At 39.3% G+C, this 72089-nt stretch overlaps 4 protein-coding genes and 2 pseudogenes across 5 annotated transcripts in view; 5 read left to right on the top strand and 1 right to left on the bottom strand.

Annotated features, from left to right (window-relative positions):
• The first annotated feature begins 16600 nt into the window (after positions 1-16600).
• Positions 16601-41700, top strand: LOC104442085 (annotated as a pseudogene).
• A 694-nt stretch (positions 41701-42394) lies between these two features.
• Positions 42395-45837, top strand: LOC104442101. Of its 2 annotated transcripts, XM_039303219.1 has the most exons (4): positions 42395-42583; positions 44831-44924; positions 45104-45617; positions 45669-45837. In XM_039303219.1, exons 2-4 carry the CDS (start codon positions 44902-44904, stop codon positions 45684-45686), a joined length of 555 nt encoding a protein of 184 aa, XP_039159153.1. In that variant the 5' UTR covers positions 42395-42583; positions 44831-44901; the 3' UTR covers positions 45687-45837. The 2 variants fall into 2 exon arrangements, with proteins under 2 accessions (XP_039159153.1, XP_039159126.1); XM_039303192.1 differs by having other exon boundaries at positions 42396-42663; positions 45104-45837.
• LOC120285891 (splicing factor YJU2-like) lies at positions 42670-44824 on the top strand. Its single transcript, XM_039303258.1, has one exon. It carries the CDS (start codon positions 42928-42930, stop codon positions 43564-43566), a length of 639 nt encoding a protein of 212 aa, XP_039159192.1. The 5' UTR covers positions 42670-42927; the 3' UTR covers positions 43567-44824.
• A 476-nt stretch (positions 45838-46313) lies between the features above and the next one.
• On the top strand, positions 46314-46951 carry LOC120286696 (annotated as a pseudogene).
• Positions 46952-53672: 6721 nt separating this feature from the next.
• LOC104441985 (probable receptor-like protein kinase At2g42960) lies at positions 53673-57699 on the top strand. Its single transcript, XM_010055271.3, has 8 exons — positions 53673-54244; positions 54740-55451; positions 55542-55646; positions 55846-55968; positions 56203-56373; positions 56476-56605; positions 56829-57038; positions 57157-57699. Exons 2-8 carry the CDS (start codon positions 54796-54798, stop codon positions 57283-57285), a joined length of 1524 nt encoding a protein of 507 aa, XP_010053573.1. The 5' UTR covers positions 53673-54244; positions 54740-54795; the 3' UTR covers positions 57286-57699.
• A 12480-nt stretch (positions 57700-70179) lies between these two features.
• LOC104441976 (WRKY transcription factor 71) overlaps positions 70180-72089 on the bottom strand; it is a 2785-nt gene continuing 875 nt past the window's right edge. Inside the window, exons 2-3 of the mRNA XM_010055259.3 lie at positions 71694-71834; positions 70180-70812 (exon numbers count right to left, since the gene is read on the bottom strand). Coding sequence (XP_010053561.1) covers positions 70500-70812; positions 71694-71834 — 454 coding nt within the window. The 3' untranslated portion in view covers positions 70180-70499. The remainder of the gene's footprint in view (positions 70813-71693; positions 71835-72089) is intronic.

Here is a 72089-nt window from a genome sequence, read left to right as displayed (position 1 = left end):
CGCATCGTACCAGCACCCGATTGGAGCCGAACTGTCTTGCGAGAGCTTGGTTCACTTTAGAAGAAGACCAATGGAGGAGTTTCAAGCATATGCAAAGAGGTGGGAAGCTTTTATGATGCAAATCTACCCTCAACTGGCTGAAGAAGAAATGATAAAGCTGTTCATAGGGACTTTGCCTCGCGAGCATCGTTGTTGGTTGCATAGGTTGTACTTCCATAGCTTCAATGAAGTGGTCCTCTCATGAATACTTCGAGTCTACTGAAGGCGAGGAATTCAAAGACGCTTAGCTTCAAGACCAGCACTATCAAAACGCTCCTTTACATAGGGGTTTTCATGAGTTTTACTTGTTTTTATAATTTCATGTTTCTTATATTGTCTAGTGTGCTACTGTTGTATTTTCCATTCCAAGTACTCTATTGTACAGTTCTAATATTTTGTTTTAAGAGCATGAGGCGGTACTCCAAACCAGCCCGGTGATGCTATCTAACCATGAAAAAAAAATATCATCCAAGGAAAATACTGAGGGCTGGGCTTCCTCATGCTTTTTCTCCCCCAAAGACGTATTTTGAAAAAAATATTTCATCACCCAAAAGCTTTTGTTAAAACAAGATGATGAATTTAATCATGTTTGTCTTTCTGACCCACTCACTTCATGTCTCAGAAGATCATTCCCGTCCCCTTTGACGTAGTGTGACAGGGGGCATTTGAAGCAAGCACATTATGTGAACTCACCGAATTCAATGACACCCTCCCAAGAAAGCAGGGGCAAACAGAAAGGATCATCACGTTTCAAAATGGTAAGTCCTATTCCCTGAACATAATGTCAAAAATGACATCCTCTCTCTTCCATCTACAGGAAATGAAGGATGGGATGTAATAGGCACAGGCATATTATCAAACTTGAAGCATGCATAACATGATAGCTCAAGGCAGGATGTCCCGAGTTCATTGACAGGACTTCCAGCTTCAACGAGCCAAGAAGCACAAAGAAGGATTTGCTTCTCTTCCTTTAAAGTGATTACTGTCAACAGGGAGAAAATCTAGACAGTCAAAGCGATCTATAGCCCCACACCCTGGACAATGATGTTGGAATCTAGAAACTTCACTCCAGACGCGTATTCTTCCGAGGAGTAATTGCCATCAGAAAGCTTGAGGCTTTTGATCTCATATTCCATAGAAGCTTGAGGTACATGACTTTTGCCCAATGATGCTATAGTTAAAGACAGAAGGAGAAATTCCACAGAAGGAAGGTATTGAAGATGAATCAACGACCAACAATCATACATACATGGTCAGAAAGGAGGAAGGCCAATTGAAGGAAACATTAAACTATGCCAAGATAAAGAGGCCATCATCGACATTCAAATATCTTTAGGAGCTAGCACATACAAGCTTTGGAGAAGAGTAATTTGGTATCGTTTCCAATACTCCCCACTCTTTGAATTCACTTTTGACATATTTTCTCCTATTGACAGAAACATAGGATTCAAGAAACAAGCTTAATGGTTAATTTGGGCAAATCAAATGATCCATATCAATTTACCTAACTTGGTATGAAAGGAAGTGTCGTCCAAGAGCCGGTTCGGTTAAATAAAAAAAGAAGCGCCCTACGGACACCATCGGCGCCTTTAGCCGAGTGGTATCCGGGAAGAAGCGAAATGGTCCGAAGTCGGGGGTTCAAATCCCCGACGCGGCAGTTAGCCGCTTAGTAGAAAAAAAAATAAAAAAAATTTTGCTTCTCTTGCGCTTGCAAATTACGAGAAAGCAGGTGACTTAACAAAGCGAGGGACATAGGACTTCGTGTCCCCATCTCACTTCAGGTTCACCCAATCGTCTGCAAACCAGTGAAGGGTAAAGTTGTATCGATTCCAGTTATTCGACTCTTGAAAGAGTTCATGACTAACACATTCCTCTTGTTTGTTGCGCAGATCACCCGACATTTGTCAAAAACAAAGATAACAAATTAATGAGAGGCATGACAAACTCTCCCAAGCAAAATGGCGTCTCAAGTATCACCAAAGCAAATGACAGAGATCCTTTCAGCCTCAATTCACCTTTAATTTTGGCCCCGATCCATTTTCATCTTCTCTCTTGTAGGGGTAAAAGCAGAGATGCCCGATCGATTCCCAATCCCGACCGATCATTCGGGTGTCATGTCCCTAATCAATAAGGACAACCATCGACACCCATTTGCAAATAACTCTTTTGATGTTCAAAATTTAACATATTTGGAAACACCATTATGTTAGCCCCTAAAGTTGTCAATAGGTTCCTTTTTGAGTCAAAACCATTCATTTGTTTTGAGAGTACAAACTCTCTCATGATTAAAATGCTGCATGCCTTTTCTAAATGGATTTTTTGCATGATGATTTTGTCTGTCTAAATCACTGATTCCATCAAGGATTATTAGAATAGACAACTAAGTGAAGAATACAAGATTAATTGAGCATGCTAGATGAGGCGCGTCAGAATGATGAAAGGCAAGCCATATTCTACACACAGTCCCCCATCTATACACTTGTGAGATGAGTGCAGAAGATTCCATGACTGCAGGATAAAGAGTTCTCTCGCGAATGGTACGATAACCAAAACAGTGAGAGGCATTTCATTGCTCACCCCATTGAGCCCCATACATTGGTAAAGCTTCTCTCATACCCTCGTCAAGAACCACCCCACACTGGGGCAGAGCAGAGGCAAAGCAGCATCATAAGGTGAGAAGAGAGATAGAAATTTTCTTGCTCGCACTTGCATCAATCTTCGGGTGTTTTTATTGCATATGAACACTCGCGTTAATTTAAGTGCCCTAGAATGACGAAGAGCATTTCTTTCTCTACGCACTTGTATTCATTGTACAACTCAAGTGAATCTGTAATTTTACCCTCACATCGAGACAAAACAGAAGTTACTACCATTTAAACAGCATAGCTCGGAGCGCTAGCTGAAGACAAAGACTCAAGAGTCTAACAACAGTGTCATGATCGAACTTGCCTAGGCTAGTTCCTCTAACGACAAGAATGAAAAAAAGGGGCATAAAAAAAGTGTACCTGGTAAAAGCAAGGTCAATGCCCATAAAGAAGAACTGAATAAAAATAAGGGCATGAAAAAGCAATGTGCCTGGTAAAAGCAAGGCCAATGCCCCCCAGTCAAAAATGCAGCCAAGAAAATGTTGCTATTGTGGTCCATAGAACCTCCATTTGACAGTGAGAAGAAAGACTGGTGACAAATGCCAAGGCAATCACCAGCTCTACCTTTTTACACATGAATCAAGCCTACGTTGCATCCCATTGTAAAAGTCTCTTCAGACTAGGGGCACTTCAATTAACGTAGGATTTCATATGTCTATAAGCATCGCTCAGAGAAGTACGAGCAAGATTACTCTATCTCTTTTCACGGGGCTCTTGACTTGTAAACCCTGAGATGATCGTGCAACATTTTCGTCCATCGCCTTCAACCTTGATGGTCCCCTTGATGAGCCACCGACCAAGACTTCATCACGGTTTCAACAAAGACCTCTCACATTGGTAAAGTCGTACCGTTTGCGAGAATACTCGGACCCCTGTTGACATGATGACAATGAGATAGTGTGGTCCTTATAAATCCTGCATCAATGGTCAGGATAGCCTTTTCCATGAGAGTGAGCGAAAAGTCCCTTCAGACTGAAAGTCCCTCATCTGGCATGCTCAAGACATCTACATTCTAAATGAAGGTTGTCTTTCAAAATCTTCCCCAATTGAAATCAGATGATGCAAAATTGACAAAATTATTGTGCATGAATCTCATTTGAACTCATGTGTGCATACTGTGCAAATAGGAGACATACTTTCAGAGATAAGAGATATTGCTAGGTAAGCATATCCCTATCCCCATTTGTCTTAAGGTACCTACCACTGTCTAGGTACTCTCTTCTTGACACTCAACCTATTTGAGTCGTCCCTTAAGTTTGGGTGCTTACTGATGTTTAGGTATCCCCATTGTCTTGAAGTACCGGCCATCGTTCGGATACTCCCTTTTCCTAACACTCGACCTATTTGAGTTGTCCCCAGAATATTGATACTTGTGACTGACCAAGTATCTCTTGGAATACCTACTGCTGTCTAGGTATCCCCATATCGTCAAGTACCCATCGTTGTCCAGGTACTTCCTTTTCATGACACTCAACTTGCCCAAGTTGTCCCCAAATAATAGCAGCTATTCAAGCATTTCACTGTTTTGTGTGCCTGCGCCTACCCAGGTATGCTTTCTTACACTTGGACCAACTGAGTGGTCCCAGGTTGTATCATTAAATACTTGTGTTCATCCAAGTATTCCAAGATTTTGTACACTGTGGCTATCCAGGTGTTCCACCCTTTTAAGTACTGCGGCCATCCGTAAGCCTCATGCTACATTCAAGTTTATATTACCGCAGAGGTGAGAAACCTTCACGAATATCCTGCACGTCCTCGATATTCCCCATACCAGGAGGTGGGAGACCTTCACGAATATGCGGGGCACGTCCTCGATATTCCCAATTACCAGGAGGTGAGAGACCTTCACGAATATCTCAGGTACGTCCTCGATATTCCCAAACTACCAGGAGGTGAGAGACCTTCACAAATATCTCAGGTACGTCCTCGATATTCCCAAACTACCAGGAGGTGAGAGACCTTCACGAATATCTCAGGCACGTCCTCGATATTCCCATTTACCAGAGGTGAGAGACCTTCATGAATATCTCGTGCACGCCCTCGATATTCCCAATTACCAGGAGGTGAGACCTTCACGAATATCCTGTACATCCTCCATATTCCTAATTACCGGAGGTGAGAGACCTTCATGAATATCCAAGGTACGTCCTCGATATTCCCAACTACCAGGAGGTGAGAGACCTTCATGAATATCCAAGGTACGTCCTCGATATTCCCAACTACCAGGAGGTGAGAGACCTTCATGAATATGCGAGGCACGTCCTCGATATTCCCAATTACCAGGAGGTGAGAGACCTTCATGAATATTCAAGGTACGTCCTCGATATTCCCAACTACCAGGAGGTGAGAGACCTTCATGAATATGCGAGGCATGTCCTCAATATTCCCAACCACCAGGAGGTGAGAGACCTTCATGAATATGCGAGGCATGTCCTCGATATTCCCAATTACCAGGAGGTGAGAAACCTTCATGAATATTCAAGGTACGTCCTCGATATTCCCAACTACCAGGAGGTGAGAGACCTTCATGAATATGCGAGGCATGTACTCGATATTCCCAATTACCAGGAGGTGAGAGACCTTCATGAATATCCAAGAGTTTGTACCTGTGATCGTCCAGGTACCCCTTCGATACTTGTGATCATCCAGGTATCCCCAAAGAGTTTGTACCTGTGATCGTCTAGGTACCCCTTCGATACTTGTGATCATCCAAGTATCCCCCAAGAGTTTGTACTTGTGATCATCCAAGTACTATCTCCCAGCAAACAGATGCCCTGAGAAAGGTCGGCGCATCTCCCGTCAAGGCGACCGAAAAAAGGTTCGGGTCCTAGACAAAAACAACTTATTGCTCTAACGGGCGACCGAAGAAAGGTTCGGGTCCCGAAAAGCAATTCCCGTCAAGGCGACCGAAGAAAGGTTCGGGTCCTAGACAAAACAACTTATTGCTCTAACAGGCGACCGAAGAAAGGTTCGGGTCCGGAAAAGCAATTCCCGTCAAGGCGACCGAAGAAAGGTTCGGGTCCTAGACAAAACAACTTATTGCTCTAACAGCGATCGAAGAAAGGTTCGGGTCCCGAAAAGCAATTCCCGTCAAGGCGACCGAAGAAAGGTTCGGGTCCTAGACAAACAACTTATTGCTCTAACAGGCGACCGAAGAAAGGTTCGGGTCCCGAAAAGCAATTCCCGTCAAGGCGACCGAAGAAAGGTTCGGGTCCTAGACAAAACAACTTATTGCTCTAACAGCGACCGAAGAAAGGTTCGGGTCCCGGAAAAGCAATTCCCGTCAAGGCGACCGAAGAAAGGTTTGGGTCCTAGACAAACCACTTATTGCTCCAATAGGCGGCGAAGAATGGTTCGGGTCCTAGAGAAGCAATCTCCTCATGCAAAGTAAGATGATGCCTTGATACTTGCCAAAACTCGGGTTCACACCCTATCTCACTCACTCCCGGTAAGTAACTGGGTATCTTCTTATCCGTCTTAGTATATGTAAATGTTATATTGCTCATTTTCTGCATAGGACAATAGGTGCCAAATAAAATATAATCTATTGCATATGTATAGACAAAATTTAGGTATCAGGTTTGTCTTTGAATGCAACCTCTGCGAACTCACCTTCAAAGAGGGGCAGCTGTTGACACCTAAAATTTTGATTAGGTTTAATTAGGTCTTAATTTCTTTTATTTTTCCTTTTTTTAGATAATAAATAACAAATAACAAAAACAACAAAGAAAATAGTAAAAAAACAAAAGAAAAGAAAAGCAAAAACAGCAGCCCCCCTTTTCTTCACGTGGGCTCGTGCGGCTTGGCCCCACCCCCCTTCTCCTCTTCTTCTTCCTTCTTCTCCCTTCTTCCCCCTACGCCTGCAACTCACGCGCTCGAAGACAACCTATGGCCGAGGAGGGTAGGCCGACGTCGGCCGGAGATGACAGATCTCAGGCGCCATTAATGGCCGCCTTCAATGCCGAGCACGCTTTGTTGGAGGAGCGAGGATGGGACGCCGGTTCGGCCGCGGGCGTCCGATCGGCGTGCGAAGACTAGCGGCCGAATCCCCGTCGACCGGCCACCCCCTCGCCTATAAATAGCGAGGCACCACCTCCATCGAAGGACACGGCGAACTCGGAGATCTTCCCTTGAGAGACTTCAGGGGAGGATTAAAGAGCGAGCACGCGAGAGATCGGGTCGCAAAGCTCGAACGACCTCCCTCCGAGAGACTTCGGGGGAGGCCGGCGGCAAGCGAGCCCGAGGGGGAGAGATCCGAGTGGGTGGAGGCTTAGCAAGAGGGAAACCGGAGTAAAGGGGGCAGATCTGAGCGTGAGGGGGTTGAACGAGGTCAGATCCGGAGGAGAGGGTCGGGCTGAGAAGCGAAGAGGTTAGATCTGAGTGTGAGAGGGCTGAACGAGAGAGGAATCGAAGGAGAGAGGGTCGGATTTGAGGAGAAAGCAGGTACGGTCGACGCTGCCCGACGCCGTCCCTGCGCCAAGCCGAGCGCTCCCGACCACCCCGACGCTGTTGCTGCGACCGATTCGCCCAAAGTCGCACCAGATCTGAGAGCTGAGGGGCCGCCGTCTCTGCCCTGTCGTCCCGACCACCACCGTTTGCCGCCACGTCCCGCCGTTGCTACAGCCAGGTAAACGCCGACGCATCTCCACCGAACCGCCGCACTGCGTCCTGTTGAGTAGTCGGCCGTTGCTATCTTCCCGGTCGCCACCGCGTCGCAGTTCCATCGCCCGTCACCGCCGCCGCCGTCGCCATCTCGTCCGGTGATGTTTCGGTCTCCATAGGCGCCGCGAGTAGAGAGGTGGGGAGAGAGGTCGCGCCGCGAGCCAAGTCGGCGAAACCCGCTAATCGGGTAGGGTTTGGCCGGGTCGGGTCGTCGGGCCGGGCGTCTAGGTCTCCGCGGGTCGGTTGGGCCAGTTGCGTGTGGGCTGAGCTCCCGTGGGCCTGAGGATGGGTGTCCCTTATTCGTGGGCCGCGATTAAAAGAAAAATGGAGAAAAAAACCTGAGTCGGGCCCGCAACGCGGGCCCGTCCGTGTCTCGGGCGGACGAGCGGGTCGGACCCAACCCGGGATCCGACCCGGTTCGTTTTATTTTATAATATAAAATAATATTTTAAATAAAAAATAAAAAAATAAAAAATAAAAATTATTTTAATTCCGGAAAACCGAAAAATGTTTTGAAAATGTTAAAAAAATGTTCTATTTTCCAAAATATTAAAAAATGTTTCATTTTCAAAAAAATGCCAAAAATCCAAAAAAAGCCAAAAATTCATAAAAAGCCAAAAAATTCAGAAAAAGCCAAAAAGATTTGTATTTTTCAAAAAAAAAAAAAAAACCAAAAATCCCTTTTATGTCTAAAAATGAGAAAAATACTCCAAAAATGTTTTTCCTCCCAAAAATGCATGGAAAATCTCTCAAAAATCCAAAAAGCCTTAGGGTTTAAACAAGATTAGGTACCGAAAGGGCATTAGTGATCAACTAGTGTAATCAAGTCCCCGATCCTAATTTCTCTGGGTTGCGCAGAGTGAGTATTTCTCCGATACTTCACTTGGGTTTCTAATCAACCCACCCCAAATCGATTAGTAGCGACTCCAATTTAAAAATTGATTTACGGGTTAAAAACTTGAACCATTAAGTCGTGAATTGGTGGACTTGGGAGAGTCCGGGCTTAATAAATTCAGCCGAGCCATTAGCCTCCTTAGGCGCTTGTACCCGATTTGCGGGCGCCGGAAAAAAAGAGGTCGCGACAACGTCTAATCCGGTTAGTTTGAAAGGTAGAGACAAAAATGACGTTATAACTTAAATCAAAATATAATAATCAACGTCATCATCGATAACATAAATAATTATTTTTCCAAATTGAAACAACTTAAAATGATCATTATATTCTAATTCAAGTTAAATGTCTAAGGTGGAATTTTTTTTTGTCCATCATTCAAACGTATCGAATTGGATGCCAAATCTACAAATATTAGTCCGGGATTAAATCGAAGATGTATAAAAAAATTCATTGATTATATTGAATAAATTAAAGATTTGAGACGAAATTACACATCGGACCAAAATTCAAGGACCATCTCCGTCATTTTCCCAACCATTTACTTATGAATTGAAATTATTGAATGAGTTCCGCGGAGGTCATTCTCTTCTATGTGGAGAATGGGCATCGAGGCATCAAATCCACCGCTCACTGCTCAGGCCCAAACCCAACACATGAGGGAGCCCAAGGACAAGAAGAGAGAACAAAACCAAAATAAACCGAAAACTGAAATCGGGGGAGCGTTTCCTTCCTCGTTCGCAGTCGCACTTTCGCGCGCAACAAAGCAAAAAGAGCCGCATTTCTTCACTCGACTCGGCATCAGCACAAAGCGCTCAAACGAAAACCAACGGTCCTCCCCGTGCAACACATTTCTCTCATTCTTTCCTTCCTCCCAGAGCAACTCCCTTTTCCCCACTCACCTCCCAAAGTATCTCCCTTTTGCTCGGAATGTGATTATGCCCCCTCTTTCCTTCAAGAATTAAGTTTTCTTGTGAGTCAAGTCCCCCACCCTGCCATTCAAATTCAAACTCAGGGGGAAACATATTCTAGAAGATGTTGGGCTAAATTGGCGGGCCGTCAATCTGGAGTTTGGGGTCTGGACTGGTCAAAAGAGACAACCTGTTTCTACAGAGCAACTTTTTTTAACGAATTCTCTCAAACTTTTCTATGAACTGTATGATGTGGGACGTGAGGGATGAATGCTAGCTTCACAAGCGCGGCAAGGCCTGCTAGATTGGTGAGGGCGCTATAGCTACTCAAACACAGTTGGAGATGGAAGGCCTCTTGCATTGGAAGAACATGCCATCAGCTTGGTAATTGCTCGTGTTCCAATTGAAGAGGAATCGATCAGTATTCCCCTCTGGGGAATACATTGCCTCGATAGTCGAGGCACTGCGCAACAGATGAATGGGGATGGTCTGTCCTCGGATATTTGGCTTAGCATGTTGTTTGGAGATTGGAGAAAGAACAGTAGGGTTGCCACAAAGAACTTGCGGGTTCACCTTCGATTGTTGTTATGTAATTGTAGTGCTCAACATGTAAACTTGGACCAGGAGGCAAAAGCAAACAATGCAAAATCCGGGGAGACAATGTGATTAGTGAGATTATGGTGATCGTAGCATTAATCGAGAATTGTATGAACAAGCCTACAACGTTGGAAAATGCAGTCTATGCTCAGTAATGGAATTTCCAATACTAAACGATTCACACAATTGTTGGCTTCTTTAGAAGACATGCGAGGTTTCAAACTACGTTTCATCTTCAAGCTCGAGCAATCAAATTCGATAATAGCACAACATGCTAAGGTAGAGTGATCAGGCTGGTTTGACTTATCAAGAGCCATTTGTGTCGTTTTTCCAACTATCTACTCATCAATTGAATGAGTCCTGCGGAGGTCATTTTCATATCCACTTCTTGCCGCCGAGGAAAAATGGGCCTCGAGGCTCTAAATCCAATGCCCAGGCCCAAACCTGACACACGAGGGAGCCCAAGGACAAGGAGAGAGAACACAACCGAAAAAAACCGAAAACTGAAATCGGGGGAGCGTTTCCTTCCTCGTTCGCAGTCGCACTTTCGCGCGCAACAAAGCAAAAAGAGCCGCATTTCTTCACTCGACCGGACGAAAGCGCAAAGCACTCAAACGAAAACCAACAGTCCTCCCTGTGCGACACATTCTCTCATTCTTTCCTTGCTCCAGGAGCAACTCCCTTTTCCCCACTCACCACCCAAAGTATCTCTCCCGCTTCCCACTGCGCGTATATAAGTGCGCGGAAAAGATGGCGATGGGTGCAGTCCACATCTCTCTTTGAGACCCGCGCAAGCCGAGGGCGAGGGCGACGACGATGACGCCCGATCGCTGGACGCTGGCTGGCACCGTAGAGACCCGAAGTACCGCCACCACTGGAGGAGCAGGAGCTGGGTGATACTAGAGAAGAGGGGGCCTGTCTGTGTGGGGAACCGCCGCCGCCGCTGCCGCCGCCACCGCCGCCGCTGCGGATGGCGAGCTCAAGCGGAAGCAAGCCGATGATGGCCGACTTGCCGGTCGAGGACACCTCCGCCGTGGACAGCGAGCTGGTGCCCTCTTCACTTGCCGCCATCCAACCGATCCTCCGTGTGGCGAACGAGGTCGAGGAGGAGAACCCGAGGGTCGCGTTTTTGTGTAAGCTCCTCCTCTCTCTCTCTCTCTCTCGTCTCATTTCTGTTTGGTTCGCTTTATTTCCCTGTTTCCCGTTGTTTGGTTCATTCTACAGCAAAATTTTCATAGGCGACTCGGTGGAGACAATGACAAGAAAATAGGCCGAGTATTCTTAAAATAGAACTCTCTTATAATTTAATTTGACATCCAGTGTCTGGTTTCTAATCTAATGTCTGATTATCTAACTGAATCTATCTAATATATGTTTGGAAGAAAGTCATTTCAAAGTCTATGCTCAAGATGTCATCTTAAGAGCTCATGAAAAGGAATCTCGTTCCAACTATAGGTCAAGTGGCATTATAGTTTGCTTAAACATAAGGTGGGTAGGATTTAGACCTGGACCCTATTCCCAATCCTGTTATAACCGGTTCCCATTTTTTGGATCTTGTATCCGACCCTGTTTGTATTGGACACTGTATCCAACCCACCATATTTTTCCAATCCGGTTCCAAGGTCAACCATTTTTCACTATAACCTGTTTTGCAATCTCCCGATGTCCTATACGGCTTTGAATTTTATATTAGTATGCGAGAAAATTACATAATCCTCCTAATTTGTATTAAAAAATTAAGCACTTGTAATAAATAAATACATAAACGTTTTGACTAAGCGAAAAATTAAGGACCCACAAGGTTCATTATAATAAATAAAATCATAAGGCGAAGAATTAACAACAAACATTGGTCTAATATTAGTTTATATTTCCACAATTACTACATGAAGTTACTTATTTATGCAAGCATAACTCCTCCTACAAAAGAAAAATTAGGCGAGACAATCCACATGGTACATAAGAATTTGACGGCAATGAACACCGTCCGTCTGTCAGATGGTGCGAGGGGGAGCCGGTGAAGGAGGGAAGCAAGTGAGGAAGAGGAATGATGAAGGAAGAGTGCTGTGCGTGTTTGAGAGAGTCAAGAGCAAAACTGCTGTGTGATTGCGGGAGTAAAAATATAAATCACGTAAAAAAAATAAGGTTTTGGATCTCTACTTACAAAACTGGTTCCAAAACTAGTTCCTGGACCGGTTTAAACCGATTCTAAATTTTGGGAACTGGTTGCCAGATGGTTTCAATAGGAACCGGTTCCCGACCCTATTTTCTGGGTGGGCCAGTCCGGTTCCCGGGTATACCTTGTCCGGTTGCACACCCCTAACTCTCTACATGCGTGCGCTACTCTTTGAATTCTTTTTACCATCAAAACAGGAATTCTATGTTAGAGCCACAGATGATTACTATTCAAACACCAAAGTAGCCACGGTGAGTGTCTAAAGCATATGGTCGATATGAACATTGCAATAGATGGAGAAATAAATTTGAAGTTGTAACATGACTTGGTTTGAGTCACTGTGGAAGCCCTAATGGTTCGTTAATAAGAGATCAATGATAGTGTCATCTTTCTTCTGTGAAAATTCTGTCTGTCACGCTCCGACCTTCAAGCGCGCGCACATCCCTCTGTGGTCAATACAAATTTGCGACTTCCCAAGACGAGTGCCAACCCTTTTCATTTTTAATGCACATGCCGAAGCGAAACAATAACCATTGACAACAAACAGCACGGGATAGGAAAGTAGGGCAACATTTCACAAAAGCACACTCTTATAAATGATGGGGTTTAGGTACAAAACGAGTCTGGTCAAAAGTCTACAAAAGATCGGCTCTCAAAAAGGAACTATCCTACGACATACTAGTCGGACACATATGCCGATCCCTCGAACTCCACCTCCATAGACTCCAGGGCTTCGGTCTTCCACGACCATCATCTAAGGACCTGAAAATGGTTATATAATAACCAGTGAGAAAATGTCTCAGCAAGTCCACCCCCTTAAACCCTTATTATAAAGAAAATACACATCATGGCACTCTAGCCACACAGCCACACAACCACACAACCTCGCCTTAGTTCCTTCCTACATGTCAGCACAATTCATATCACAAATGCACATAATTAATGCATACAACAATTGAAACAACTCACTTTCAAACCATTCAAACACATGAGTCCCGATTATAAAGCCAAATCGTTATAACACGTCTCATTCTGTGCCACATAATTTCGTCCCATAATCAGGTGCGGGTAACTCATATCAGTGGTTCAATCACACCCGATATTTACTCTCAATAATTAAATTCACAATCCAACTAGACACCCCGACTCAATATTCCGACTCAATACTCAATACCAGGCTCAAGGTTCTAGAGGTGCCCTCTCCCCATGACGTTCCAATATCACGTGGCATTTAGTCCCTGACCACAATCAGTCATATTACGAGGTACTAGAGGTGACTCTCATGAATTCATACTGTCATTTAGCACTCAGTTCTCGACTATACTAGGCAATAGCTCAAGTTACTAAAGGTGGCTCCCACGAATTCTATTATCGTGTAGCACTTAGTTCTTGATTATAAGAAACAATAGTCCAAGTTACTAGAGGTGGCTCCCACGAATTCCATTATCGTGTAGCACTTAGTTCTTGATTATAAGAAGCGATGGCCCAAGTTACTAGATGTGGCTCCCACGAATTCCATTATCGTGTAGCACTTAGTTCTTGGCCACGAAAAGCCATAGTATAAAGTTCTAGAAGTAACTCACACGAAGTCTCTCTATCGTGTAGCACTTAGTTCTTTACCGGCTAGTTTCCTCAACACACCCTATGTCACCTCAACATTCAATAGTCACTTTATCATGACTATAAACCATCACACGATCATCAAGCATAAGCTTTAGGCATGTCATAAACCAATCATATCATCAAATAGGCATAAATCTTCACTCAATTCATGCGAATGCGCATGTATTTATACATCCATTCACTTCATAAAATCAACACACATACAATTAGATCACTTTTTGCATTCTAGATGAATAGTGCGCATGAACAGTGTTCGTATGAATAGTAAATTTCCAGAATTGAATAACTAATATATTAAATCCACAAGTTATTGAAAACACTAATTAAAGCAAGCAAAGCATTAAGAACCATCACCAAAGTAAAATCGATCCTAATTGGCATAAACTGAGCCACTCACGTGTCTTCAAGTTTAAATCCAAAAATCTAACTAAACAAGCTCAGAAAATTCCAAAATTTGAATAAGTTGTAAAGGACACATAAAAAAACATTTTCCATGAGACACTTTACCCCAGATCCTTCTAGATTCAGCCTAGTAAATCGCTCAATCCAGCACAAAAAATTGGGTCCGTTTCCAGAAAGTCTATCTTCCGAAATTAGCTTGGTTCGAAGTCCAAAACATGTCTGTTTCATCTGAAATTTGATTATGTTAAACTATAATATGTGAAAAATAACTTTTGTGAAGAAACCATTTTGAAATTCGAACGCTAAGAGTTGATAAAAATCCCTAGAATCCTAAAGGGTCACCAGTTCCAGCAAAAATTGAGGCTCTGTTTAAAAATGACGGAGCTAATATCTCCTTCTTTTCAATTCCTAAAAATCTTGAGAAAAATATATGTTGTAGCTGAGGATGTCTAAAATATTTCTCAGTGATACATCAACCTCAAATTCGCAATCTATTTCGTTCTACAAAAATGAAAAACGGCGAGTGTTCAGGAATCAGTTCTGAAGAATAGCCACCGATTCGACCAAACCATCCTCAATGGTGCAAATCTCACTAATTAGGTTAACAATAATCCATTCTAAAGCTAATATAACAATTATAGATTATCATTAATCCATACTTAAGCTAATCTAAACAACCCTTAAGCATAATTAACCTCCTAAGTAAGGTTTAGTGAGTAAACTCACCAGATTTGCACGCCGATGAGTTCACCGCGAGGAGTATGTGAAGGCGAGTAATAAAATAGCCCACGGTGACACCAAGCGAGGTCCGGAACAGCCTGGAAATGCTCCATGAAGCCTCACGGCTTACTGGTTCCTCAGCTTTTGTTCTTGAACCGTAGTTGCTGAACCGGTGGCTAAAACAGCGAAGGAAAGGGCTAATCGAAGCTCCAGCGAGCGGGTGGTTGGCAACCAGTGGCTCCCGAGGGTGAAGGGAGACTTGCTGGTGGTTGGTATGGATGGAGGTAGGGTCGAAATTGGGGAGAAAAAGGCTGAAAGTCGCGAAACAAGCGAAAGAGTGCAGGCGGGTGGTTTCCAGACGGTCCGGCTACCGGTTTCTTCTCGCCGGCAGCTCCATTTGACGCGAGGTTGGGCTCCTTTGAATGGTTTGGATGTGTTGAGTACAACGGTGGGTGGCACGAAGGCTAATTCGTCTGGGAAGACCACTTTTAACTTAGATCTTTGATGAAAGGTCAGCTGGAGCAAAAGCTGGAACGAGGAGAAAACAGAGGAGGAAAGAGGTCTGGTGGCTTGGGCGGGTGTGCGACTGGTAAGGGGGCTGTTGTTCTGTGTTCTCTCGTTTCTTCAACTTCTCTCAAGCACCAACAATGGAGAAAGGTGGGCAAAGGAAGGAGAAGGGAGGGCAGCAGCTGGTCAAGGGGACAAGAGCCTTCAAAGCTCTCCAAATGGTCAAGAACACTTGAGTGGCTGCCCCACCAACATTCAGCCCTATCCTCTGCCCCTTATCCACTCTAAAACTTCTCCAAGAAGCCTCCTAAGGTGGCTGAAATATTGCACCCCCCATGGCTACGAATTTTGGACATTTCCCCTTCAATTTCATTCAATTCTTACTCAAATCAATCCCATTGAAATCCAAATAAATCAGCCAATGTGTCCACACTTAATCCATGATTTTTTCTTATCAATTGAACCAACTTGAATCCCAAAAATCCACCTAAAAACAGTCCCTCGAATTTCCCAGTCCAAATCGGCCTAACTTTGATTTTTTGCAAAAATCTCAGTTTGCCGAAAAATCTTCAGAAGATGAGTCGACTGTCCTAAAATGACTCGTGACATGACAAAACTTTTGATTTTTGAAATCAGATTCAAATTCACGGTTAATTTCAATCTGACGCGATTTTAGTGTGACCTAACCTACCAGGTAGTTTTTAGGAATTTTTAGCGCATTTGACTCGTGGTTGATTATTTCCAAGCCACAACGTACATCTTCGACACATTGGTGACTCTTGGTTATCGTGAAAATACTGAGATTTCAAATGTGGACACAAGATACCAAAACGATAGAAAAATCGATCTAATGCCGATTAATAGGAATTTTGCAATTAAGTGGAATCACCCATACGCTAATCACGTACCTTTGTCGAATCGACCTATCTCCGGTCTCTAATCAATTTTTAACTATGCCGTAATGACCCTTGCACATTAGCATGGTCGAGCAGTCGGTTTTTGGTCGAATTCTCAAGACTATTGTGTTTAAATTCCTTAACGGATTCACCTAATAGGCTAGTTATCTCGTGAGTGGCCAACTCAGGGAAAAGAACTATAGGCGCGTCGATGAAAAGCCCAACTCATTCAATTGAAAACAAAATTGGAAAATCAAGATGTTACACTGTCTATGCCGTTCACTTATGTCCGTCTTTGGGTCTTATCAGTTGTAAGAGTGGAGCAGATAATAAATGCTTTTCATGCATGCTCATTGATCTCTCTCAATGGTCTACCTTATTCTTAGTGTGTTCTTAACCAATATTAAGATGTTGCATGTCAAGGTTGAAATTGCATTAGTTGGACTTCAAACATGGTTCTCTTCCTATTCTGTAGCAAAACTTCTCCTTTATCTTGCTTTATCTTCCTATTAGGTCGCTTTCATGCATTTGAGAAGGCTTGTAAGATGGACCCAACAACAGCTGGACCGGGTGTTCAACAATTTAAGACTTATCTCTCACACAGGCTTGAGAAGGTATCTTTCCTAGTTCACGAGGCCTCTTGGCCTGTTATGGCAACATTGCTAAATATGAAACATCAATGCAATTCATTTACACATCATGTCACTAGCAGTGATGCATTTTATCTTTTCATGCTGTGATGGCTAAACAAACAAAAGTGATTGTGCTTGTTAGATCTGATGGCCGGAGACTGCATTTTCACATTTACTAAGTATCAAGATGTGAGAAAATCATGTTGAGCGATATTACCATGGATTTGCAGTTGTAGATTGTTTGAGTTGACTCAGACATAAACAAGGAGTATCCTATTGGACTGGATGTATACATAGGACAGTATCATAAAATAAAAAAGAAGCTATACAATTAAGACATATGAATAGATAAGAGATCAACAACTTCAAGCAGAATATCACTCCACAACTGACTTGTCAGCAATGGCAATCAGTTGTGGAAAACCTTTCTGTTCTCTCTCCAACTAGATTTTTCATGTTACACAAGATGGCACTGAGTTCCACGACCTCTATCAAAACTGACTTATATGCCTTCTGGCTTCCAATTGCACTTATTACAGTAGGGCATGACCCAAGATATCCCTGCCAAAAGATCCAACAATGTGATAAATGTCAGCAACCACTGAATAAGCAGATGTACCAATTGTTTTGGCAGAGAAAACCAATTGACTGTTACAATTTTCCTAAGCTTAAGGTTGTCATTTTTCTTTCTTGTTATCTAGAATCGCAATTCAGAATTGAAAAAAAAAGAACAAACCTTTGATGGAGCTTTAGCATTCCTTATGTTTCCGTGGAAAGAGATTGTGTTATTCATACTCTTAAGGGCGCGCATGATAAAGTTTCTACTTCTCTATTTCTCTGTTCTCTATTCCTCGAAACAAGTTTGGAGCAGAAATCCGTTTGGTAACGCAATTTAATTTTTTTTAATTTCTGAAACAGATTTCTATTCCATAAATAGATTTAAAAAAAAATCGAAGCTAAAATTTTTAACTTCTCAATTTCTATTTCAGAAATTGAGAAATCAATTTCTGGCCTTCGGCCAGAAATTTTGTCATACGCACCCTAAGAGTCTCATTCAATATTTTGTCCTTTGTGAGGTTTTATAAAGTTTTATCATCCCCATATCTTCTGCTTGGGAAATTGGTCCTTCCAAGAATGAAAGGGGTCTTTTAGGCTCTATTTGGCAACTTGCCAAACAAGTAACAAATTCCATTCTTTTGTTTCGGGAGTAGATTTAAAACAAAAATTCGTTTGGTAAAATTTTTATTCATAGGAACAAATTTATATTTTTTTTGTTCTTAGAAGTAGATTTAGAACAAAATCGAAAAGTAAAAAAAAAATAATAATTTTTTGTTCTCGGGAACAATTTTAGAATCAAGCCAACCCATTTTTTTCTCTATTCTCTTCTTTCTTCTTGTTCTTCTTTCCTCTTTTCTCTTCTTTGACCGCCACTGCCACCATCCATCGCCACCAGTCGCCGGCTACTAGTTCGATGATCTCGCCAGAGGCAAGCCTAGCCACCGATAATATAACATCCTAGGTCTCCATTGTACACATATTGTCCGCTTTGAACACTAAATCCTTATGACTTTATTCTTCTCAAGGCAGCCCATACTATCCCAAGAAAATACGTGTACAATTAGATGGCTCATTGCCTTATAAGGCAACCTAGAAATCCATCCCTAAGCAATGTGGGACAAGAGACACACCCCCTCCCTGCGCACATCCAGAAACCAAGGCGTGGACACACCGCCATCCCTCCTCCCCATGTGCGTGGACGCACCATCATCCTTCGTCCCCGTGCACCACCCCTGCGCACATCCGGGGATTGAGGTGTGAATGCACCGCCATCCCTCCTCCCCATGTGCATGGACGCACCGCCGTCCTTCCTCCTTGTGCACCACCCCTGCGCACATCCGGGGACCAAGGCGTGAACGCACCGCCATCACTCCTCCTCGCACACCACCCTTACGCACGTCCGGGGACCGAGGCGTGGATGCCCCACACGCAGTCAAGAGTCGAGTCTAACATCACTTGTAAAACTCTAGGTCTTCACTGTACACATATTGTCCGCTTTATACATTAAATCCTCACGATTTTGTTCTTTTTAAGGCAAGCACATACTACCCCAAGAAATGCGTGTGTACAATTAGAGAGCCCATTGCCTTAGGGCAGCCCATACTACCTCATCTGGCCGATTGCCGGTCATCCCAAGGCCGGCAACCGACAACCCTAGAAGAATAAGAGGAGAAAGGAAAGAAGAAAAAAGAAAAGAAAAATGTAATGATCTGCCCTGTGATCGTTCCATGTATGATACTAAATACAATTGGAATAATCATATTACTAGTTGCATTAATAAAATTATTAAAAATTAAAAGAAAATTATTTGAAGTAAAAATTTTAAAAACGGTGCTAAACGTAATTCTATTCCGAGAATTGAAATTTTGGATAGTCATCAAATAATTTAAAATACTTAGAAATTGTTCTAGGAAATAGAATAAAAAAAATCATTTTTTATTAGAAATTGTTCTCGAAAATAGAAGCCTTACCAAACACACTCTTAATCTCCCATGCTTCTCAATGGCTTCTTGACTTAGATCTCTAGTGAAAACCAGCACTAATTTTTCAGACTCTTTGCAATAGAGAACAAACATTAAAGATCAGTAAAAAAGTTAATCATCACTCCACACATCCATCAGGACTTTGCCGTTTGAATCTCTTCAACATCGAATTTGACAGATTTAGAAATGAAGCTGTTGCGTTGCAACCCTTACCGATACACTTTCTAAGACTTATTCTCAAGTACCGAGCGGCATTAGAGTTAATTAAGCCATATCTGAAATTATGGGGGCTTCCATGGTCCCCTTGAGGAACTTTCCACGGTGATGCCAAAGTGTACTTTGGCGTAGTTCCCGTACAATGTATTGTAATGCATAAACTCTTAAAAGGGTTTTCAATGAACAAACAAGATCTGTTCATTTGGGATCTAATAGCTTCCAATTCTCAAGATTGGTTCTTTGAGGTGTTGGGAGTTCACTTGGGGAGATAATCAAGAGGAAGCCTAAGTCTAAGCTATCAATATATCCAGTTGGACCCACATTTAATCAAAAGCTTAAACCAATAAGTATGGGCCTATTAAGATATATAAACTACTCTAAACCACATTAATTCTCCGATATGGGATTTCTTTAGTACAAACCACTCACACGTGCATCCTAACAATTTCTCCCTCATGTGCTCCCTCTTAATTCAGGCATCCTTCTGCATCAACTTTTTATGGGCTCACATTGATGCACCATAACACCCACCTGTCTGGCAACAACAACGATATGGGCCCGCATTGATGCACCATAACACCCACCCGTCTGGCAACATCAACCATGGGCTTTGATACTATTTGTTGTCAACTTCTTATAAGCCCGCATTGATACACCACAACACCCATCTATCCGGCAACCGCAACCATGGGCTTGAATACTATTTGTTGGGAGCGCGCAACAATAGCTAGATACCTTCACCAAGAAGATTGTCAAGAGGGAGCCTAAGTTCGAGCCCGTTAATATATTCAGTTGGATCCACCTTCACTCGAAAGCTTAAGTTAATAAGTTATGGGCCAACTATGATATATAAATTGCTCTACACCACATTAATTCTTTGATGTGGAATTTTTCTAACACAATTCACTCACACGTACATCCTAACATGAGGGACCATAGACTATAGAAAAACCCTTGAAACTGCGCCCGCGCGCCCACACACACACACACATATATATATAGAGTAGCAATCAGTTATCGAGTGCTATCATTTTCATCAGGAAACCTCCCTGACCACTTATCCAACAATCATAATCCATAGTGGCACCATTCTTGGTCCCTAGGCCAGTCTTGTCCAAAGCTTACAGACTCAGTGACTCGAAGAGTTTCTCAACTTATAGTTAGCTGATCTCTCATTGGGGGATTGAACCACTCAGACCAGAGTTTGTAAGCACTATTTGGTGCTTGATCATTTGAGATCAATATTTTTTTTCCTGAATTGTTATGTACTTCTATGTCTTCACATTTGAAGTTTTCCAAAAATCTTGACGAATCATATGATATTAAATATAATTAACCTAAATCTTGCAACCGGAAGTTCAAGTTCATGGGATGCCAACTTATAAATGACCTCATATGTTAGTGCCATTTATCATTCAACCTGAAGGTTAGGAAAAGGGAGGATGTAGGGGTATCATCCTAACATGGCATTTGGATATAAAGAGCATCTAAATGTCACTATTCTTGATAGCTTGAAATGTCTTTATTTGTCTATGGCCCTGCTGTTGCTCCAATGCTGTTAGGCATATTGCCTGCTGATAATGATATTGCATTCTTGTCATCCGTCACCATTTCTTGTTATAGTTTGTAAGGAAAATTGTTTTTATTATTTTCTTCCTATTTCTTTGTTTGCATTATATGCACAATATGTCGCAGAATTTAGCCTTGGTGGGGGAAAAACCAGCAGATGGACTGGGTCGTAACTTGTGTGCAAACCGTTTAATGTCTGAAATTCTAATTCTGTAGGAAGAAGAAGAGACGCATTTTCAGCTTGCCAGAAATGATCCTACAGAAATCCAGATGTATTACCAGATGTTCTATGAAAAAAATATCAGAGATGCCCGATACACCATAAAGCCGTAAGGCTTTACTTTATTTGATTGACTGCCAAAGAACCTCTTCACTTTATTGATTCTTCCTTTTGCTGTTAACTCTTGAAGGGAAGAAATGGCCAAGATATATCAGATTGCCACAGTATTATATGATGTTTTGAAAACCGTGGTGCATCCCTCAAAGATTGATGATCAGGTTCCAGTGAAAGAGTTTTAGTTTCCTTGCCTGCGTTCATCTTTGTGTTCTTTTCTGTGGCAAGCACTGAATAATGGTATCTGCAAATGGCTTTTGCTCTACAGACGAAATGGTATGCTGTAAAAGTTGAGAGAAACAGAGTGCGGTCTGTACCCTATAACATTTTACCATTACATGCGATTGAGGTTAAACCTGCACTTATGGAACTTCCTGAGGTAAATTTTCAATTTATGAAAGGTTTGCGTTGGATTTTCTCAACAGTGGGCTGTATTACTCATCAAGTTTTATGAAAAATCTAGATTAAGGCTGCCCTTCATGCCATACGCAATGTGGACAATCTTCCAATGCCCCAAGTTTATGGAGAGCCAAAAGTTGAGGATGATAGTTTGGTAATGCCAAAGGAGAGCAGCCAGTCCATCACTGATATACTTGATTGGCTTTCATCTGTTTTTGGGTTCCAGGTAAAACTTTTCTTGAATGTCCTATTATAATTTGAATCCACTATTGTGCCTTGATATTGCTTCAGGTCCTCCTTTAGCAAGCTGCTTCTAGGGCTGCGCATAATCTCTGACCCCATAGTGCGCTGAAAGTACTCTTCACTTGTTTATATTTTACAAGAGAAGAGGTGGCTTATGCACATTCAAAATGATAAAGAAAATTTTGTTGGTGCTAAATTAATGTTAGAAATAGTAGAACATAATATCATCATCAAATGATATCGACCAACCTTTCCATGTGGCAAGTTTGGCCTCTTACCAGTGTTTGGGAAACCGAATCAGACTGGTCCGTTTGAACTGGTGACTTGACGATGGATGAGGCTCGGGAACTTTTTGAAAGTAAAGAACATGCGGCTGGGCTGGGGTTTGAACCCTGCCTTGCCATTGATTTGAGCCCAGATCCAGCTGCACATCCAACTTATTTGTGTGGATAATTTTAGACCAAAAGAACTGAACCCCTTCAGAGAAAGAATGCCCACAGCGGAGACTGAATCCACGATCTCTAAGAGCTAAAAGTGCACGCACTCTGACCTAAATCAATTGTGGGATTACTTCACCATATTGCATATTTGACTTTAACTGAACTGAACGGTTCAGATGGTCTCACTGGCTAAATTGCGAATTGCCAGCCTCTCGGTTTTATACCAGTTTGGTTTGAAAACATTGCTAACAACTTGAATCACCTGAATTAACTGGCCCATTCCTTTGCAGTTGAATCATGATAAGTGGTTTCACAAACTTGTATGTGGGAATTACCAATCTAACGTTTTGCTACACATTACCGTTTGCTTCCAAGAAAAATGTCTTGCTAATTGTATCTCTTGAAACATATGAACCTCAACATCCTAGTTTGGTCCAGGGTGTTATGGCAAAACTATGACCTAGAGGGGGTGAATAGGTGATTGTGCGGAAATGAAATAAGTTAATCCAAAACTCTAGCGAGACAACTTATGATGAAGTGGTTAGATATTATGATGCACAATTCTATTATAGAAAATAAAAATGTAAGGGATAAAAAATTGCACACTCAAGGTTATAATGGTTCGGCTTTTGCAAGCCTACGTCTATCCTCCCACGCTACAGCCAATTGACTATAATCCACCGATGAAAACCAATCAGAAGTTACAAGATCTAAGCTCCAACACTCAAGCTTGTGTGTATAGCTTTCTCACATGCTCTCAACCTCTAAAAAATTATCTAATTTTGCTCACTAAATCAAATGCAAAATGATCACAAACACCCTTTAGACTTTTAGAATTAAAAGCTCCAATACTCATGAAAGCAAATTGTTGTCCTTCTGCTATGAGATCTCATCTTATACCCCTTCTAATCCAAGTTGATCGTTGGACATGTCATCAAGAGGATCATCCAGCTATTCCACCCATTGGTCCTGAATTTGGTTAAGAAGATCCGATGGCGTGAAGATCGCCGTGATTGAAGCTTCCCGTAAGATTTGCTACACATACAGCAAGTCGGGTTTCCAAAAGTCGAGTGTCTATGTTTATAAAGAGTAGCTCGTCGTCGAAGATTGAGGAAAGATTGGAAACGTGAGGATTTTTTTATGAAAACCTTCGTTTTCAAATTCCTCCAAAGAGATGCCATATTTATCCAGTCAATTTAGCTGTTGTACGTAATATATTCTTTCCTAGCCGGTTGATTGATTATCTAAATAGGAAAGTATTATCAACAACCTTGATTTTGATCGTAATCATCAAACTTTCCTTCCTGAAAAAAAATACTTGATAATCAAATTTCAAAGTCAGTAAATTTTGTTAATCATCAAAACCAACGAGGGAATGTTTTCACAACATAGGGTATTGTTAAATTACTAATCCAATTTCTATAATCAACTAGAGAATACTGCAAAAAAAAAAAAAAAAAAGTCCAGACTTTGTCGGCAAAGTAAATCTCTAGAGTACACTACATTTATGTCGAATAGACCGCAACATTATCTTTGCAACTTGCAGAGATATTTCCCCTTGAAAGTGGGTTCACAAGCTCAATAACAGAGTTGACTAAGGATAAGAAAATCTGTGACTTGAGCAGAGATTTTTGCATAAGTAAGTCGGTGATGTAGGTATAAATAGGCTTGGTGGACGTCCAATCTTACTCACTGAGCAACTAGCAAACCTCCTTCCTTCGTATTAACTACCAGCTAATATGAGCCTTCTTGTTGTTCCCTTGAGCTTCCCTTGCCGTGAAAGTCCACTTTCATCTACACATCCTCTCTTGTCCCCTTGCCAAGTACAATCTCACATTCTCGCCTGCAACCATCACCATTAGCTTCCGCAAACCAACAGTTATTGATGTTGAGATTGCAAATGACAGTGGCGACGTTGGGCTTTGAATTTGATTTTGGCTAACTACGATGTCAAGGATCTTATGGCTTTTCTAGTATTTGTGTTTTGAATACACGAAGTAATAACATGTGGAAACGTGCAATTTTACCTATGTAATTTAGTCAACATTATGTAGTAGACCTGGCCTTGTGTGGTTTCTCAAAAGTGAATAGTCTTATCACTTTTTGACCTTTCTAATTAGTTTCATAGGTCGGCTTTGCTTTCTGGAATCTCTAATGAAGGAAATTATACATCATCTGACTAAATGTGGATTCTCATCTTGTTGCTGAAGAAAGGAAATGTGGCAAATCAGAGGGAGCATTTAATTCTTTTACTTGCCAACATGGAGATAAGGGATAGACAACATGACAATTTCACTGAGGTATGTGCATCATTTATCTGCATAGTTTTATATAGAAATAGCAGAGTTCAATTAAAAATGAGGTGTGATTGAATCTTGGGCATATGCCTCCTGCAGTTGAATGATCACACTGTTGAGCAGCTGATGGAAAAAATTCTCAAGAACTATCAATCTTGGTGTAATTATCTTCATCGGAAGAACAATCTTGAGTAAGCTTTTCTGCCCTACCATCACATAAATCTTTCATATGAAAATTGAGAAGGAACAATCACCATCTGATATGCCATGGGACAACCGATTTGCAATTCTGCTCAATGTTTTGGCAAATCACAATTTTTCCTCCAGGTTTCCCCCAGATTGTGACAGACAACAGTTGCAACAGTTGCAACTTATCTACATCGCGCTCTATCTTCTAATATGGGGTGAAGCTTCAAATGTTCGATTTATGCCTGAATGTCTCTGCTATATCTTTCACAGGGTGCGTACTATGGTTATCTCAATATCTATGTTCTTTCTAGTCATCCAAAGGCACATATTATGTTTACTTGATGAATAGAAGTCATCTCAAACATATTTAGAGTTTGCTATTAACGGAAGAAATCTGCTTAATCAGCTAGAGTAAAAGCTGATTATGTTCCATCTAACTACTGGACAATTTTCTTTGGGATAATTGGGTCGTTCAATATGGTGCTTATCCATCATCGTGCCCTACTTTGATAATCTCTTCCTTGCTGAAGCAAAATCTGCTTAATCAGCCATTGAAATGAACCTGTCAAGAGAAAAATTGCAACCTTGGAAATTTTTGTTTGTATTTTAATCGCATTCTAATAACATGTCATCGATTTTCTTCTTGTTAATCACATCTTTGAATTGATGTATTACTTACTACTGGAGAAGAATGCGGCAGATCTTACATTTTGATCAGCAAAGAAACCAAGTAGCTTTTCCTATGGAGTAAAGACAAGACAACTTTTCTTAATGGAGTTGATTCTTCTGTTGAAAAGTGTTGCAATTGAAAGTCAAGCTTATCTTTCTTGTATATGATGCATTTACTGGCAAGTTTTTTTCCCTTGTTGGTTATGTGATATTAACCTCCTTTTTGTTTAATGGAACAAGATGGTGGAAGATGTTTCTGTCATCTTGAATGGTAATGTTCATACATATAAATCAGCAGCACCTGATGACGAGTCATTTTTGAGGGATGTAATAACCCCTTTCTACCAGGTCCTTCACAAGGTATGCTCCTTCTCAGTTGATGCCTCAAATTCTTGTTTGCCATGTTGAGATCTGAAAATTGAGTATCATGGTTAAAGGAAGCTAAGGCAAGGCAAGGGAAGGCAAGCCATTCAAGATGGAGAAATTATGATGACCTAAACGAGTACTTCTGGTAATATCTTTTGAGCATGAATGGCTTTATGACTTTGGCAGAAGCAAGTCAGTTAATTCACATTTCAATTTCCTCAGGTCCGACAAGTGTTTTGATCTAGAATGGCCGTTGAATACGAAAGCTGATTTCTTTGTGCCAGACAATCCTCAACCTGCAAATGCCGTACTCTTTTTTCTCCCTCTGTGTGTGTGTGCTTGCGTGCGTGCATGCATGATGCTGTGCAGCTCTTTGCGTCAATTCTGTGTCCAACTTATGGCCATGGGAGATTGGATGCCACTCAATTTTGTGACTCTTCATTGTCCACTATATATATGACTTACTAGCTAAACAAGGAAAATGTTACCAGAAACCACTTTCCAATTTGGTTAACCTGTTAGATAACACAATGATAATTGGCCGAGCAGTCAAGCTTTCAAAGGATTTTTCTTTTCTGGAACCTTGGCTTTGTTTAGCAGTGCCATTGATACCTTTGTCATCAGATTTTTCTCCCCGTTTCCATTTCTTAAAAGGTTAGCTCAGGAAAGTGATTACATCTCTTGGCCAGATTATGGCCATTCAGCAATAAGCATTGCTTAACTCCTTTAAGCGGTGGTTCTGTGTCCTTCCCGTTTCCAAAAGGCCAACAGAGCATTGTTAGAATTTAAAATGCTTGTCTGATAGGAATCCCTGTATATTTGATAAAATTGGCATCGAGAAAATCTCTACACAGATTTTAATAGCTCCTTCTCTCCATTGACTGGGTGAATTTGAAAATTATAGTTCAGGAAAGTGATTGCATTACTACTCTAGTTTATGGGCATTCACCAATAGGCACTGTGTCGACTCCTTTAAGCATTGGTTCTGTGTTTTAAACTCCCAATTTCAAAAGGGGAACATAGCATCGTCAGAATATAACAGCTTGTTTGATTCGAATGCCTTTATTTTTTATCAAATAGGTAGTGATGAAGCTATAAATAGATTTTAGTAGCTTCTTCTCTCTAGGGATGTAGTGAATTTCGAATTATAAAGTCGGAGCCCATTTTGCACTTCTTTGTGCACCATACGTCTGAGTTTTTTGCTTTTTCAGCACTGTAGCTATCAGGAGCAATCTTACTAGTGCGAATAGTAAGCTAGCTTCTTTGACAACGTACATGGATATAATGGCTAACCAAGACCAAATCAGATTTTCTAAAAAAACATCTAGAAGTTTCGTGGTTTATCAAATTATATGAGGAAATCGAAAATTAGGGGGTGGAGCACAACGAAATACCACAAATTGATCTTTTTCTCTGATTGGCATGTCTCCGAACCCATGTTGATCCTGGTCAATAAAAAGAAAGAACCCATGGTGATGCATATACTAATATTATTGCAGCGTGTCAGCGAGCGTCCTATCCGGAAGAAGCAACCCAAAACTAATTTTGTGGAAGTTCGCACCTTTTTGCACCTCTACAGAAGCTTTGATCGGATGTGGATATTCCTTATATTGGCATTGCAGGTAGCGTTGACGTTGAGCAGCATAATGTTGTAGACTTTCTCTGCAAGAAATTAACCAAGCTCCATTTTCTTGGTTCAGGCCATGGTAATTGTTGCATTTACTGGGTCTGTCACTGCTCTCTTCCACGAGAATGTTTTCAGAGAAGTTTTGACCATCTTCATAACTCATGCTTTCCTGAACTTTCTGAGGGGTATGGTGATGTTTGTACATTATGTATCTTTCCCCATTATTACCGTAGACTGACTGTACTAGTTTATGCTACATATAAAATAAGGCTAGACATTAGCCAGCGCTTTGTGCAGGATAACCATGATATGATAAAAATCATGTTTAATTGAAATATCAAGGAAATGACAAATATAAAAGTTGACTTAAGTTAAATAGAAATGTGTAGAACTCATTACTATATCTTTATAATATGTCCAAGACGTAGTTATAGGTAATCTTATTATTGAGGAAAAAGGTGGAGTAGAACAAATTCTTAAATACGAAAACCTAATAATTCATTTGTCCTGCAAAGTAGATACATACCAATAAAGATACGTCCACATCACATGTGACATCGACAAAACATAAATATCTCGATTCTCTTAGCAACATAGGAGTGGGCATTTGCAAAATGAAAAAAAGAAAATAGAAACAAATGGAGTGATAATTAAATGAAAAAGATTAAAGAAGATATATATTTAAGTATGTAAATGAGTATAAAAAATTTACTATCAGGGGAAGGCGAAGATGGGAAGGAAAAGTTCAGACGGAACTCTCATCATCTTTTCTCATCGTATATGAGGTTATCAAACCCATTTATTTATACAGGCCACAACTAAATTGTAAATTGTTAAATACAAATAATTAAAAAAAAAAAGAAGCAGAAACTTGTTAGTTAAATACAAATAATTGCCAATTCAAAAAAAAAAATATGAGGCACACAATTCTTTCTTTTTTCTTTTCACAATAATGTTGTTTTGGAGTAGAGTATAGGTTCACTATACAAGGGTTGAAAAAGTAAAAACACTTAAATCAGAAATCACTAGTCAAATGTGACTGGCATTTTAATTAGACAAAGTGATTTTAATACCCTATCTTTTGTGATAGTAAGTGAAAAAATACCAACATTTCCTTAGGGCAGAAAAAAAAATATCATATTCAAATTCATATTTCTCAAATTGAGAAAAGGGAAAATGTCATGCTTCATATACCCAAAGGGACAATATATGTCATGATTAATGTCAGTGCGTACTATAGACATGCCTTGGCATCCTCAGTGGGCATCATATGTTACCTCGAATCATGTTCTTTATGATTTAGAATGTAAATTTTCATTGACATAAAGTTTTAGGAGCCGATTCATATCAAATTTATTTTTGCATAATATAAAGTATATAGAAGAGAATCGAGGAGTACCTTTGACCATTTGTAGAGTGATTTCCTGTTTGATGCCTCTCCAATCTCTATCATCTCCGACAAAACTGCATGAGAAACAGAAGAATTAAAATAATCAAGAGAGAAACAGAATAAGCCCAATATATAAGAGGAATTGATTTGTCTGTAACCGAAAGTTTGTAATAGATAGTGTAAGAAATAGAAAAAGATGGCGAGAATACTCACATAATTGTGTAACATTTGAGGGAATCTCCATTCCATCAAGCCATCAAAGTCATCGAGCAGAATTCAAGAAGGTATTATCAGAGCAATACGAAAAGAAGAAGATAATGGTCCACTTCTTTATGAAAGATTTTACTATGTGGGCATGTCCATTTGAAAATTCATTATATTGCAATCTACATATCATTAAAACTTTTCAAAACCGGTTCAGCTTTAGGAAGGAGAATATTTGCTTAGCTTTGCAGCCTTCTTTATAGAGAATGCAGCAAATCCAATCGTTGAGATAAGGAGGAGGCGTTTGTAGCTATCTCAAGTTTTATATGTCAATCTTAGAGGCAATCCTTAGGAAAGACCTTGTTATAATATATCTCTATAGTTACCGTGTAATATGTCATCCTCCACCCATTTTGACTACTTGCATATGTATTGGCAAATTTTATAAGAGCCACTTAGCATAAAATCATTACTGACACCGCCTTCTTCCTTTCCTCTTCTGCAGCAAGTCTGGATATAATTCCAAGTCTAAATGCCTGGAAAAGCATGAGATATACGCAGATTCTCCGATACATTCTGAAATTTGTAATGGCAGCTGTTTGGGCTGTGGTTCTGCCAACTAGTTACTCTAGTTTAGTGCAGTATCCAAAAGGAGTCCCGAAATTTCTCAGAAGCAGGGGTCGAAATTGGAGGAGCCAGTCATTCTTTTATCATGCCATTTCAATTTATATGATTCCAAATGTCTTAGCTGCTATACTTTTCTTCGTTCCTTACTTAAGGAGCACCATGGAGCATTCAAGTATGTTCCCTATTACTGTTCTTATGTGGTGGGCTCAGGCAAGTAGATGGATTAGACTACCACTTTGCTACTGGGGCCTTAATCACCTGTTTGCATTATCTTGTTTCCTTTCCTTGAATTGTATGTTCACATTATGCAGCCAAAGCTTTATGTGGGGAGAGGCATGCATGAGGACATATTTTCACTGCTGAAGTAAGAAGATAATTGCTCTGATTAATATGTTGTGTATCTATGCTTTGATTGGTGTATTTTGAAAACAATGTTTCCTATGTCAGCACTGTCTTCTTTTTCTTATTTTCAAGGACGAACCTTCGTGGCTAGTTCTTGAGTTTGTGCTTAAGTGCAGTACTCGGGCATAGACCCATCACCCTAAGTAAAAAGATATACGCTGCTTTGTATTTATATGAGTGACTTTGCTAATCGTACATTGTTTTATTTGTATCTTAGGTACACCATGTTTTGGATCATGCTGCTTGTTTGCAAGCTGGCTTTCAGCTACTATGTTGAGGTGTTATCATCTTTTATTAAGTTGTCGTTTTTTGGATTTTGTGGGGTTTGCTTTCTCTTACTGCTGAAATTGGGGATTTCCTGTGTTTACTACTGGTACATAAAAGTTGGAGAAACTTCCCATATCTAAAAACCAAATAAATGTGTGTACTATAATTATCATCCTTTCTACTTAAAGATCATATAAATCTATAACTCCTGGCTTTGTTATCTCACTAAAAATGAACAGTGAAACTTGCTTGAAGAAAATTGATGCAATTGAGCTAGAATCAATTCTCTTGTCACATCTTTTAACCTTTCTAATGTTGAAAGTTTATTTTCTAATGTTAGAAGTTTAGTGTAGAATACCCAAATAATCACCTTAAAGAGGTTACAGATTGGAGAGATACCCACATGATGGAAGTACTAGCAATCTTGTTCTCACGGATGATGCTGCTTTCCTTGATAATAAGTTATCACAAATTTACTGTGACATTTTGACTTGAAGGACAACATAAATGGCAGAATAGGTGAAGAAAAATCTTGAATAGTGACATATGGGGAGATGTAAGTACATAAGTGCGTTAACTAATCAGCAAGTCTTGCTCCAAAGCCATATAAACTTTAATGTGTCATCTAGAAATTGCTTGCTGAAAGAGGTTCCAAGTCTTGTTTCAAGGCTTGCCTTTTTGGTGGAATAACTGTCACCTCAATACTCTGTCAAGATAGTTTTGAGCATATCCATAGAGTAAAGGGAAATTTTACCCAGTCAGTTGATTCTGGGGTTGTTGTTTGCCGAGCCTTTTTGATTGTGGATGTTGTTACGTTTAGTGGTTCAGGAGATGTAGCTACTCTGCAGCATTCTGCTCTCCACTTTCTCTTTAAAAGATTCAAACATGTGTATTTTGTGCGTAGATTCTGCCATTCATTGGACCAACACAATCAATCATGGAGATGCATCTGGATAATTATCAATGGCATGAGTTTTTTCCTCATTGTAAGTTTTTTTCTCTACGCTTGTGATGTTTCTAGTATTTTCTAACTGGAGGAAAGAGCCTGTGCTAATATTCATCTGCTGCTGCAGTGACACATAACATTGGTGTTGTTATTGCAATATGGGCCCCTATAGTTCTTGTAAGCAGACTGGGTAGTTTTGTCATGATCCCCACTTGCGGTATGCCGTATTTGATGACACTATGCCCTGTGTGATATGTTCTCAGGTCTATTTTATGGATACACAAATTTGGTATACCATATTCTCTAGTCTTTTTGGTGGCATTCATGGTGCTTTTAGCCATTTAGGCAAGGTGAGTGACAATTCTTTCTTCATGCATAAATAGAATGCCTCAAGCGTTCCAAATTTTCATGACATAGACACTTTAGCTCTTAGGTTTATGCTTAAGGATACTATATTTTCTCCTTGCTTATAATACCTTCTTGCTTTTCTCAAGATACGAACACTTGGGATGTTGCGGTCCAGATTTGACACTCTGCCCAAAGCTTTTAGTGAACATCTTTTGCCATCATCATCATCATTGGATGCTAAGAAAGCCAGGAGGAGGCAACAGGTATATCCAACTGTTGGTTGATCTAATGTTCCATGTTTATTCATAGAATCTTTATTCAATAAGTTCCTTTTTTGTTGGCCACTTCAAAGATTTAGGGGCAGCATTTCTTAAAAAATCATGTTTATGATGCGTTTCTACTTTTCCATTGCAGGATGAGTCCACGCTGAGGAAAAATATTGCGAACTTTTCAAGAATGTGGAACAAATTTATTCAGACTATGAGAGAGGAAGACCTAATTAGCAACAGGTATAATGAAGAATTCCACTTCCTCAATTTTAGCTTCAGTCTTCTGCCTCAAACAGATATTCTGACACTTCCATTGGCCGATTGATCCAGAGACAGAGATTTGCTCCTCATACCATCTTCTTCAATTGATGTCTCTGCTGTGCAATGGCCTGCTTTCTTGCTTGCTACCAAGGTATGCGTAGTTTCACAAGTTAATTTCTACTCATATATCTGCTCTAATTCAGGCTTCTTGTCATTATTCTTTCATACAAAAGATTCCCATAGCATTAGACATGGCAAAAGAATTTAAGGGCAAGGAGGATGATGATTTGTTCAAGAAGATAAAGAGCGATCCTTATATGCTTTCAGCAGTGATTGAATGTTATGAGACTCTCCGGGACATCATATATGGCTCCTGGAAAATGAAGTTGACAGAATGTAAGCAAGAAAACTTATATATATTTTAGCCTGTAACTCCATATTTAATATGCCATATCATACTGGTGGGAATTTTTCTTCTGTTGAGGCTTGAGAAACCATGCTTTTCTCAATTTTTACAGGATCATAAACAAATCTGTTATGAAGTAGAAATGAGCATAAAACACCAGAGACTTCTGAAAGAATTTAAAGCAAGTGAATTGCGTTTGCTCAGTACTAAGTTGGAGAAATTCTTGACCATCTTGGTAGGTGTTTTTGTCCCCTATATCTAACTTCAGCTTTAATCTCAATAGATACATGAATATAAATTTTTCTTGGAAGACTGACCGTTGAATCATTTTCTCTTCTTCCCTCCAATTGGCTCAGCTTCAAGAATATCTCAGTTCTTAACTTCTTTTGTTATTTTGGTAGCTAAATGACCATGACGACGCAACAGTGTACAAATCCCAGATAATCAATGTCCTCCAGGACATCATGGAGATAATTATCGAGGATGTCATGCAGAATGGGCATGAGTAAGTTCTGACAAACATGCTTGTTTCTGTTGGTGCAAAATGTTTGTGTCCTTGACTGTGCTGCTTGTAGGATCCTGGATAAAGCAAACGTTTATTTCCTCCATAAGAAAAATGATGGAAAGGAACAAATGTTTGAGAAGATCAACACTGGCTTTGCACAACACAAAATCTACAGAGAGAAGGTGTGCTTGACTCATTTTTGTTTGAGAAACCACAAATAATTAAGTACTAACTGAATCTCGTTCTTTGACTTCTAGGTCGTTCGGCTGCATTTACTCCTGACAGTCAAGGAATCTGCCATCAACGTGCCTTTGAACTTGGAAGCTCGTCGACGCATCACTTTCTTTGCTAATTCTTTATTCATGAAAATGCCAGGTGCTCCAACAGTGCGCAAAATGCTGCCCTTTAGGTCTGTTTTTACATGAACAAAGACTATGCTTCATCAAAAAGACAACCTTGTTTGTTCAATTCAGTTTCTGGAAATCGCATTAAGTTTATAATTTAGTCTTATTGATAATAAATGATGATAGAATGATTTGGTTATGCAATAGATGGAGTTTTTATGTGGTATATTAACAATGATGCCATTATAGATTGAAAAAGAAAGTTGGAAATCCAATAACTATTTATGCAGTTTTTGTGCTTGTTATCGGCATAGTTAAAAAAGTATCATATGACATTTCTAATTTCATATCTTCTAAAAATGTGTAATTGTTTTGAGGTGAAATCATGTTCGTGCTGACAGATATTTATAGATTAATTGGTGACTCAAAAATACTAGATATGACCATATAGAAATTTTCAATTGATGGTGACGCTGCATTTCCATCATGTATGACTACTGAATGAGAAATCAAATAAAAATTAAATGGATCTATTTAGTTTTATTAGCTACTTTATTAAAGCGCATCCAGTTTAATTAATTACTCATAGTAATAAAGAGATATCCTAGGTTCGACTTGGTGGCATTATGATATTTTCTCTAATTTATGTAAAGATTATAGGGATTGAAGCTCCTCAACCTCCAACCTCCATTTTACCATTTTTCTGTATATATGCATGGGCGCGCGATATATATGTGCGTGTGTCCCAGACGGTTGTTTAATAGATACCTATTTATCATTTTCTTTTGTGCTCTCCTCTGCTTTTACGTCTTGGTCAGTGTCTTGACTCCACATTACAAAGAAGACGTCCTCTATTCCACCGAAGATCTTAATAGGGAAAACGAGGATGGAATCACAACTCTGTTCTACCTGCAGAAGATCTATCCAGGCAAGTTTGCCCTTTGGTATGTTATAATTCACTTGTTCACTTGATACAATTTGACTGATGCCTTGTGCCATGCAATCTAGATGAGTGGACCAATTTTAATGAACGGATAAAAGATCCAAAATCTGGAAAAGTAGAGAAGGACAGCATAGAACAGGAGACACGTTTTTGGGTCTCTTACAGAGGCCACACTCTGGCTAGGACAGGTTGAGAATTTATATATCTGGAAGCATATACTATGCTTGTAAGTCATAATTATTCTTGCTTTGCGACTGTTCTTACTATGTGCATTTGCTGCTAGTGAGAGGGATGATGTACTACAGGCAATCTCTCAAACATCAATGCCGTCTTGAATTAGCTGAAGATAATGGTTAGTCATTTAACGTGAAAGAAAGAAATGCAGATTTACAGCTTTTGATTTGTTTTTGTTTGAAAGTTGCTATAAGAAGTGGCATCCAGATACTAATCAAGACTCGATGTCTCTGTTGCAGCTCTAAATGATGAGGATGAGAAGGCAATCGCAGAATTCGCCCAAGCGCTGGCTGATTTGAAGTTCACCTATGTTGTCTCTTGCCAAGTTTATGGGAATCAAAAGAGGTCCAGGGATGCTAGAGAGAGAAGCTGTTACAGTAACGTGTTGAACCTCATGTTGATGTAAGTTTTAAGGATGTCACTTCAATAGTAATCAACAGAAAGTTCCAAAGTGGCTGATGGATATCAATGATACTAAAATATTCTAGGTATCCTTCTCTACGAGTTGCTTACATAGACGAAAGAGAGGAGATGGTGAATGGGGAATCTCAGAAGTGTTGTTACTCTGTTCTTGTGAAGGGAGGTGATACACTTGATGAGGTAAGTTAGAATTTAGTCTTCCTCATGGTCGAATATTAGGTATCAAGTGGGGTAGAGATCAATTCGCTTATTGGGTATAATCTAGATGACTCCTCTAATTTTTGCTTCTTGCTTTGGTATCGTTTGATTCTACATCTTTGGTTTTCCATTCAGAACGCTGTATAATTTTCATAGTCTGTGCAATTGGCTGTAGGGCATTAATTTAAACAATAATTTGAGACACATCTAAAGCTAATATGCAAATATATGGCGAATACTGTTGGCATGTTCCTGCACTTTCTGTCAAAGCACTCTACTTCTTTTGTTTATAAGGTTTGTATGGGCTTCATATATATGTGCTCTTTCTTAACCTAACAGCTTGAGCTTTTGGGTGGAAATTTCTAACATGTTCTGCCCTAGGTCTTATATCGTGTGTGGGGCTCCTTCTTGGTTAATTTTACGCATTGTTGACAGTATCTTTAAAAAGAAAAAAAAAAATCTTTAGGTAGGATTATCTAACACTTTTAAACCAGAGCGTTTGAAAATTTTTCCAGACCCTTCAATCAACATCCATTTTCATCAGAACTTTGCATTTTCCTTTTTTTTCCTTCCTGAGTTTTTTGGTACTTCCAAAGTTGATTTATTGTTCTTCAACTGAAAATCCTGCTCATGCTAATTCGGATTATTTTTAAACTGGCAATTGGAAAATTTCATTCATAACAGTCTTATACCCTCAAAATATCTGTTATCAAGTTCTTATATTCTTCTTTCAATGGAAAATTCTTTCTATTTTCAAAATGTGATGGTTTACCTTACTGTTTTTTCACATAATGCTGTCATGGGGCTGAAGGACTAATTCCTGTCTACCTTTTGCACCGACTCTAATTTTGGAGATTTTGGGAAGCTACTCTACTGTCTTCCATCTACTTTCTGTCCGTTTATTACTGAAACCTTGAGAATTATAGCTGGATCAAGCTAGGGCTATCTACAACAAGAGCAAAAAGCCTCGTTTGCAAATTTTGGAAATGCTAAGCCCAGTAATTGACTTCTGGTTGCAAAGAGAATTTAGTGTAATATAAGCTCTTTGTCAAACATATGTGGAATTCCGTCTGTCAATTATTTGAGAGGAGTTCCTATTGGGAGCTACTGGTTTATCTTAAAGAAGCAACCATCTTGGATGTATTAATGGGGATTATATCAGTATTCATTACGTCAATCAGTCCAATAACGATACTGACATTTAAGAAGTACATGAATTATAACATTTACTCATCTCTTCTAACGTGAGGATACAAATTTCAATATGGTGGCCACATTATTGAGAAACAGCGATGTGGTGCAATCTTGATTGATGAGATTTCTGTGGACCTTTTTCTGCAAATGGATTATCTACTTAATTTGTAGGAAATATACCGTATCAGGCTTCCAGGCCCTCCAATGGAAATTGGTGAAGGAAAACCAGAAAATCAAAATCATGCTATCATCTTTACTCGTGGGGAGGCACTACAGACTATAGAAATGAATCAGGTAGCTTTATCATGTCTTTTCATGGAATATGCAGGAGGATAAATTATCTCAGATTTTTTTTTTGCTTTCCTTACTTCTAGGATAACTACTTTGAAGAAGCTTTCAAGATTAGAAATGTATTGGAGGAATTCCAAAAGGAGCATCGCGGGCAGAGAAAACCTACTATTTTGGGCCTGCGGGAGCATATTTTTACCGGAAGGTGAACCTTGGAATAAATATATGTGCAGAAATCTTCTGTTATTTGCTGCTCTATCCAGTTCAAAGGATCTGGTCTGAAAGAGATCAGAGCAGATTCGTTGAATGCGAATGGTTAGATCATTATTTTTTTCACACTTTTTTTACAGTGTTTCGTCACTGGCTTGGTTCATGTCCAATCACGAGACCAGCTTTGTCACTATCGGCCAGCGAATCTTGGCAAATCCCCTAAGGTAAGCCAAGAATTTGTGGCTTCATGCATTTCTGTCAATTCAATCTTTGTAGTCACCAGAGTCCGCGTCTCCAGATACATTGATTTTTCTTTTATTAAGGTTTTCTTTGGGCAAAAGGCAGATTTTCTCATAAAACCTGAATTTTTGTGTAGGACTATGTTATTTGTTCCTTCTTGAGCCTGAACATAAAGATTCACATGTGCGAATTCTTCTTTGTTTCTTCGTGAAGCTCAAGAACTTTCACTGACTTCCACAATTGCAGCTAGGGCATTGCATTAGTCTAGCATAAAGAACTTTTGAATCAGAAGCCTGGTCATTGAAAACGAAGGGAATCATTATGATTATAAATCTTTATCTTTTTGGATGGTTTCAAGCCTCTGTCTGGGAGTATAATTTTAGCAAATATGGAGTTTCAAAAACCACAGTATGGTAGGTTTGGTGATTTGCATGATTATATTATAAATTCAACATCATTTAAGCAAAAATTACAGTACCATATCAGTGTCTCTAGCAACTAGCAAAATGATTTTTTTTTTTAATTCTTCCGGTGTTTCAAATTTTATTTGACGTCTTACAATTTGATAAGCTCATTATTTTTCTCAAAAAGTAAATGAACTACTACTTTTCTTCATTTTAGGCTCTTAAGAAAAAATTTCTAGAAGGGCTTGCAGATTATCTTGTGCCAAGCACAACAAAGAAGTCTGATACATATTGGTAAAGTTGACGATTCTTGTTAATTAGCCCCATCGATTATGAATTATTACTTACAACTATCAATTAAGGACTATAATGTAGCTAAATACATATTCAGAAATAAGTGGTGGCAGACATTTCAATATACGAGGAATTGTTTATTATCTATGCATGTGAAGCAAAGAGTTTTCTTGATTTAAAGCGAGACTCACATTGTAGAGTGAACACATATGGACATGTGGACTTTTTCTTGTATCTTATAGCATCCCGCATAACTCTGATATGGAAGTTGCTTTCTCAGGATATGACAGTGAACATTGTATGTATGACTATTAATCTAACAAATACTTCACCTTTGTTTTTAGTAAAATGTCACTTAAAATCTTCACCTTTCTTTTCTTTTTTTTCTTTTTTTTTTTTTTTTTTGTTAAGGAAAAATCTTCACCTTTCTTTATTTCTAGTAGATTCAATAATCTCTCTTTGTCTATGCTTTTGTAGCATTTAGGTGGGATTGATTCTGCCATACAACATTCTTTGCACCCTTAAGAACTTCAGTGTAGGAGCTGTTGGAACCTGTATTTTTGGGCATGATAAGATATATCAGGAGGCTAATCAATGTGAAAATTGGCTATGGAAGTATCCTGGGAAAGTGTGCAGTTAAGGGACTAATGTTCTCGACTCCTTGTTAGTATCTTAGACAAAAGAAAGAGGGAAGGAAGAACATAGGCTCATTGTTAATATCTTAAACTAAGGAAAGAAGTAAAGAAGAAATAGGCACGCATAGAGTCTGAGTCTTATACTGAATAAGATCTACCGATCTGACGTTTTGTGGTAACCACTAATCCATTTCTTGTTGCTCTCACACTTCAAGCAATAACTTATCTGTGCATTCACATTGAGACTCTGATTCAAATTAACCGAGAGTTCAAATTAGCTTGTTCCAAGAGTGATCTAAAGGCAATTGTGTTTCTCATTCTCTTGTTGCAGGGTCCGTTTCCACTATGGCCATCCTGATATATTTGACAGGATATTCCACATAACACGAGGGGGCATAAGCAAAGCTTCAAAAATAATCAACTTGAGCGAAAATTTTTCTGGTAACCCTACCATATTTATATGATATTTCACGGGGACAAATTCTGACCATTTCTCGCTGCAGGGTTTAATTCAACTCTCCATGGGGGACTTATAACACATCATGAGTATATCCAAGTGGGAAAAGGGCGAGATGTAGGGATGAACCATATATCCTTTTTTGAGGCAAAGGTTGCATGCGGAAATGGTGAGCAGACGCTTAGTCGAGACGTTTATCGGCTCGGGCGACGATTTGACTTCTTCAGAATGCTGTCATTCTATTTTGACTGTCGGTTTTCTTCAGTAGTAGTAAATCAACCAATGTCTTGCAGCAACTCTCAGTTCTTTCCAATTTGGTATTAAAAGAATGATGGAACTTTTGGTTCATAATTTGTAACTTTCGTCACATGTTTCTCCAACAGTTAAATCTTGTGAATCTTGGGGGTAATTCTAGGTCCAGTCTGTCTTTCTGAGAGTCAGTACAAAATGGGTGGTCCCAACCACAGTTCCTCTTGGATGTCTAGTTCTACGGATGATCCATGAATATGTCATTTCTACTTCATTAATGAAATGGTACAGAAATATCAGCAGTTCCAAGATTCGAATAGTTCATTTTTCTAATTTTTCCATGGATAATAAGAATGATGGAACTTTTGGCAACAAGCTTTTTCGTTCTTTTACCGAATTTTGGACTTGTTTCATTCATTTTGGACTTGTTTCCGTGCTTACGGTGTATGTTTTCTTGTATGGACGGTTGTACATGGTTATGAGTGGGTTGGAAAGCGAGATCGTTCAGAATCCTCGCATACGTTACACAAAGGCCCTCGAAGAGGCCTTGGCTAGCCAGTCTGTCTTTCAGTTAGGATTGGTACTGATGCTGCCCATCCTCATGGAAACTTGCCTGGAAAAAGGGTTTGGGACTGCCCTCGGTGATTTTGTCATTATGCAGCTGCAGCTAGCTTCTCTGTTTTTCACATTTCAACTTGGAACAAACGCTCATTTTTACGGAAGAACGATCTTACACGGAGGATCCAGATATCGAGCAACGCGTCGTGGGTTTGTTGTTTTTCATGCAAAATTCAGTGATAATTACAGGCTTTTTCACGAAGTCACTTTGTGAAAGGGCTGGAGCTGTTTATTCTGTTGATTGTCTGTGAAATTTATGGGGAGTCGTACTGCAGTTCAAATCTCTACTTGTTCATCACTTTCTCCACGTGGTTCTTGGTTGGCTCATGGTTGTTTGCACCGTTCATATTCAATCCATCTGGTTTTGACTGGCAAAAGACTGCAGATGATTGGGCAGACTGGAAGAGGTGGATGGGTAATCGTGGTGGAATTGGGATACAATCTGATAAAAGTTGGGAATCGTGGTGGGAGGAAGAACAGGAACACCTGAAGCACACAAACATGAGGGGAACAATCCTTGAGATAATACTTGCATTTCGCTTCTTTATATACCAGTATGGAATTGTGTACCATCTTCATATAGTTCGCCACAGCAAGAAAATACTGGTAATCTATAAATTTCACTGCAATTTTCTCTTTCCTCCTTCTGTTGCTGATTTGTTCTCACAGGATCTTTCTCTTAGGCTCTTCTTTACTTCTGTAGATTTATGGAACTTTCTTGGGTGGTGTTGCTAACCACTCTGCTAGTTTTAAAGGTATGCAGATACGATATATGGAGGTTTTGTTCCTAGATCTGCATCTTAGCCACACGCATTATCATGAGTAAAGTCCAGTTGATCATTTTTACTTTCTGCTGCTTTTCTGTTACCTTATTTAAATCAAACTGCAACAAACGTGTTCTCCTTTGCAAATTATTATTGCCTTAATGTTTTCAGATGGTATCCATGGGAAGACAAAGATTCAGTACGGACTTCCAGCTCATGTTTAGGATCCTGAAAGCACTTCTTTTCCTTGGATTCGTGTCAGTTATGACAATCTTATTCGCCGTGCATAGAATGGTTGTATCTGATATATTTGCTGCCATCCTTGCGTTTTTACCTTCCGGCTGGGCTCTCATTCTGGTAAGTCTGGACTAGTGCAATCTTAAAAGAAGCTTCATGTATCAAGTGGGTTGTTCTCAACTTGCCCAAGTCACAACTACCTAATTTTGCACAAAGCACTCCTCACGTTCATATTGTGATTATTCCTGCGTAAGCTGTGTGACCTCTCCATGCGCTTTCTATAGGACCGCAAAACTAATGAGATCGATCTTCTCTTGCTCTCGACAGATTGGGCAAGCATGCAGGCCGTTGCTTCAATGGTTCAGACTCTGGGATTCGTTGAAGGAGCTGGCGAGGGCGTACGAATACACGATGGGGTTGTTGCTGTTCATGCCGATCGCGATTCTGTCGTGGTTCCCCTTCGTTTCGGAGTTCCAAACCCGGCTCCTCTTCAACCAAGCATTCAGCAGAGGCCTTCAGATTTCGATGATTCTGGCCGGAAGGAAAGAGAAGACAGCATAAGGCCCCCTCATTAGGATGGCATCTCAGATCGCTCACGTCCCTCGCTACTGTCTTCAGATGTGATTTTTCCCCTCCTTTGTGCTGCCATGAACTTGCACAAGAAGGTCGTTCATCGTCTATAGTCACCTTGACGCCTCTTCTCTTTCCCCGTCAAATGCTGTATTTCAGCAAGATTTTTTGTTCTGCTGAATTTGATTTTTGAACTTTGCAATATCAAGAAGGTAAACTATGTATTATACATTCTGCTTTTATTTTTTTTTGTTCTAATCTGTTTATGTATTGTCATTTGGTGCATTAAACCTTCTGTGAAACTTTACGTAATTTAAGAGTCATGACATTGTTTCTCTCGAATCACCATCCATAAATTCCAGACATCCAAGTTTTCCACACTAGCAATTTTCTCAAGTTATTTGAATTGTCACATGTGCTAATTCATAGATTGTAACATACCCTCAAGATAACTCATTGGTGTGTTAATTAGATTTATTTATAAATAAGTTAGAAACTCAAAAATAAAATAATGTTCATGTAACAAGTTATATGTATGTGACTATTTATAGATAGTAAATGAATCCTTAAGCTGCTCAAAAAGTCATTATGCATTGTTATTCAAATTTATTTATAGGTAATTTATTTGGTATCGTGAGTTCAGAAAACGAATGAAATTTCAAATTTTCTATTATCAATTAAAAATGTCATTGTAATTTTTTTAAAAATTAAACCGTGCATGTATTTTATTAATTTCGAGCTACATTATTATCTGCATATTTACTTATTAGAGGAGGAAGTTATAAATTGAAAATTGCTAATTAAGCAGAGAAGTTACTGAATACTCGAACGTCTAATATTTGTTTCCAAACTTAGACAGGTGCTATAAATATCCCAAAATTGAAATTTCTCCGGCCCGCTTTTGCTCTCCCTCTGTATTTTTGCCCCCAATTCCGTCGTCATCCCTCTCCGTCCATCGCTCCGATCACCCGAGACGCCACGCCACCGCCGACCTCCGGCCGCCTTTGGAACGCCGCCGTTCGATCTCCGGCGAAAGCGAATGGGCCGCGCGCGGGGCGGCACCGCGAGGTGAGCGAAGCTCCCGACTGGTTTTTCCCTCTTTTCTTTCTCGGACGCTCGTCATCTCCTACGTTGTTTGGGCCGGCTCGGTACGCACTTTAGCACTGTCTGTTGGTTTTCGTTTCCTCCTTTTTCTCCTGCTCTTCAGTTTGTTTCGGATAGTTTCGTGGGGTTTAAGGTTTGATCCGGGCATAGAACCCTAATCGAGAAATCAAGGTAGTGAAATCAGTTCGCCCGTTTTCCTTAGAAATCAATTTTTCAGAGAGAGAGAGAGAGAGAGAGAGGGGCAGCGATTTTGTGGCATCGTCGTATTTGCGTTCTTCGTCTTGGTTTGGAGTTGAGAGAAGAAGAAGATGGGAGAACGAAAGGTGTTGAACAGATATTACCCCCTGGGTTTCGACCCCTCGGAGCTGCCTAGGTTTGGGACGCCCAAGAGTCAGCAGATTAAGGTTCGGATGATGCTTTCGACGAGCATCCGATGCAACGTCTGCGGGAATTACATCTACAAGGGGACCAAGTTCAATTCCAGGAAGGAGGTCGTCATAAACGAGATGTATTTTGGGGTTCAGATATTCAGATTTTACTTCAAATGCACCAAGTGCTCTGCTGAGCCCACGATCAAAACCGATCTGCAGAATTCAGATTATGTTGTGGAGTTTGGGGTGATGAGAAATTTTGAGCCCTGGTGTAAGCAGGATGAGGTGGTGGAGAATGAGAAAAGGAGGAGGGAGGCTGAAGAGATGGGTATTGCGATGAAGTCCTTGGAAAATAAGACACATGATAGCAAGAGAGAGATGGATATTCTTGCCGGACTTGATGAATTTGAATCAATGAAGTCTAGACATGCAACTGTGGATGTGGATGCAACAAAGGAAAAGAAGCTGGTGGAAAAGGATGAAGTGCTTCTCAAATCAATCGTATTTCATACATCCAAAGATTTTGTCTGTAGGATTGAGGATGAAGATTCTAAGGACAAGAAAGATTTGACATGACCTTCTACTAGATATGACGAATCAATGAGCAATACTCTCAAAAAGAGAAAACTTTCTGAGAAATATTCAGACAAGCCGATAGATTTATTGAGAACAGCTACTTCCTCTGTGCCAATTGTCGTGGAAAAGAAAGTTGCTCCAAGTGTGACATTGGTATAGGCAAATTTTTCAAAACTATGGAAGTGGTGATGTTGATCATTGAACTATGATTTAGCTGCAAATGGTATTATTCAATTTCTCGCTGTATTAGGAGAAAACTTTTTGATTCTATCTCAATTGTAATTTCTGATTGAAGGGAAATACATGTGAAGTATTTTTTTTTTTTACTGAAATTTTTTTTTTGTCCAATCCAAAAGCTTTAGCCATTAGATGATTGCATAGTTTAATATCTAAATATATCAACACTTCTCCTTACACATAGTATGGACTTAGGCCTCATTGGGGAGGCAAATAAGGGGTTTGGAAAGATTTGAACCTGCTTTGATATTAAGTAGAAAGTCTAAACCAAAAGTCTGAATTGTTAAATGAAGACTAATATTTAAATATTCTAACAACATGGATGCGAAAATGCAAAGATGTTCCAATGATTTGAGCATAAAAGCCAAAAATCCGTTGATAGTAAATTCTAAAGCAATGAATTTGAGTTCGTGCTGGAGCTGGATGCATCAAATAAACGCATCTGAGGAAGAGCGCAACTAATTTCTTATAGCTCAGGGTAAAGAACTGAGAAAATGATATTTTGATTTCCCCGGTCCTATGAAAAGTTCTAGTCTCATCTAGAGTTTGAGAGGTTTTTTGACTGGATAAATAAGTTGGTATTTTTCTCTAATTGTCAACATCAAACACTTCTTTTAAAGTGTTCAGCTCAACTGGTTTTGCGTTATGTCATTTATAGATGGAAGTAGAGCTGGGGACTTTTGGCGTGTTTATACAACTGAATGGTACTGTTGCACAATGTTACTTGCCTTACAGACTGTATTGTTGCACACTGTAACTTGGCTTACAGACCCTTTCAGTCTGTTGTATTGTGGTACCCCATTCCAATTGTGGTACCCCATTCCACCTTACAGACTGTATTGTTGCACACTGTAACTTGGCTTACTGACCCTTTCAGTCTGTTGTATTGTGGTACCACATTCCACCATCTCTCTCTCTCTCTCTCTCTCTCTCTCTCTCTCTCTCTCTCTGAGTATGGTGATCATGGCCATACCAGGAGGTTTTGCCTCTGCGCATGCTGATGATGCAATTCTGGCTTGTGTTGCAGATTCTTTGTCAGGGGATGTCAAACATATTGGGAATCTAGCTGCTAGATATAGAATCTGAGACCTTGCTTTAATGTCGAAGATAAGTAAACAAAGGTAGGTATGGGTTTGGCAACTTGATCCATATTTTATTCTGAAGCAGGCCCAGATTGCCTGTGTACAATATACCCACCTTAGATTGATTATTGTTCTGAATCACAACAAATATTCTGGAGCCGCAATTTTTGTGGATATTTATATAAAAATGTATTCATATTAATTTATTGTTGATTCAGCAAGTCTGATCACCAAAGTAGCAGCAACACATCGAAAGTGCAGGGGATGGTACTGCCACGTAACTTGCAGCAACTGGAAAGTAAGCAAGGTCAAAGCGGGCAGATCCAAAGTGCAATTAGTGGAAGCTTGATAAAAAGTCTGACAGTGTTGGATGAATTCAAGCATGGATTTCCATCGAATGGCTTATCAGTCGCCTCAAATAAGTGGTGGGGAAGTGGCAGTCCAGGAGATTTTGAGTACATTAATGCAACTGAAACTGGTAGAGAATGCAGACCAAAGTGCGACGATGTGGCAGATGATGGTTCTAATGCCGAAAAGAAAGCTGAAGGTGAGCAAGAGAACAGCGATTCCACTCTCCAGGGGACTAGTTTGCTGACAGCTATGAGAAAAAGAGCCCTTGAAGAAGGAAGGGAGGCACTCAAACTGGGTGTTTTTATGAGCCACCGTGCTCATAAGATAGGCAAGAAAGAGAAATCACTGATGCGTAACATTTTTCAATCTTCACTGCCAAAGGGATGGATTGATGATTAAGTTTAATCTGAGGGATGCTCAAAACTGCCAAAGGGATGGATTGATGATTAAGTTTAATCTGAGGGATGCTCAAAAGCTGTAATGTAAGTGATTGACTTCTTAATTATCGCAGTTGGATGTAAAATGCTCGAACAAAATGTTGCTCATTTGTCTTTAAATGTCAATTATCAAGTGTTGAGGTACTTCACTCACTATCATGTTCTTTTCATCTGTCTGTTGCTTCTGTTGGTATTTTCGTTTGTTGAGGGGCAAGAAAAGGAGATTGATTTGCTGGACTGTCAATTTTCATTTCTCAATTTTAAAAGACATGCATAATTCAGTCGGCGACATCTCCTCTTAAGATTCACATGTTCGTACAGCACAAAGGTGAGCTCGAGCTGATAGTCCTGTCCCCTCAGCAGCATACCTAGGAGTTCCTAGGTTTTGTTCTTCAATGTCCGCCAACTGTGCTTGGTGGCATTGTTGGTGTTGATTTTGTTAATGGATTTAGCATAAGACATGCAACCTAAGCCGGGACACTCATATCAGAGACATTATCGACGTGGATGGCTATGCACCTCATAAGAGGAAAGCACGCTACCTGCTAAATCATTTCAATGCTCAGGATGATGACTTATAATATGGAAGCAAAAATCCTAAACCCCATCAAAACCCAAAATTCACATGTGAAGTCGAACAATGCTTTTCCTGATTGATGCCATCTTTGCTATGCCATCAACCAAAATCACCCCCTCTGCTTCGGACCTTCTCGGCAAAGGACAATAGCATGCGCAAATTTGTGGCCAAACCGAGGCATGTCACCTCCGGCAGCCCATGGCATGTGCCGGACTGCATCAAGTACTTGGGCCCATTCTCTGGGGAGGCACCATCCTACACCACTCGCAAATTTCCCAGCGACCACGGATGGGATACCGCCAGCCTGTCATCTGACCTGGAGACCTTTGCTAAGAACCATGAGCTCGAGGTCATCCATGCAAGGTGAGCTACGCTCGGCGCCTGCAGGCGCGTCTTCCCCGAGCTCTTGTCCCGCAATGGGGTCAAGTTCGGTGAGGGGGTTTGGTTTAAGGCTGGTGCTCATATATTCAGTGAGGGCCGGTTGGATTACTTGGGGAACCCAAAGCCTGATCCATGGACAGAGCATCCTAGCCATCTACGCCACATAGGTGATCCTAATGGGTGCAGTGGAAGGATACAGGGTCGCTAGTAGGCATACGCCACTAACTTTGTGCCTGGAAAGTGAAGTGCGCGACAAATTAACACAGTGCAAACGCGTGGGATTTGGAGTGATCGAATCACATCCGTTTTCAACTTTTTGACAGGTGATTGAATTTGAGATAGTTCTTGAAAATCTCACTGAACAGTGGCCAAAATCTTTAATTCCCCTAGCAATAGTTTCACTCTTGAAACTTTGAGAATGGAACCATATTTATAGATACTTTTCAAGAGAAAATTAATTCCTGTGGAATGGTAAATCTAAAAGATTGCGAGTACTTGCCATAGTCATCAATATGAGTATGATATGAATGACCACTAAATATGAGGAGGCTTTTCCAATAAGACGTGCACTTCACATGTACACATCAAGCTTTCTAAATACTTTTCCTCACATCCGATGATAATCAATAATTAATTGATATTCTCAAGTTACTCTTTTGAACAAAAAAGAAGAAATGTTATCTTAGCTCAGGAAGGGAGTTATTCCACATAAAGGAACTGAGAAGGTAAATTATGAGAAATGATCATCCACAAGGAGAGCAAAGAAACTTAAGTCTTTCGAAATACTAACAAGGCAAACACAATCCAACCCGTGCCAGCAAAGGATCATGTCCTTTCAAAGGAGGGAGGTCAAGTGACAAGCAAACATGAGAGTTAAGCACTGTATATGATCTGATTGTTCAAAGAATCCAGTGTACTTAAACTGAGCCTCATGTTTCAACATGAAATTGAACATCCGCTCAAGAAAGCACGTGGGTTTGATCTTTTAGGTTGGCTCAATTTAACAACAACCTGAGCTTGCTAGTGATTGATTTGCTATTGCGAGAGTTTTTCATGGAGTAAGCATGCTCATTTTCCTTGTTTAAGAATTGATTTTTAGTCACTACACTTGTATACTTTCTTAGACTCACTTAAGAGTACAAACCTGTGTCTCATCAAATTATCTAGTGTACGTGAAATAAAGGCATTGTGAATTTTGAACATCCATTGAGAGAGAGAGAGAGAGAGAGGGATCATGGTAATAGCTTTAATATGGTCTTTGTCTTGATCCCTTCTAGTTTTTGAAGATCCAGTAAGAGAAGACAGAGGTGAAAAATTAAAATCACGCCTCCATGTTCACGTTAATTGATGAGACTGATCTGTGAAACCTTTTAAAACGTGTAAAACAACCTGTCTCCTATTGCCCTAACACTGCAAACCATACCTAACTGTCCCTAAACAAAGAATCTTCCCCTTAAAAATAAGAAAAATAAGAAAAACAAAACACCACTCCTTAAATAGCCTATTTTATTCCCTGCCAAAGACAATATTTTACTGCATATCTCAGACATTAGTCACCATCATCATCAACTTGAGTGATTACGATATGTTATCATGACCATTAACAACTAAGCCTTTTATATGATGGTGTGTGTGTAGTGGGGGAACTTTGGAATGACACTCTCAGACCATCTGTTGCAAAGCATGTAATGTTGGAGCATCTCATTGGACCATCAACACAGACACTGAGAAACCAACAAAATAACAAATTCCTGCCAAGCATATTATAATGCCTGAAAGATCTAATTGTTTCTCTTTGGAACCATACTGATGACACCCTCAAAGTGAGAACAGAATGAAAAAAGGCGAATTATAGAAGCAGCATCAATTTGTTCAGGAAAAAGAGGGAACTGGCTAGCAAATATTTTAATGGTAGCTGAACCACCAAGTTGGAAGCATTATATAATTTATACATATGAATGTCTGCAAGTGACCATATGAGGATCAGAAAAAAGCCTTGTCCTTTTTGTGTTTAGATAATGGGCATTGGATGCTCTTTGATAGTTCCAGTTCTACTCTATCTATTATCTGTCAAACCAGTTTCCTGAGGGCATGATGCTCACAGAATCATTTCCTTCAATTCCAAATCATTCTTTTATCTCTCAAATATCCCAGTACAGCTGTGCGTCCTCTCTCTCTCTCTCTTCCCCCCCCCATTCAAAGGAACTCAAAAACACATTTTATTGTTTTGACTATGCTTTTCTCTACATTCATGTTGTTTTGACTATGCGGTTCTCTACATTCATGACTAGCTTTGAGAGAAACAGTCAGCGCACAATTTGAAGCGATATCTATTGTCGATTCCTAGTGTATATGCTTGGCACTTGATGTACTTTCTGCTCATAGAGTTACAGCATATTCATCGGATCAAACAATGTTTCTTCAAAATAAACTTCCACAGAAGGGGCAACTTCTTGAAACTTCCAATATTTACGTCTTTTCCGTCAAAATATAACGGTTATGTTAATCATTATATTACAAGATAACTTTTTATGAATTTAAATCACCTAAACTGTTCAAACTATTATAATGTGTTCATTGTTAGATAAATTCCAATTTTAAAATATTTAAAAGCAGAAGGTATAAAACTAAGATGGTAGTAAAAGTCGTTTCATAAGGCGATAGAACATCTTCATCTGCTATAAAAGCATTTGGGAAAGAGTAATGTGAATACTACAATTAACCTATATAACCAATAGATGCAACTATCTTTGACTAGACATTCAATAAACGGAGTCATATGCATATTCCACACATAATTCATATACCTTCGAATATACCGATTATATACACATTTGATAATATCATGTATCATTCTCCAGGAATGTCCAATCACGAATTATCCCAGAAAAAGAATAAAGAAATATTGTTCCTTCTCGCTCACAATCAAAAGTCCACGTAAGAACAATCCTTCCTCAGCAAAGAACTAATGGGTCCTTTTGGTTTTGGACATGCATGATTGTTGCGTAAATAGCGTTGTTCACTTTTTCTTAGGCCGAGACAAACTTTACAAAAGAAACATAAATAAATACAAGTAATAATCTCGAATATTGTCCCTTTTCCAAAACCCTTTTTCCTAGATGAAGTAAGAATTAAACTTCCAATGTCACCTTTTCCAGGTGTCTTTTCTAGGTGATATTCGTATTGACCAAACAATCTCATTCTCAAAGGCCTCTCGAACCCGAATAAACAAAGATGTCACTTTTGAATTTCACTAAATGGATTAGCTCAATTGGCCATAAAAAGTCCAAACAAAGTGAAATTTCAGGGTTAGAGATAATTAAGTCAACAAATTAATGAATTAACTTAAATTGTAATTTGGAAGAAAAGTGCATTTCCACGTGCCGCTCACGTGAATAAAGTGCATACATCATCAGTCATTTGTTTAGGAAGATGTTCACAGAAGCCTGCGCACTTGCATTGGTAATTGCTGTCGAAAGCAGAGCTCGATAATACCACTTAAACAAAATTCTCTAAACATCTGTGATGATTTTACTATAATTATACAAGAATTAGTGTATTGGAAACATTAAACTTGCTTTATTGGATCATTAAATAATTGTTTAGAAAATACTCGTTAATAAAATTTTATTTCTCAAAACTAATCTCTCGAGCCTAAATTCATTTTAAGAAGGTTTGATATATTGAATCTAATCCATTTTTACCATCCGAACCGGTCAGAGATATGCTTGTAAAATGAAGCAATTTAGGAGGCCCCGCCTTGTTGGATTAAAGCGCATATGAGCAAAGAAAAAATTACTAGAGTTTAAGGTTATCAAATAAAAAGATGCCACATATTCTATTATTGGACTTTCTCTCATGATATGTTGAATAAACAATATTTTAAAACGTTCTCATATATAGTACATTCAACTAGTGAATTCACTACCATTTCATTGAGAATGTCCAACTTAAATTCATAACCCTCAAATCTTTTAGATAATTATCAAGGGGTTAACGATTGAGAGTGAATGCTTATTTGCTACTTACTTATCACAATAATTTCCTAACTTCACAGTTCATGTGAAAGTAGGCTCTTTTAGGATTTGCAAATTATGTGAAATTTGCTTACATAGTTCACAAGAAAAATTATAACTATATTTGTTGTTTTTTTAACGCCATTTGTGAAAATTTACAATATCTCAATTAGATTACATCTTTGCCAATCCTACCGAACGGGACCATATGAGTGTTGCCAGATCAGCTGCTGCTTGCTTATGTTAGGCAACAGATTAGCAGCTTTCCAGGGGCACAACATCCTGCAAATTCCATAATAAAATAATACTTACCAAGAAAGAAAAGATATTATAAAAAAATAATGGAAATCGGGAAAAATGGAGAGAATTTCTTTGTTGTGATGCAAAAGTTATGCTTCGGACAAAAGCCAAAGACTTCTTCACTCTCCCTAATTCGTGGCTTTTCCATTATCTCCTTTTCACTTTTTTTTTGAAAAGATTAAAAAAAGGAATAGTAATAATGATAACTAAGAAAGGCACGTCTTTTTCTTAGTTTAAATTTATATTAAAAGGTTAAGGTTTAGCTTTTAATTAAAGTTTGGGATGGTTAGGTTTAGTCAAATTGTCTCTGACATGATTATCCCTAAATAACCGTTGGGGCGAATTTGTAAATTATGTTGGCCATCACTATCAGAATTCACGCATTTTGAACAATGATTTTATTTTTGGAGACTTGGTCAGATCGCCTCGTGAAGGGATCCATCGATCATCATGTTGAATTTCATGCAAGAAAAGGAACATAAAAAAAATTAAAATTAGGAAAAATAAAAGGAAGGGAAACTTGTATTGAGTGTGATAGTGGGTTACTGTTAATTCCTAATTAGTGCCACTCTCTTTTCTAGATGCATGTTTAGTTTACTTAAATATACTTTTCCAGCGAAAAAAATAACATTTCACAAATTGTGCGGATTAACCATTTGAAAAATTGGCTCAATTGTAAGGGAACCGACATACTATACTTGTAGATTAGACATGCGACAGTGGTTCAATTCACCAATTGATCTGTATTTCCAGTCTTTACCTCGGCCACGAGAGGTTAACAAGCCAACATCAAGCGATTTGTATGTTTGGTTCATCACTCAATCGGCAATTTGGATTTTACCTATACCATAATATTAATGAGGTATTTCACATTGAAACGTACTTGGCTCAGCGGGCCTTCCTCGATATTGAAAATGGAAACTACGCAAAAGTAGTGACTTCCAGCATTAAAAAGGAAAAAGAAAAAGCAAAAAAAATATTCAATTGATTTGTCATCTAGTGGTGTCCCAAGCTCTTTTGTTTTTTGAGGGGTAAAAACAAATTATAGACAAAATGGCCAAACATGATTTACATGAACCAGATCAAATGTGGATTTTTTCTATTTTCATTGAGGATCAAATGGATCAAGAAATTAAAGATTGCGGATGATATGCTGATATTGCTCCATGCAACAATGCATGGAAAATTGAATTTTTATAAATCTAATCATTAAATCGATGCCGAGTACTTGATTAGCAAGTCAAGCATGTATTGTTTTCCATTCCAAGTTGTCATGTTTGAAAAAAGTTTAAACGGAAGCAAACATGCATTCCAAGGCAAATAGTGATGGAAAGCTTGCAAGTGACAACACAGGTTATCTTTTTTGTCAAATTTTAAACCTTTGTTTTGTCAAATTGTCTTTTTCACCAAAAAAAAAAAAAAAACTGAAAATACCTTGAAAAGGTGTTGATCCTTTTGAAAGCTTCCCACTCGAGCATCCATACACGCTCAAAATACTTCTTTTCTAAGTTACAAATTAGGAACGGGTTCTAGAGAGTTAGAGAGATTACTCATAAAAATCTATTATATTGAATATAGTAATATTGTAGTTTTATTTATTGTGGAGAGTACTTTTATTATGGCTCATTATATTGCATCGGGAACTATAAAATAATCTATCCAACACTGTTAGATAAAAATCATTATAAAAGAAAAAAAAAAAAAAGCAGAGGAGTTAACTCTTTTCTTGAATTTTACTCATGAAATTGCACTATGAGCAATAGTAACCATAAACAATATAACTAGTAAAATATAATGATTCGATCATTTTAAAATCTCAAAAAATAAAATAGATTTACCGCTACAAGAATTATTCATACTATATTTCATAATCAATTTGTGTGCAAACTAAGTCAGTTTATATTTGTCAAGTCAATTATGTGATTGATCGCCGAAACAATAGACATTCAATCATCAAATATATAAAATACGAGGACTAATATGATTTCAGTGTGTAGAAGGAGCGGAAACGGGCGTCATTTCAACTTTTGAAGGTGCAACCAATCCCGGATGTCAAAATTAGAATGGAAGCCGAAGTGGCTATCCTAAAGCCCCACCCTTGCATAGCAAATGGGACTATATTATTGATTTACTAATAAAGAGTATTATAGAGAAACTTCCTACCTCCCAATGTCTCGACGGGCACAAGGATAACAAACCACCAATCACAAACCTTCAAATTTGTGAGTTGTGTGAAATATCAACGATATAAAGCGAACATTTCATAACGTATATAGGGATTTAAACTAATAATGCCGATAAGGATTATTAATTTTGATTGTCCATTCTTTTACTAGTAAAAGAAGAAAGGAAAACAAAGTTCATTATTTGTTAAATGGAGAACTCGATAATTTGGAAGACAATGGGTCAAATTCATTTTTGCCCCCTCAATAATTGTTTTTTATTTTTCTAATCTTAAACTTCCCCTCAATTCAAGGAGTTACTTTTGTAACAACTCAACCAAAAGAAAAAAGAAAGAAAGAAAGAAAGAAAGGAGGGTCTGGCTCATGATAGAGAGAGAGGGTTTCGACTAGTTTTACTTTTCCCTCCGGTTGGGTTGACTCTCTCGTTCTCTCCCACACGCATATCTCTTCATCCCCATTTTCCTCTCTCTCTCTCTCTCTTTCTTTTCTTCACCTTTATAGCCATCACACACCAACAATAAATTCCTGCTCTGTTCACCTCTCTTCTTTTTTTCCTTGCTTTCCCTTTACTCTCTCTCTCTCTCTCTCGTTTCCTCCATTGCAAACCAAGCTTTCAGTCCTTTCCAGCTCTCTGATAGGAGGCACTCCTCTCTCTCTCTCTCTCTCTCTCTCTCCTCCCTCAAACATTACACGCACCAACCCCATTTCACCCACCTTCCGCCTTTTCCTTTCTTCCCCCGGAAAATTCCCATCTCGCCACCGCTCTGCGCGCCCCTCCCCGTCTCATGATTTTGCCTTGGAGATTAGATTTTCGTCTGGGCCTCCCGTCGCCACTTGCCCCTTTTCCCCGTTCCTGCGAAAGCTCCCTCCTTTTTGGCCCACTCGACGTGACTCCTTCCTGCTGCTACTGCTGCTGCTGCTTCCGGCCTACTCCATCCTCCTGCTGCGACATTGCCAAATTGGGTCTGTGATTTCAGGTCTGCACGCGAGGCGCGTCGTATCTGCGCGCTCGTTGAATCTCCGTTTCGGTTCTAAAAAAGAAGACTCTTTTTTATTTCTTCTTTTGGCCCTTCGAGGAGGAAGATCGAAAGGGTTAGCTCGGATCACATCCAAGGTATTTGCTTCTTTTTTTCTCTGCCTCCCCTTGAATCACTTCACTTTCTTCAAATGGTTTCCCCCCGTTTTTTTTTTTTTTTTTTTTTTTTAACTTTTTATTTTGTGGTGTCTTTCTTGGATCATAAGCGATGCCCTTGTTATATTCATTCCTTCTTCTCTCCATGATTTATAATTGCCATATGTTTCTTCTCCTGCATTCGGTCCTTTTCAACCGACTTTCGCAACGCCCTTTGCTTTTCCATGATTATAAGATGTTCTGCTGCTGCACGCTTCTTCTTTCGGTGTTAAATGCCTGAAAAACGGTTCTTTCTCATCAGGTTCCGTCCTTATCCGTTTCGTTTTGCCTTTTACTCTGTGTTGGTTAAGTATGGATTTTTGACTTCTTTATTGCAAATGAGAGGAGCTAGGGAACTTGTTGAACCATTTAATGTTAAAGAACCTATTTGCCATGCCAATCACCTAACGCAGCAAATTTTTTCCAATTCTGTGGCAGAGGGACAAAAAAGGGAACCGAGCAGTTTCTAGAACATTGGCATTGGAGCATCAGAGATGTCATCTGGGGGTTCTTTGAATTCAAAGTTGTCAGAAACTTTCCTGGGTGTGAAGTTGTGGGTTTGGATTGGCATCTCTGTAGGCGCATTCATAGTTTTGATTCTCTGCGCCCTAGGCATCTGGGTTTCAGTGAGGAGAAAATCGAAAAGGACGGACGTGTTCTCCCTTTCCCAGATACCGAATGTGTCGAAGGATATCCGAGTCGACAGAGTGGGTGGCCAGAATTTCCCTAATCACCCAGAAAGTGTGTCCTTTGCAGTTAATGACAAATCGGTCGAGAAGAACTCGGAGAAGATGCTCGTCCACTTGACCACAAGCAAATCAAGCGAGCCGGATAACCTGAGTCAGTGCAGCTCTATTTACAACCCGGAAAGGGGATTTAGTTCGCAATCGGGAGAAGAAGGAAGCTCTGGGAATGTTCGAAAGAATCCATCATTGCCTTATGCTGGACTTGTTACCGCCTCTCCTCTAATTGGCTTACCAGAAATTTCGCACCTTGGATGGGGTCACTGGTTTACTCTCAGGGATCTAGAGCTTGCAACTAATCGGTTTTCGCCACAGCACGTGCTTGGTGAGGGTGGTTATGGAGTTGTTTATAAGGGCAAACTAATTAACGGAACTGAGGTAGCTGTCAAAAAGCTTCTCAATAACTTGTAAGTATACTTCCAATTAGATGACCTGCATTTTCCCAAGTTTTTATTCTGAAGACATGTCATCAACTTTACTGTGATCTGGATATACAGAGGACAAGCTGAGAAAGAATTCAGGGTTGAAGTGGAAGCAATTGGCCACGTTCGACATAAAAATCTTGTACGACTATTGGGATATTGTATTGAAGGAGTTCACAGGCAAGATTTATTTGCTTATTTGCTGATGGCGCCTTTTCCCTTTTTGTCATTGTACTGCATGATGGAGATTGTTCTTTGTCCTTAGTGCTTGTACTCAATACTTGATCTGCTGGATCGGTGCATTGTGTTCTTGGGATTACCTTTATCTGACTGCTCGTGCTTCTAGTACTTATTTGATATTTGATTTGCTATACTACAGGATGCTTGTTTATGAGTATGTGAACAATGGAAACTTGGAACAATGGCTGCATGGAGCTATGCATGAACGTGGTGTCCTCACTTGGGAGGCCCGCATGAAGGTTATCCTCGGAACTGCGAAGGCGTAAGTATAGGATGCAAAATCATCTCTCTTCCACCAATTCGTTTCATGGTTTGCAACACCTTTTTTATCGACCTCCGCAGTGAGGACAAAGTTGATTTGTCAGTTGTCAGGAACATTGGTCCTCCATTAAGTTGCTCCAATTTTCGACAATAATAGATGCTTTAACTCATTTCTGTGGGCTTATTTATGCCTAATATTTAGTTGAAGACTGAAAGAAATTGTACTGCCTTTCAGGCTTGCGTATTTGCATGAAGCAATAGAACCCAAGGTTGTTCACCGGGACATCAAGTCGAGCAACATTTTGATGGACGATGAATTCAATGCCAAGGTGTCTGACTTTGGATTGGCTAAGCTGTTGGGATCAGGAGAAAGTCACATTACAACCCGAGTGATGGGAACATTCGGGTATGTCTTGATCATGTCTTGTCTGCCTGTGGAGTTTATCCCGTATGAGAGTACAGCCCAGGAATCTGTCCTTTGACCTCGTACCTTTCATATGAATTACAGATATGTGGCTCCAGAGTATGCCAACACAGGAATGTTGAATGAGAAGAGCGACATTTACAGCTTCGGTGTCCTCTTGCTTGAAGCCATCACTGGAAGGGACCCAGTGGACTATGGTCGACCAGCTAATGAGGTACTGGATCTTAAACAAAAATTTAATTGCCAAGTCTCTCCAAAGCTCTCTGCCTTCTCTGGTTAACTGCAAGTATAGATGCTGAAATCTGGTGCTGTATAAGTCTGATAGACTTCATTGGAGTTCGCCACCGCAATGGTTTCCTGTGATTGTCAAGTTAATGTTATAGAGCTCTCATTGTGAAAACTTATAAGCTCTTCAAATGCACTACTGCTCGTGGCAGGTAAATCTCGTTGAGTGGCTGAAGGTGATGGTAGGAACCAGGAGAGCAGAAGAAGTCGTGGACCCGACCCTTGAAGTTAAACCAGCAACACGTGCTTTGAAGCGTTCCCTGTTGGTTGCACTCAGATGTGTTGATCCCGAAGCAGATAAGAGACCAAAAATGACTCAGGTCGTGCGAATGCTCGAAGCCGACGAGTATCCATTTCGCGAGGTGTGTAGTTTTTTGGAAGTCATCTACTTGTTGACTGCATTTATATTCCCTATCCTTCAGCATTTTATCCCGAAGTGTGGCCTAAGAGCATGATGTCACTTCTTTTCCTTCTTCTTAGGATCGAAGAAACAAAAAGAGCCGCACAGCCAGCATGGACATTGAGTTGACAAAAGAAGCTACTGGCTCAGCTGAGGTGGAGAGCCAAGCTAATCCGGAGAGCCATAAAATCGAGATAACTCAGGCGTAGTGCTGACAGTATGGATTCCTAATTGCTTATTGACCAGGTTAGATGAAAGGCCTTCCGACACATCGATACATAGAACATCGAAAACCCTTCTTTGCAGCCCTCGAGCTTCTCCTACACGACGATGGTGGAGATAGTTCATTCGGTTGATGAAGCTGAGATTTCTACTTTGGTTTTGTTCGCTACTTCCTTCCGACACGGTTATGAAATGATTGAAAGTATTTTGCCTCCGACTCCCGACAGGGACAGCGAGAGAAAGAGATTGTACAGATGGCGATCATAGTAGTGCCTTTTTGTCGAAAGTGTTTCTTTCTGGTTTCCGGATCACAAAAATGGTTTTCTTGGGCACTGGTGTAACATCCAAGTCCGGGCATTGGCAAAGTATGAAATATACATACATGTTTTTCCCTCTTTCCCCTTTATAGACAATCCTCCTTCCCTCCCTCCCTCCCTCCCTCATGTAATGTCTGTTCATGTCAAGTACCCCCATTTTTGCTCACTAGCCATATCATCGTTCCTATCTGGTCTTGATCTGGTTCTAGACGGATCCGGTCGAATCACGAAAAATCAGAACCGGGGGAATAAATTCCGGATCATTTCATGGCAATTACAAAGCCTAAACGGTTACTACCCATTATCTTGGCTCAGTCTCCATCAGATCAGTCTTAAAGCTACATCTTTCTCTTGACTAGTAGGCACGTTCCTTTTCTTGAAACCAGTGGATTGAAACGGCTCCAAACGCTCCACTTTTCTCTGCTTCCTTTCTTCGGGGGGAGCAGCATGACAGTGGGGATTGCAGAAGGGGAACGTGGCCGCAAAAGTTGAAATCGGAGGGAGGGATTGGTGGTCAGCTTTTGACTCTCCACATCGCTCTGCGGCATCTAACGGTCGTCTTTTCTTATTATTTATATATATATATATATATTTATTATAAATAATATTTTCTGGGGTACGAAAGAGGAATAATGTACAGGATAATTCCCATAAATAGGAAGGAAGGGGGCCTTGCTGGCGTCACGCCTAGGTGGGGGACGGGAATCTTCCTGGCGCAATTATTGGTCGTGACTCGTGGGGAAAGCATGGGGAAAAAGGGCGACCGGTCCGCGTCGTCTGACACCGTCGGCTGAGCTGGACCGGAGCTGGGCCGCTCCTCCCTCGGAATTTAACCATTTCTGGCGTCAAATTTGGGCGGTCCCTTTCAGCGTTCTGGACGGAGATCGACGCTTGCCATACTTTGACTCTGACTGAAATTAATTCTGGGCAACAGAAATTGAAAGAATTAATTGATAAAAAAGAAAAAGCACAAATGAAGATCAAGAGTCTGTCTACTCATATTCTCGAACCGTTTCGGTTTGAACCGAATCGCCCGTCATGATGTGCAGTCGAAGAATTACCTTCGGAGAGATTAGCCCGATTATTGATTAATTGACTCGAATTAGTTTGATTTTGATATAAGTTTTGGGTTTTGACGGGAAGCTGATGCGACGTTGCGTTTTTCGTGGGTTTTTTTTTTTTACTTTAAAATTCAGCAATTAGAGAGGAGCAACTATTTTCACCGCTGATATTATTACCAAAGTCTGTCCTGAAGCTGAGTTAATATTTTCATTTGGCCCGCAGTATTTCCACGTCTTAAAATGGCTGCAACATGCCCTGGCTTTTTGAGTTGACGAGAACAACCTCGAGAGGATTGATCAATTGGGATGACCGATCGAAATGGTGAAAGTTATTATTTATTAAAAATGGAGAAAATAACACAAATAGTCTTACAACTTCGGCGAAATATGTAATGTTGATTCTAAATTTTTAATTTGTTCATTGTGGCTAATGAATTTTTGATATATGCTCAATTTAGTCCCTAAATTATGTAAAAATGTTCAATGTTGTCTTTTCACTAATTCAAGTTAAAAGAATTTGCTAATTTGGCTTCCAATTCAGAACGTTTGAACAGTTGACAAAAAAAGAATTATATGTGAATTGTTTATGTAAAATATTCAATTCAAATTAAACAATAGTTTTTCTTTAGATTTTTTTAATTTATTCAATTTGAAAAAATTGAATATTCATGTTATTTAATTACATAGATGATTATATCATGATTCAAGTTGAATATCTTACATGGATAATCCACATATAAAGTTATTCTTTTTTTCACCATTTTGTTGACTAAACATAATAGAATGATGTCATTGGATATTCTTATACAGTTTAGGGACTAGATTAAAATTTTAGTGACCATATTGAATAAATTAAAAGTTCAAGGATCATATTACACATTAGACGAAAATTTAGAGAACTTATTTTAATTAATTGCTTGACACAATAATTTTATTAACATTCTTTTAAAATATAATGTCAATTACTATGTTTTTTTAAAATAATCCAAATTTTGAAAGATTCTCGTGAAAAAATCAAACTGTAAACTTTTCTTATTTGACACAAACGAAGAATAAACAACAGTTAAGGAAAGAGGAATAAAAATCCCAAGATCGATTGATCCTCATTAAATGTATGTTTTTCTTCTGTCATCAATCTTACCATTAATGAGATCCCGTGAGAGAGATTCTGGACCATTTAAATTATGGGATGTATCTAAAGTTATTTGAGGGGTGGACATGGCGCGAATTTTTTTATTTTTTATCTTTGGAAAAATTCTATGAATAAAGAAAACTAATTAACGACGCTTCCGAATATCGAGATTTTGTCTCCCGCATCTTCTAGCTTGATTAGCAAAATCTCTCGTTAATCACATTGAACGAGCTATATTAGTACGTGATTATGACAAGATTTAATCTAACATATGTTTCACATGTCAACAAATCTAAATAAACTGGGGCTTATGTCACAAAAACGATGAGAATGAACAAGCTATGAGAACCAATGATTTTGGCAATAGTTCCCTGAGTACATAAAAGTGGAAGACACAAAAGATCCCAGGCACATGGACATCCCTTTCTTGGGGACAATCTTTATCTGACACATTATTTGAATATGAGATCAATGGTGAGTTGAGGGATCATTCCTTTTTCCGAGATACAAAATAATGAATTCCACTAAGTCAATGCTTAAGAAATCTCAAATCAGACCGTTTGTACTTAGTTCAATGAAGGAAGTATGAGCCTCTTCAATAGAAAGACTTTTTTTTTGTCTTGATCCCAATTCAAAATTAAACAAGTCCAAACTAATTGTATACTTGTATTAGAAATTCCCCGAATTGGTTTGCCATTTCTGTAAACAATATAATTGACAACTTGAAGTTGCATAATAGCATCCCTTTTGCTCAAAAGTATAGTATAGCCCATGTTTACGAAAATGAACAATAAAAAGGTAAAGGACTAACATGGCTCCCATCTCATCCCATATATTTCTCATAAGTTATTATTTTAAATTAGTCTTTTCCATCCTGCAAATTCAAATCCAGTTTTGGTTAGCAAAAACAAAATTAAATCCATTTTCTAATTGAAATGACCCAAAGTCGCAATTTTACTTTCCTTCATTACTTTTCTTATCCATTTTCTGCGCATGCATCCGCGAGAATGATCTTCCGAAAGCACAAAGTAATGTGCAAAAACGTTCTGGGATTAGGGCTTTAGGCAATGAGGTTTTGATCTCCTCTTGAAAACTTCGGACCGTAGCTCACGTATGGCAGATATTCTTGTTTTGATATATAATAATCTTAAACAGAAAATAATTGTCTGTACCCTAGATTGTTGAACCTCTCCTTAAACCACCCATATATGACATTTTCTAATTTGGTGATATCACAAGTAAATTAAAAAAGAATAATGCTTAGGTGACGGTCCGTTACTTTTTCAATGAATGACGGAGCCTTCGGCACCACTAATTTCCCTTGAGGTAACTAGTTAACAAGTTTAATTGGTTCCCAAGCATTAAGGCAGAAGATAGGAGAAAAAGGGACACACGTATCATTCGGCTTAAACACAATAAGTCATTCTCAAGTTCTTATCCTCTCGCTTTGAGTCACTTTGTTACATCATATATTGGACATTGCTAGAAAACATTTTTTTCAAGAAATTATGTTTAAGAGAGATGATTAATTTTTTCTATGTCGTCAACCTTCATTGGCTCTAAATTTCAGAACTTTGGACCTTATTGCTAGGCTTGAAATCTTAAAGTGTAAAGCAAGGTTCGCAACGCCCTCACCCAAATTAGGGGAAGCTTGGCTGGTGACCTTAGTGCTAGGCTTGAAATCTTAAAGTGTAAAATTTACATGGTTGCATGGTATACTCAGTTTCCTTATGAAATTTTGAATCTCACTTGATGCAATATTTATTTTTGGTAATTCCCACTTAGTTCTATTCTTTGAACTTTTTTAAATTTAGAAAAGGTTGGCAGCAATGAAAATAAGAAAAAAGGAAAAGAAAGAAAATAGCCACAATTTAAATTTATAGAAGCACGAGATGATTTATTTATTCTAATTCGGCGTCATAAATTAACTTGATTACTTTTTATACTATCAATCCAATTGAATTTATATGAGAAATTGTAAAATAAGCATGATCAAAAGCTATATTTGATTTTTTTTCTTGTGTGCATAAAATTTATTTACTTGTGATTTTATACCTGATGGCCACAAAAAAGAGCTATACAAAAAATTTCTTAGCTATTTTTCTTTATTAGTTCAAAATTCTCAGGCCGTCTTAGAAATTACTTTAATAAAAATTTTAAATCTCATTATATAAGTTAATGGACTCTATAACACGCATAAAGCGGACACATATTTGACGTGTCCTAATATCAAAATCCCCTTCATTGATTTCTAGTATCTACAATTGAATAATATATTTGAATGTCTGCAATAACACAACTTCCATCGATTAAACTGTTATTAAACGAATTCCTTCCTTTGAAATAAAGTTGAGTAAACTGGTCCTTTCTAATATTTTTCAAATGCAGGGACACGCTCTTCGCGGCGCCGAACAACATCAGCGACGATGGTGAAGGGGTCAAAGTACGAGGATACGTTCGGGAATATGAAGAGCTCGAGGCGAAGATTGATGTCGTGGGCCTATGCGTTCCGGAGGCATGCCTCGCTAGTGGATGACATGGTGCTCCTGAAACGCTTGTTTGATGTGGGGCATCATTTCTCTTTCCTTATAATTAAGATTAACAATAGATGAAGATGAACTAGCTGCAGTCGGTTCTTGTTTAGTAATGTAGGAAAAGACAGTCAAATTCGTGGAATATGATTATATGGATAAATGACATAGAAGAGCAATGCAGGATCGAGATAACACTACTTCAACTTTAGCTACTGTCGATACGCAATTTTGAATGTTTTCAATCACGGCGGAATGCACTGCAGCCCTGTAGCTATCCCAAAACAACTTTCAGTTTAACCTCAATTTTTTTATTGGAAAATTTCCAATAATGTAGATGACTCCTCAAATGAGTAATAACCGTATATTATTCGCCCTTACAAATATTTTCCCATTGTCCACGCTCATATAGGGCTACACGCTTTTTTTAGTTGGCATTGAATAAGAGTTAGTCCGTTGACTTATTGGCAGCATACATATGCATATGGATTTGTTGGCTTATCTCGCTTTCCTGATAAAGTTAGGCATTTTTGTTGACAAAAGTTCTCTACAATAAATCAATTTATGTTTTCTTTGCTAAGATAGTGCAATGAATTATCCTGTTTTACATGAATCACGTACTTAAAAAATGACTCATAACAATCATATAAGATGGTGACCATTTGAGAGTGGATACTGACTTAGGAATTTGGGATGTTACAAATTGACCAATTAGAAGTTTTGCTTTTAAGGGGGTCGGTCTATAATTTTTAGAGCTGCGAAGATGCATTCAAACAAAATCATGCGAAGTCAAAATTTCCTAATACCAAACCTCGGCCGTTTATACTTTCTTATGTGTTCAAGAATTAATGTTGCTGCCAGTTAACAGGCCATTAATTAGGCAATAAATTGAAGACTCCACGTCAATCACGACTATAAGAAGCGCACATATTGCAATAACGCAGTCGATGAACCGTCAATCAACGATGAATAGCTCCATCTGAATGCGAGCTTCAGTTGTGACCTTAAATTTTTCTATAAATTGCCTTAAACTATCCATGTAATGCTAATATCTAACAATTTATTTGTTAGTCCACAGGGAAAACTGTTAAAAAAATCCTAAACATATTCACATCGGCCTCATGCTGGTATTGTAGGATCAAGTTAATTTAGTCATTTTTTTCAATTGTAATATTAGAAGACTCTCACACTTAAATATTGGCGCACATTCTCCAAACTTTCTATGCGGGACAATGCATTTTTGTTTGTTTTACAAAAAAAACTTCCAACAAAAAGAAAAGGATCGATTGAATAATAATCAAAATAAGCGTGCGGCACCAGCCAAAATCGAAACAGGAATTTCATGAGGAGTTTAGTTTACTATCCTTTTTGACATGATTCTAAGAAAGGCAGTTAGGTAAATCACACTTCTGAAAACAAAAGCCTCTATTTAAATCAATTTACCGTCCTTTTAAACTCATTCTAGCAAATACATTCCACCCATCTTTTCAACCACAGTGAACAAAAATTTGGCTGTAGGCCTTCAAGAGGCGTTTGACACATTCCGGGCAGTGGACGGTGAATATCAAGCTGCCTTAAGAAAACAACAGCGCAAGTGAGTATTTACGAATCTTTAGCTCAAAATCTTTTTATCCTGTTTTGCTCTCATGTCTATCTACTTTTCTGTTTTCAGGTGAAACAAATTCAAAGACGCTACGGCAGTGCGCAATACAGCTGAAATGGCTTTGAACGAGGTGGTTCCATTGCTCCAAGGAGTAGAGATGTCCATTCTCCATATTCCAAAGTGTCGAAGAGCACTGCCTTTTTCTCTCTCTCCTCTGTCTAGAATTTTCAATCAATGGTTACCAGATTCTAGCTTGTTGGTGATTTAGGTGAAGGGTGTGGCTTAGAATAAAAGCAACGAAGGATCTTGCATAATAGTGTCGAAGAGTTGTGGAATAAAGTGAGGACATGTTGACTATGTCTTCACCATTGTTGGAAAAGTATATCGGCGAAAGACAACAAGAAATAGGCAGCACCCCCTTCCCAAGTAGAGTGAGTGAAAAGTTGCAGAGAATAGAGTGTTGTATAGAGTGTTAGGTAGTGCGTTAGTGTTGTGCAGTGAGTGGTGTGAGCAGAGAGGGGCGTCAAGTGCGGAGAAAAGAGTCAAAGTGGAGAGTGTGTGGGCATGTAGAGAAGAAAGGAAAAAGTTGAGTAATGAAGAGAGTTTATAGAAATATCCTATGGTGTCAATAATGTAATAAAGTGTTCTTCTAAAAGAAGAAAATTTTACTTTAGCTACCCGGCGCAATTCAACACAGCAAGTGAGATTCAGTTCTTGCCGCCATTTAATGATTGCGGCAACCTCCAACGGATTGAGATATTTACCACCGCCGGCGAACGAACTCGGCGTACTTTTTCTTTTTTCCCGTGGAAGGTGTAAGAGTATTGCCAGTGATGCTTGCTGTGGGTGCAAGAGAGGACTAGAATGACAATTAAATTCTGATTTTTACAATGTGGTAAATTTCATCGGTGTCCCTTAATTTCCATCCTATGTGATACTTTATAGTAGAATGAAGAATGTTAACGGAGTGATTAGATTCATGAGTACATCCCAGCGGAGCAACTTGGAAAAACAAGAGAGTACAGATACAACCGGAGTTAATATACACATGAGCAAGAAGTGGAATTGGAAGAGGGGCTCTTCAAGATTCTATTAGATATTTCATATAATTCTTTGATGCGGAAACTCATAATAAACAGTGATATTTGATCTTCATGATTTTTACAAATAGATGAAGACATACATTTATCCATAGCGTTACCCTTGATGATAATTGTTGTGGAAAACCAAAGAACTCGAACTAAATGAAGAAATCCGATTTCTCTCCCTTAATCACTAAACATTAATGTATTCAATTGATGGAGGAGAGAATACTAAGTGCTTTTCTGTTATTGTTGTTCATTGTAGATGGAAAGATGACCGGACTCTATTTATACGTTCGTATACGTTTGTTGAAAAAGTGCATTCCATCAAAGCGATATACCATTTCATTTTATTAGAGTCGCAACTTCTCGTAATCAATAATTATTTATTTTATAGTATTTCAATAATTATTAAACCATATAATAAATCATATCATGTGAGTCACAATAATTCTTACAAATTCAGCCTTGCTTTCATCGGTTCACAAAAGATGGAATTCACAATTAAAATAATAAAAGATTCGCGTTGATAGATTCGAAACAACACCGATTTGATATCCCATATCGTTAAGGGCAAGCAATTCGTAATTTAAACCACTCATTTCAGCTTTGACAGGTGGCTTACATAATTTAGTAGCAGTTTCGTGTGGCCCCAGAATTTATGCACGTCTTTGTAACAAACAGAGATTACACATGTGCAAAGCCAAGTTTTCCACGTTTTTTCAAAGGGGGCCCTCGCATGATTGTTTCCGTGGATCATGCACGATCGCTCATGCTCGTGCAACAACGTTCGCCTGATGTTCATCGCGAAAGAACAACCTGCCATTCTTGGGAACTCGGTGTGGACTTTGGGACCTGGTTCTGCTCTTGCGCGATAGGTAGGGGTGAAATCGGTGCATTCAAGGCTATTATTCAGTCTTAAAAGCTCCATCTTAGGCACGTTTCTCAGGAAAAACCAGAGGACCGAAACGGCTCCAGACGTTTCTCTTTTCCCCGCTCCCTTTTCTCCTGGGGATTGCAGAAGTGGAACGTTGCCGCAAAGGTTGAAATCAGAGGGGGGGTGGTGTCAGCTTTTGACTCTCGACATCGTTCTGCGGCATCTATCTAACGAGAACGGTCGTCTTTCTTTTTTATTTGTAAGTTTTTGGTTGCGGAAGAGGATTAATGTACAGAATAATTCCCCTAAATAGGAAGAGAGAGAGAGGGGAGGGCCTTGCTGAATGCTGGCATCACGCCCACGTGAGACGGGAATCTTCTTGGCGCAATTATTGGTGGTGGCCCTGGTGGGGAAGCACGGGAAAAAGGCGACTGGTCGGCCGCGTTAGACGCCATTGACTGAGTTGGGTCGGAGCTGGGCAGCTCCTCCCTCGGAATTAACCATTTATGACGTCATTTTTGGGGCGTCCCTTTCAGACTCTCGGACTGAGACGATGCTTGGCAAGCACTGCCTGCGATATTTGACTTCCTACTGAATTTCTGGGCAACCCTAAGTCGAAAATGGTGGAAGTTGTTCGTTAGAAATGCAAGAGCCACGCATTGTCGGGAAGATATAAGACCGTTTGGATTGATCGAAAACGGTGCCGTTTTATTCCGCCACGTTTGTGCTACTTTCCATGTTCGTTTTTATGCAAATTTGGTTTTCTCTCTTATACTTGGGTTAATGTGCTTAAGCGGAATTCTGTGAAAGATTTTTTTTTGCAATAAATTTGTATTGGTAATATTTGTTAATTAACATATCTATTTTTATTATGATAAAAGGGTTAAAGCCAAATATAAAAGTTTAATGTCGTAAATTTCCTATCCCTATTTTATCATTTAATAAAATATAAAGTAACTTTCTAGGAGGCAATGAAAAAATCTTATGGTCAAGCGCTTATCCATTTCAAGATTAGCAAGCAGTGACGTTTTTCCCCAAAATTATGTTGCACTTTGAACTCAAAATAACACCTCAACGATCTTTTCATATCTTTAAAAAAGTAGATTAAGCATTATCAATCATGAGCTCCGATTTATAATTATAAAATGTTCATAATTTAACCCAAGACTTCCACTCAATAAAGAATATGAACCAAAAATTGCATATGAAAGGGGGTAATTAGTAATTTAACTTTAGAGAGAGATTGTATTGCTTACAAAAACATACCATTGCTAAAGTCATTCGTTCTCATATTTTTTCATTCTCATCATTTTTGTGAATAAAGCTCCAGTGGATATAGATTTGTTTAAATGTTGACCATACAAAGTAAAAAAAATATAGATAAATTTATAAAATTTTACAAGCATTTCGTGCAAGATATATTCAACTGGTACGAAGATAGTGTAACAAGTACTATTGTATATAGCAGAGGTAATAGTAAATTATCTTCTCTTAACATCTAACACTAATATAATTTTTAAAGAAAAGACTTATGCATTGTATTTGTGCTTATACAAAAAACGAAATTGGATAAAATTCTCCCCCAATGCATTATAATATATGTAATAATATAGATTTAGACATGTATATTTAAATTTAATAATTCAAATGTTCTTTATTAAACTTCCTAGCAAGAAAAGGGACTTTTTATTAATAAACATCTACACATTAAGTGCACTCAAAGTTAGTTTTAGTTAAGGATGGCAACAGGGTAGGGCAGGTTGGGGCTACGCCCTCATCCCCACCCTGCTTGCCCGCTCCATAATTCCAAGTTTTAAAATCTTTAATTATGTTATTTGGGAGGGGAAAAGTAGCCGGAAGTGGCCGCTAATACTAGCAATTATAATTCAAGTCATGTAATAACATCTGGAGAAAAAACTTGCGATTGGATTGGATAATATATGGGCAGAGAAACTATGAAATTCGAACTCTTAGGTCAAATAGCATAAAATTTAGGTCGGAAAATTTTCGTGAGAAAATGGAATAAATCATTGGAAATTATATCATGTTACATTTAAATTCATATTTTCCCATTCAGCAAATTCAATTCCATTTTGCTCAGCCAAGAAAAAAGAAATTCTCCATTTTCTAATTGAAATGGCGCAGGTCGCATTTTACCTTCATTACTTTTGTTGTCCATTTCTGTGCATACATCTGTGGACTTCCTAAAAGACAAAGTAATTCGTGAAATGTTTTTATATTAGGCTAGGAATGAGGTTTTGCACTTGACGAATGTGATTATCTTAAACAGAACATGATTGTCTGTACCCTAGTTTGACCCTATGCTTAAACTATCCATACAAGGCATTTTCCAATTTTATAATATAAAGCAAAGAAGGCTTTTTTTTTTTTTTTTTGTTCTTTTTTGTGTATTGTGCCATCTTAAAAGGCACACGAGCTTTTTCATATTATGATCAAGCAAAGCAGTCCCCCCTCACGCACCGCTCTAAACTGGAAAGAAGCAATCGCACGGTCTAATTATTATAGACAAAATCCGATCTCCTCCCTCATAAAGACGATCTCCATCTCCAACATGGATAGATATGCAGAACCATCAACTCGAAACGGTATCCAAGCGGAAGAAACGATGACGTCCTTCAACTATACTCGTCTCTTCACCGCATTCTGCCTCCTCCTGTTTTCCCTCCATCCCTCGCGGCGGCCCTCGGCTTTCGTGGGAGCTGACGCTACTACTTCTTTCATTCAGAAGCTATGCAGCCAAACCCTAGAGCTCGATGCCTGCCAGAACTGCGTGTCGTCAGCACCCACCCAGGACATCCCGAGGCTCACGTACTCGGTCCTCTTCTGCATGTACACTGGGGCCGTTTACACCCATGAACATGCCGACCAGCTCTCGCAGACCGCCATGTCCCCAGGAGTAAAGCAAGCGCTCAAGGTCTGCAGGAGCACGCTCTTCACGGCGTCGAACAACCTCAGCGAGGCGAGCTCTCGATGATGGAGGGATCGGAGTACAAGGATGCATTTGAGAATATGAGGAACTCGAGGCCAAGCTTGATGTCTGCACATATGCATTCCGGAGGTTCGCGACGGGGGACGGCAATGCGATCCCGACCTTGCTGTTGGATAACATGGTGCTCGTGAAACGCTTGTTTGATGTGGGCATTATTTCTTTCGTCTTATAATTAAGATTAACAACCGGCGAAGATGAAGTAGCTGGAGTATGTTTTTTTTTTAAAAACAATATGGGAAAACACAGTCATTTTTGTTGAATATGATTATAAGAAGATGAAACTTCGACTTTAATTACTCTCGATATACATTTTTTATTGGAAATATTCTATTATTAGGCGAGAGACAAAATGATGATTAAATAAAAAGCCAAAATGACAATCATATCATTCTGGTAAATTCTACGAATAAATCAGTGTTGCTCATCCTAAAAATTTTGATTTTCCTTTCTGATAGCACATCAAATCGCCCTTACAATATTTTCCCCATTTTCCACGCACCAATAGAGCATGCGCTTTTTTCACTTTGCTAGCGTTGCATAGAAGTTAATCCGTTGACTTATTGGCAGCATATATAACATATACATACATGTATATGCATATGGATTGGTTGGCTCATGTCGCTTTACCGATAAAGTTAGGCATTTTTGTTGACAAAAAGTTCTCTATAATAGACCACTTCCCTTTTTCTAGCTAAGACAGCGTAGCGACTCGACCCGTTTCAAGAGGATCGAGCTCTTAAAATTCTATCATAAGCAATTATACAATGTAGTGACTATCTGAGGGTTGATCCAAATGATATGAACTTGAGACGTCGCCCATGGACCGGTTAACGAGCGATTGATCAAGGTGATCAATGAATTTCCATGTCCATGAAGCATGATTATTAGAAGACCATTTATTGCAACGACACGGTCGATGATCTATCGATCATCGCTAATGAATAGCTCCATATGAAATGCGAGCTTCGATTGTCACCTTAAATTTTTCTATAAATTGCCTTAAACTATCCGTGTAATGCTAATCGCTAACATTTTTTCTGTTTATGCACAGCATTTTCTTATGTATATGTTTGTCTGTATCGTGTCAATAGTTATCTAGCCATTCGCGATTTTTCCACATGCTTTGGCCAGTCTATTATTAGTGGGGCCTCAGCATATCAAGGCGTAATTGAGTGAACAAAGATTTCGTACGAGTTGGAACATACAGATGAAATAATCATTGTTTATTCATATGACAGGATACCCGGAAAAGCTGTGCATTTCAAGGGTAAAGAGCAAGCAACAGATATATTCATAACAAACATAATTCAAGAACGAGAAAAGTCCGATTGGCTTCTTTCTCTCCTTTGTAAGAGATGACACGACGTTCCGCTTTTTTCTCTACCACATCAGAAGCTGGTTTTTCACCATGTCGAGTACAGCTCAAGAACATACAACAATGGACTCCTTTACATAGGAATAAGATAGGCACATTAGCATGTCCATAATGATGCAACACAATTACAAAAGCAACATGAGATTGGGAGTCCTCGAAGGTGCTCTCTCTGAGACTGGTGCACTCACGCCTCGCTACAAAAAACATAGATTCTCAAGGAAGTCGGAACTGGAGACCGGGGTCCAGGTTTTGGTAGAGTTTGGACATTGGGTCGTCTGGGCGATTGTTCTCCATTTGGAGTAACTGAGCCAATAGCTCTTGTTGAAAGTAAGGAGGCTCCATAAGACACGTTGATCGGAGATTCGGAGGCATTAACATCCCGGCAAAGTTGCTGGCCCGAAGAGTTGCTGGACTATGATGATTATGTTGGCCTTCGTATGTTGTGACTACGATCGAGGGGTCTTGGAACGATCTCTCGACTCGCTTCTTCACCATGCATCCTTGGCTAGTGCACCTGTAGTAACTTCTGCAATTGTTGAAGAATTCAAAGAGATTATTGCGGGTTCATGACGAATCATAGTGTTTATTGTAAAATCTCAGTCTAATCATTTCCCAACAAGTGATATAGTTTTAGGCTGTCTTGTGCTGATGTATCTAGCCATGCACCTTAGTTCTCACACAGTTTTTTTAGATTTAAAGCCAATGAACGAGTCAATACAAAAGAATACCAGCAAAAAGGCTCATGCCCTCTCCTATATCGCTGTTCGATGATCAATCCTTAAATTCCCTCTCACGTAGTTTATGGTTACTTCCAATCATAAGGCAATGGTTTTGATCACGGTAAAAGGTAGGTCATATCCCGTCATGATAGGAATAATCAATTCAAATACTCCTAAACGGCTTCAAAATGGCAATCAAGTATTGATCCAAAGAAGCACTAATTATTCAGATTACAGCTTTTACAAAGAACGTGAGAACGTAGAAACCATGTAAACAAGAAGTACCTTAAGATATAATCTAACTTGCTTCCCCTACTCTAGCAAGGCAGAAAATAAACGTACTTGAATGCAAAATTGTGATCATGAATTGCCGAAAAGATGCAGTAGACAACTAGATTTCAAAGATGATTTTTCACCAAGAGGCACGGAATTTGCAGACTTATTAAAGATTACTAACTTGCCAAACCATTATCACTTTTTGAAATTTAACTGTACTTCACAGAAACTAAGTACTAAAGGAACGATGGACTATGATCTGAAGGTAAAGAAGTTGTTTTTTCTTTTTCAAGAATGAAGTTGGAGATACGAGTGTTCATGAAGATCTGTGTATAAATGTTAATGTAGAAATGTAACTTTTAACATCTTTACATAATGAAAGAAAGCAAATGAATTGGACCGGAAATCATACCTTGGGAAAGCGCTATTTTTAACTGCTTTTTGTCCATATTTTCTCCACCTATATCCGTCTTCAAGATTATCAATCTCGCTCTTCGTCAAGAAAGCAAACCGAGGCTGCCTCGGGCGCTTCTCTTTCTTTTTTGATTTGTCCCTGCAGAGTTTATCATGCAAACTAAATGATCAGATCTACCCAGTGTTGCACTTTGCTGAGTTCTATTGACCAAGTTCTGCATATTTCTTGATGGAATTCTCCTCGTAGCTTTCGCTGTCATTAAACAGCAGCTTGAGCATCCAAACTAGGGTTTCTATAGCTTCCGTCAATCTCCACCTTGAGATCCGCAGAAATTGATGGAGATCCGTACATTGGACTTATTCTTTCATTTTTTTAATGAAATAGTCAATAAAG

Source organism: Eucalyptus grandis, chromosome 1, assembly GCF_016545825.1.
Source record: "Eucalyptus grandis isolate ANBG69807.140 chromosome 1, ASM1654582v1, whole genome shotgun sequence".
Classification (NCBI taxonomy): Eukaryota; Viridiplantae; Streptophyta; class Magnoliopsida; order Myrtales; family Myrtaceae; genus Eucalyptus; species Eucalyptus grandis.
The sequence above is the reverse complement of the archived record's forward strand: the minus strand, read 5'-3'. Positions and strand labels throughout refer to the sequence as shown.

Excerpts from the sequence above, each read along its gene's own strand:
- LOC120285891 (XM_039303258.1), top strand. The coding sequence starts at position 42,928 with ATGGGAGAACGAAAGGTGTTGAACAGATATTACCCCCTGGGTTTCGAC.
- LOC104442101 (XM_039303219.1), top strand. The coding sequence starts at position 44,902 with ATGTCGAAGATAAGTAAACAAAG. Across the intron at positions 44,925-45,103 it reads TCGAAGATAAGTAAACAAAG|CAAGTCTGATCACCAAAGTA; the intron begins GTAGGTATGGGT and ends TTGTTGATTCAG.
- LOC104441985 (XM_010055271.3), top strand. The coding sequence starts at position 54,796 with ATGTCATCTGGGGGTTCTTTGAATTCAAAGTTGTCAGAAACTTTCCTG. Across the intron at positions 55,452-55,541 it reads AAAAAGCTTCTCAATAACTT|AGGACAAGCTGAGAAAGAAT; the intron begins GTAAGTATACTT and ends CTGGATATACAG. Across the intron at positions 55,969-56,202 it reads ATCCTCGGAACTGCGAAGGC|GCTTGCGTATTTGCATGAAG; the intron begins GTAAGTATAGGA and ends ACTGCCTTTCAG.